The sequence below is a fragment of the Peromyscus leucopus genome, chromosome 16_21, assembly GCF_004664715.2.
Source record: "Peromyscus leucopus breed LL Stock chromosome 16_21, UCI_PerLeu_2.1, whole genome shotgun sequence".
In the NCBI taxonomy this organism is placed as follows: domain Eukaryota; kingdom Metazoa; phylum Chordata; class Mammalia; order Rodentia; family Cricetidae; genus Peromyscus; species Peromyscus leucopus.
The window spans coordinates 17,041,240-17,110,961 of record NC_051084.1 but is presented as its reverse complement, the minus strand read 5'-3'; the positions used below and the strand labels follow the sequence as shown (position 1 = coordinate 17,110,961).

The window sequence follows — 69,722 nt, the reverse complement described above, 5'->3', positions numbered from 1 at the left end:
ATACATCTTTATTTTTTAAAAAAAAAAAAAAAGGATTATTATAGTTGGGAATATAGGAATCTGTGATTATTGCTCCTTTATTGCATTGGTTTCACATACACCCCAATGTAGTAAATGTTTCTTTCTATTTGCTTAATGCTATAGACAGATTTTCCCCATGCTACCAGAGTTAAGTGCATGACCAGTCAATTTTTTATTAGATTTGAGTCCTGGTCTGCAGGTGGGAATTTATGCTTGGTGCTGTAAACTTGGACAAAAGCCCATAGCAAAGGGATTCATAAGCCCTAGGGAGTAGGTAATGCTCCACATACCACTGTTATGCTACTAAATGGTAATGCTGTCAAATGTCCTTCTAAATATTTATGTGGATGCCCACAGAATATTGCTACTCTTACCCTTGGTCAGAGAAGCTTGTTTTTACACTTAATGCAGAGCTTAATTGATCAAAATGCTGCACATAAGTGTCTGTTGAACATTAGGTCCTAACAGGACATCTACATCACTCCCTCTGAGGTTTAGTTAACAACATGCCAAAGATTGTTAGGGCTAGAGGGTTGAGAGTGCTGTGAATTGCCATCTTGTGGACATGGCCATTGCATTCCAGAACTCACATACTGCTCATGACAGTAGGTGGGGTACTCCCTGGGAAGGAGTACAGTGGGCATTGGAAGAGGATGAGAGGGGTAATTGTATACATGAAAATGACCAAAATACATTAAAATGTGTGTTATTGTCAAAGAAAAAGTAAATAAATAAGGTGTCCTGGAAAAAAAATACATGTTTGTGGAAAAATTGCCTAGAAGTATACAAATAAATGATGTTACTTAAACAAACAAACAAACAAACATCGAGCTGGGAGATGGTTGTGCACAACTTCAATCCCAGCATTCTGGAGGCAGAAGTAGGCAGATCTCTGGCCAGCCTGGTCTACAGAAGTAGGCAGATCTCAAGGCCAGCCTGGTCTACAGAGCAAGATACAGAACAGGCTCCAAAGCTATACTGAGAAACTCTGTGTCAAAAACCCAAAACAAGGAGAAAAAACAAAAACAAAATCAAAACAAAAACCCAGCAACATCAACACCTCAAGGCCAAGCCCCAGCAAATTCTCTCCCCTCTCTCTCCCTCCTCTCTCTCTGGTCTTATTATGTAGCTCTGTCTGTCCTGGAACTCACTGACCTCAGTTCATAGAGATCTGCCAACCTCTGCCTCCGCAGTTCTGGATTAAAGGTTTGTGCCACCATGCACCACTACCAGCAACCATTCTCCAGAACCACACTCTACCTCCTAAATGTTCCAAACATTTCTAAAAAAAACAGCACCACAGCTGGTACAAAAGTGTTCAAGCCCATGAGCCTATGGGGATGTTCAATAGTTAGATCACAGTCCTGAAACAATGCCCAGTTCTAGAGGTGAGCTTAGAAAATATTTAGAAATTCCCCACCCAGGGTGATCCATGCAACCTAGAGCCCTCCTTGTTAATTAACCTCTCTGGAATTGTGTATGTCCTTTATTTAATAATTTATATCCACTTATAAGTGAGCTTGTGGGTGTGGCCAAACAATGACTGATCTAACTGGAGGCCCAAGCCATGAGAGAGAGCTCATGCCCCCACAGTGCCTGGATGGCCAGGAATTGGAAGCTGGATGGCTCAGAGACAATGATTCCCAATAATGTTCTACTATACTTACAGATTGGCACCTAGCCCAATTTTGATCAGAGAGGCTCCCCACCACCCTCCTCCCCTCCCCCACTCCACCCCCCGCTGCTGGTGGGAGCAGATGCAGAGACCCATAAGCAAACATTAGGGAACCCAGCAGAAGAGGGGGAAGGACTAAAGTAGCCAGAGGGTTCAAGGACACCAGGAGAACAGGTCCACTGAATCAAGTAAGCAGGGCTCATAGGGGCTCTCAGACTGAAGTGGCAATCATGGAGCATGCATGAGTTTGTGCTAGGTCCTCTGCATACATGCTGTGGTTGTTTAACCTGGGCTCTGTGGGACTCATAACAGTGGGAGTAGGGGTGTCTCTGACTCTTTTCACTGCTCCTGTGACCCTTTTCCTCCCATTGGGTTGCCTTGTCCAGCCTTGATATGAGGGTTTATGCCTAGTCTTATTGCACCTTGTTATGCTGTGTTTGGTTGGTATTACTGGGGGGGGGGTCTGCTTTTGTCTGAAGGGAACTGGAGGAGCAGTGGATCTGGGGGAGAGGGAAAGTTTCCAAGCTAGGGGAGAAGACTGGGATGAAGAGAGGGAGGGGAGACTGCAGTAGGGATGTATTGTATGAGACTTTTCTCATAAATAAAGAGAAAGGAAAGAAAAGGCATAGAAAGTCCCAACTTTCCTGTGTACAGGAGTCCCCTGGACATCTCAGGATTCAGAGGGTCTTGTCTGAGATTCTGTATAATAAGCTTGGACTGAGCCTGCTGATGTTCAGACCACAAGCTGCAAGGATGTAGACCAGGATCCCCTAGTCAATGCACAGTCTCACTCACAGCTGATAACAGGAGTCATTGTTGAAGAAGACTGTATTCCCCCACACTTGCAATACCAGCACTCAGGCTGAGGCTGGATGATTTATAGGAGAAGAAGGTCAACCCAAACTATTGTATCGCTCACTTTTCTCGTTAATGTAAAACAAACAACCTCAAAGAAGAAAGAAGTAACTTAAGGCAAGAAGGATTTCTTTTGGTTTTTGATTTAAGAAGGTACAACCCATCCTGGCAGGAAAGGCATGGTGGAGTTCATGGAAGCTGGAGCACATGGCTGGGATGTCTCACATCTCCATGCATCAGGAAGCAAAGTGTGAGCATGCTGGCTCTTATTCCCTTATCTTCACTCTGGGCCCCCAAATCAGGGACTGGTGTCACCCACATTCAGGTATAGTCCCCTCCCCTCAGTTAATCTTCTCTGGAAATCCTTTACAGACATTTCCAGATTGCAAGTCCTGGGAGATTCTAAATCCAGTCAAGCTGGCAATGAAGATTTCCCATCACAGCTACATAGCGAGTTCTAGGCCAGCCTGAGGTACAGTGTGAGACCCTGCAAAAAAGAGAGAAAAAAAAGTAACTTCTGGGCTCCTTGCTTTATAGTTCGAGACAGTGGAGCCTTAGAAGAAGCCTGAGAATTCTAGAACAAGGTTTCAGGTCACTGATGTCAATCATCAGACCAGCACCCACAACAAAGAACAATCCCAAATGTCATCACCACGGAGCTGTCATGTTGACAGGTACATATTGTTTTCTCTTCTATGGTGTTTAGCTCAGGTAAGCAATTAACATGATGAAAATCTCTGACTGATATCTGACTTATAGACACAATTAGTGGAAAATTCAAATACTTATCATTTAAACGTGAAGAAATTTATTATGTGAAATTATAGGCTTACAAATTTTTTATCTTAGAAAAATCAAACCCCAAACTTGAGTCTTCACATCTAGGGACAGAACACAAAGCCCATCAACACCAGGTTCTATAAGGGTACAGGTAGGTCACTGGTGGAACCAAGGACTCAGCTGTGCTCAGCTGCAGGGATGTTTAGCAGAGTGATAGGGGACTAGGTCTCTGCTTCCTTTCTAGACTTTCAGGGAGGAGGGAGTTCTAATGCCAGGACATGGGGCAAAGGGGTGGAAATAAAATGACAAACGTTATCTAATACATCCTTTTCCATCTCTGGGAAGATAAAGAAAGAGAAGGATGCAGAATGAGTCAGTTCCAGAGGAAACGCCTAGTCCTAAACCTCAGATAATATTCTAGGGTATGGTCACAGGCAGACCTACAGGAAACACAAGAAGAGGACCAAGTACCCTCCCAGAGGCCTGTTTCCTTCTGCTGGAGACTCCTCCTCAGATTTGTATCCACACCACCAGAATCCTCAATGTGAAACCTTTGTTCTCTATTTTCAGGTGTTCCTCACAGAGTTACTTAAAAATGGTCCCAAAGCTAAGCACAGATGAATGGAAACACTTTATAGTAACAAAACAGGAGATGGGCACATTTATTTCCATGCAGAGCTTGCAATTTCTCAGTAAGGCCCAAATCTCAAACACTGTCTTTATCCTACCTGTATTCTTCCTCATCACAATGGCAGTCACAGCTCCAGCTACCAAAATTCCAAGGAGAACCAGGCCAGCAATTATCCCCATGGTGGGGATGGTAGGAGAGGGAGGAGGCTCTGGGAGAGAGAGTAGGAGAGGATAGAAGTGAGGGACCCTGACCCTGCTCAGGGCTCCTGCTTTCCCTAAGGACAGGCTCTGTGCTCTCACCCCTCCTTACCCCATCTCAGGATGAGGGGCTCAGGCAGCCCCTCATGCAGCACATGGCATGTGTATCTCTGCTCTTCTCCCGAAGGAACCACCACAGCTGCCCACTTCTGGAAGGTTCCATCCCCTGCAGGTCTGGTCTCAATAAGATCCATGTCCTGGGTCAGGTCCTCCTCATCCCTCTGCCAGGTCAGGGTAATGTCCGCAGGATAGAAGCCCAGGGCCCAGCACCTCAGGGTGACGTCTCCTTCAGGCCTGGGGTGATGGGTCACATTTGTTTTTGGAGGATCTGAGGAGAAGAGTCAGAGAAAACAACCTTCTGTTCCTTCCTGTGGAGCACTTGAGCTCTGATCATGTGATCACCCCAGAGTTGGGTTGGAGATTTAGAGAGTAGCGTGTAAACTGCATGGACTCAGGATGCAGAACTACCTATTCATTGGGAAGTTCTAGAATAAAGGCATGAACCTCTATACCTCTGAGTGGGTTAAAACACAGTGACTCTGAATAACTATAGCTGTCTGCGAACATTGGCAGAAACAGGGGCTGAGATCAAAAGGGAACTTCCACTCACTCTTTTCAGGGTTGGTTCCTCTCCAACCCTGAACAGATGGAATCTCTGTTATGGTTTGAATATAGTGTTCCCCCATGGCTCAGGTATATGAAGCTTTGGTTTGTTCTGGTGATGCTGATGATTCTAGTGGAATAATCAGTGTGTAGGGTCTAACTGGAGGGAGTTGGTCACTGGGCATTGGGCCTTAAGAATTATAGTCTGTTTCTAGCTACTCTCTCCTCCTCATCTGCCCAGATGTGAGGAAGGTTTCTAGGCTGTGGCCCTGACCTGCTCCCACCACCATGTGCCCCTTATGAACTGTTAACCGATGGATGGTTGGAGAGCCACAATACTCCAGTTCTTTCCCCTGAAATTGCTTTTTCTCAGGTATTTGGTCACAGTAATGAGAGAAGCAAGTCATACAATCCTTGAAAGAAGGGTGGATCCTGTGGGATCTGGAAACCAGGGAGGCTTCCTCTGCTTCAGACCAAGGATGAAAGGGTGGTTGTGACTAACTGGAGTGGCATCAGCAAGTATCTAGATAGGACACCAATGACAAATGTCTTAGTACTGTTCTATTGCTGTGACAAGACACCATGACCAAGGCAACTTATAAAAGGAAGGGAGCAAGCTAACTGGAGGGCATGGGCTTGAAATCTCAAGGCTCAGCCCCAGTGACACACCTCCTCCTACAAAGTCACATCTCCTGATCCTTCCTACACAGTCCACAATAAAAGCCAAACATTCAAGTGTGTTTGTGTGTGTGTGCATGTGCATCTGTACACATGCAGCACATATCTGAAGGTCAGAAGACAACTTGTGGGAATCAGTTCTCTTGCTGACCTAATGATTCTTTCATACTGCCTCAGATTATGGAGCCTTTGTTTTATAGAGGGATGAATAGTTACAGGACTCAATTTCTCTGCTTCCACAGCACTCAAATCTATGTCCCACAGTATTGGATTCCTTAATTTTTAAAAATATTTGTTTTTTGTTTCAAGAAGTTCAGTGGGAGAAATTCCTGATTATTAAGGTTTCCCATACTGAATCACTACTAAGGCCCTATATGCATGCTGAATCTTAGGCTTTTCTCTGAATTAAAGGTTGGCCTGAGGGGAATTCTTTTACTTGTACTTCACTTTCTCTCCTTACTTTCTCATTCTTACCATCATCTCCAAGTTTTTGGATTGCAGAAGCACAGCTCTAATCCTGTTCTTCCCTTTATTCCTCCTCCCCACCCCCCAGCCATAAGAAGTGGTCAGCCAGCACCTGCATTCTGACTTTCCCCCTTCAGTTTATCGCTCCAATCTGAGGTTAGCACAAAAGGCAGCATTTGCATGTCCTTTGCTCATTGTAATTCCTCCCTTAGGTGGGCAAGTTCTTTCTGGAGGGTGACTCAGCCTCAGTTGCCCACAGCAAAGGCCACACAGCTGCTGCCACTGTCTGCTGAGGATCTGGAGCCCCACAGGGGTTACTCCAGAAATCGATATTGTTGGTGCTCATGTGATAGATCTCGTGCCAGGTAGAGGGGGACGACTACCCTGGGATTCCCAGCACAGATATACATCTACCTTCAGATGGAATGGTCTCAGATGACAGTCTTATCACCCATTCCAAGAACAATGCAACTCTCAGCTGTCATTCCACCCCACATGGAGGTCACATCAGTACCTTCCCCCATGGATCGTTTAGCTTCCTTTGCATGTCTTATATCCTATAGGAAGAAACTGATCCTCCCAAACCCATCTTTGGTCCTGCTGTGTTCCTACTCAGCTGTCAAGGTTTTATTACTTTTTCTGGAGAGATATGAACACACATCTATTCACCCTAGATAAGACTCCAACAACAAACTAAAGAAAGGATTCCATCCAAGTCCATCTTTATCTTCCAACACTAGTTTGGCAATCCCATAAATTTATTGGCAGTTACTTACAGGAACGTGAGTGAGAGTTACTTATATTCAAAAACACCTGCATCACTGAAAAGTCCACTCCATCATGAATTACTGCTCACAAAACCTGCCTCACTGGTCTGCCACCAGTATATTTTATCAATTAACCACCACCACCTTTCCTGGCTGTCCTGAAGTTCCTTTTGTAGACAAGACTAGCCTGGAACTCACTCATCCTTCTGCCTCACTAATGCTTGAATTAAAGGCATCAGCCACTATACCCAACCCATCAATTAACCTAACTCCTATATACACTAGGAACTGTAGACCAGGTGCAGTTGGTAGGATTCTTTGTGAAGGGGGAACATAGGAGGGTGTCAATGGCTAGAATGCCCAGTGTTGGTAATCACAACTACTCTGATTTTGAAACATTTAAAGGCCATGTCACACCTGGGGGGACAGTTTTCACAATAGGTGGCTTAGGAATTAGTCCCTGTTCTCTTTCCTTCCCATAAACTCTACTCAAGGGTCGACACAAGCTACCCAACGCACCTGCACGCTGCAGCATCTCCTTCCCTTTATCCAGGTATTTGAGAAGCCACGCCACGCACGTGCCCTCCAAGAAAGACTTCCATGATCTTGCAAAACCAGATGCCTCCCACTTGCGCCGGGTGTTCTGAGCCTCCTCGTTATCCTCTGCGATCCAGGAGCGCAGGTCCTCAGTCAGAGCGATGTAATCCTGTCCTTCATAAGCCATCTGCTTATACCCACGGAGGAGGCGGTGGTCTGGTCCTATGTCACAGCCGCACAGACACTGGATAGTGTGAGACCCTGTTGCAGCCAGGGAGATCAGGAAGGTCTCCTAGGTTAGCGCCACTCACTACACATAGCCTGAGCGTGTTTGGTTAAAACCTATTTCAAATTGAAATATAACCCCAATAAATTGCCTCAAGCTTTTCCAGGATGGCGGTAACTTGTCGGATTTCACTAACCCAAGGCTTGTTTCCATGGTCCTAGGAATATGCAGAGACTATAGCTAACTTTCTGAGTCTAGGGTCACTCACCATTCTCCCTCTGGCTATGGGAGCTGAACACGGCCCACAGTTCGACTCGACCAACTAATAAGACGCGCCTGCCGAAGCGCGTCAACTCCTCCAAATGCTCTGGGTCCTGAGCCATAAATGACACCCGCGGCTTCACCCGTGGACTCTCCTCGTCGCTGTCGAAGCTCAAGATCTGCGTGTTGTCCACGTAGCCCACGACTGTGAACCGAAGTTTGCGATAGCCAGGATTGTAGGCGATGACGAAATACCGCAGGGAGTGTGAACCTAGGGGAGAAGCTCGGTGACCCTGCACCCGGCCAGACCGGGGAACTGGCGCACTCGCTGGGAGGCGTGCAGGGTGCGGGGCTCCAGACGCGGATTGGAGAAGGGAGCCTGGCAGGGGCTGTCCATCTCGAGGAAAGGGGAGGTCTAGGTGGGCGAGGGCGGAGACGTGGCTTTCGGTGTGCGGTCCCTGCCGGGTGCTCTTGCTCCTCCTGGCAGAGACTGTTTCTCTCTCCACCCCACACTCACTGGCGCGGATATGAGTTGAGGCCAGGGCGGCTGCCAGCAACAGATACAGGGCGCATGGCACCGTGGACCCCATCCTCTGTGTTTGGAGAATTTGACGAGATTGGTTCGTTGTTCCTCTTTGGGTGGTTTTTTAGCCTTGCGGGTGTGTGGGGACGGATGACGATAGCTCTGAGTGGGTCTCCGAAATTCCCACGTACAACAGAAATGAACTTGTGGATGTTCAAACATTACTGGGGAATAAGGGATTCGTATTTGTGAGTTCTTAGTGTCTTCTTGACACCCCCCCCCCCAAAAAAAAAAAGAAAAGAAATTAAGGCTAACGATCAAAACATTAACAAAATCAGACTCAGAAGGACTCTCCAAGACCACTTCATTAGTTTTGGCGGGGGCTGGGGGCGAGGTGGGAGGGTAATGACGACAACAGCACTTACAAGCCATAATCTTAGCAGCTCTGTCCAGAATGTCAAAGTAAGCATACTGGAGATTTTGTTCTGGATAAAAGAAGAGATAGAAAAGGGAAAAGAAAAAAGTCAACCTTTTGAGTTAGAAATCAGGAAAACAGTAGGCTTTGCAGTGAGTATCTGCAAGAACTGAATTGAGGGAGGTCCTCCAGGGTTATAGTAAGTAATTCATTTAGGGTGTTATTATTTCTCTTGTGTGTTTTCAAATGACTGGCTTTCTAGAAGGGTTGTCTGCTGGCCATGTGGTTAACAGGACTAGTTAGATTAACTCTTAAGAGAGGGGGCATTGGCATGCGATATTCTGGTCTTTGGGACAGACCAGAATGTATAGTCTCCACCCCGGTCAGATGTGGAAATTAGATTCCATTCTTTTGATCAAAAGGAAATTACCTCAAAGCCCTGATACCTCCTCCTTTTCATACGGTAAACAGGAACGTGGGGGTCGGGGTAGGAGGCCCATTCCCAGTGACCTCCAAGACTGATAATGCCTGTTTAGCTGCCTAACACTGGCAGAAGATCCTGACGACTGACAATTTGTGAGCTAAAGAAATGAACTCTGGTGCCATGAGGAGCGCTCAACCCTTAGACACCTTAAAAAACAAGACCGAGACCAGATACTTTACCAACACCCTTTCCTGCACCACTCTATCACAGGGTCTCCCAGAGTCCTGGTGAGGAGCTGTGTGTGTCAGCAAGCCTCAGCATTTTGGTTTCTGGATCTTTGTATATTCTTACAAATTATTGAGGACCTCAAAAAGATTTTATGAAGGCTACATTTATTGACCTTTTCTGGACTAAAATCTAAAACACCGGACTAGAAGATGGCTCAGCAGCTGAGAGCATGTATTGAGTTCAGTTCCTAGCATCTATGTCCTGGAGCTAGCTCACGGCCACCTATATATAACTCCAGCTCTAGGAGATCTATGGTAGGGGCCCCTGAGAGTCAGTGAAAAGAAAAACAGAAGATAGATTTGTGGTCCATGCAATGTCTTTGAATATACATAAACTTGACCACATCTCTCCTATAAAACCCTTCTTGCTCAGTGAGTTTTCCTGAGAGAACTTGAAGAACTGAGGCTGTTATGTGGTTTTTATCTCTGCCAAATTGCTTATGGAGAGTTTGCTACATCCACTGAGCAGCCCTCCCTTCCTCCACATATGAACCATCTTTATTATTATTACTGTTATTATTATTTTGTTTTTTCAGGACAGGGTTTCTCTGTGTAACAGCTCTGGCTATCCTGGAACTCACTCTGTAAATCAGGCTGGCCTAGAACTCACAGAGATCATCTTTATTATTTTTCTAGTTTGTTTTAATTAGTTTATTTTTATTTTATCTGTATGTGTATTTGGCCTGCATTTATGTATGTGTGCCATATAAAAGCAGTGCTCACAAAAGCCATCAGATCCTCTGGGTCTGGAATTGTAGAGGGTTGTGAGCCATAATGTAGATGCTTGGAGTTGAACCCCAGGTCCTCAGGAAGAGCAAACAGGCTCTTAACTGTGGAACCATCTCTCCAGCTCCCTGGGCCATCTTTAAAATCCCACCTTTAGGTTTTAAAATAACCAATAAAATTATAAATTACCATAAATGGGAGACAAAAAAGCAAGAACCATATTTTTAAAAAAGCCCTGTTTTCTGTATTCATTGATCTTGTTCAGTTTCTTTTCTTTTTTTAAAATTAGCTAATAAATTTTTAAATTAGTAAATAAATTAATAAATTTTTATTTATTATGTATACAGTATTCTGCCTGCATGTGTCCCTGAAAGCCAGAAGAGGGCACCAGATCTCATTACAGATGGTTGTGAGGTACCATGTAGTTGCTGGGAATTGAACTCAGGTCCTCTGGAAGAGCTGTCAGTGTTCTTAACCACTGAGCCATCTCTCCAGCCCCTTGTTCGGTTTCTTTATGAAGAAGAGTTCATCCAAGCCTGTAGTGCACATTAAACTGTTTTCCTGAAGAAACCTTTGGTCAGAATCACAACATGTTTGACCTCCGTGCACATCCCCCAACAAACAAATAAAATATTTTCAAAATTAATGTAATATTTTTAAAAATACTTAAAACATGGTGATACATTATGGCCTATGACTATAGTCCCAGCATGTGGGAGGCTAGGCTGAAGAAAGAGGTTTGCCATGAGTTTGAGGCCAGTCTGCGTTACATGAGACCCTTACTCCACAAAAGAAAACAATATACAAGATGTTTTTTTTTTTTAATAAAAGTGAAATTTTCTTTTAACCTGCAAATGAGTGGTGCTGTTAACTGTAGTTTTCAGAAGAGGACATGCCTGCCAATGGCCACGTCAGAGGATCTCCAGACAGCAATGGAGCTTAAGGAACACAGCCCTGTGGATAACAAAGCTTCTCTGAGCCCATCCTGGACAGGCAAAGTCCCAGAGGATGTTTACAGAACGCCCCTTGCTTCTGCTGTGCTTCCTCCTGCTTGTGCTGTCCTGTGTCTGCTGTGTTTGGAATGCTGTGACTTCCCACTGTATCTAGTATAGTGTGATTGTTTCTTGGGAAAATCCCACTCTTCACTGGGCAATTTACTTGAAGATCATAACGAAGATGATTTTTATAAGAGCAATGATAATTAGTTAGATCTATGACTTAACTGGACTTTCTGATTTAGCCTAAAAGATGCAGATAGTTAGGACAGTTGTTGAAGATGATTAAGGACATAATTTAGGTTATTCTGCCAATTGCTCCAATAGAGGTTCAGAAAAGGCAAATACAGGCTAAAATTTAGCTTCTATTACTCCCACCAAGAATAAGACCACTACCACAGTTTAAAGCCAAATTTGAAGCAAGCTTGAATTAAATATTGGCCAGGTGGATGGGCTCTGGCCAGGTCCATACCTAGGTTCCTGGGAAATGGCCCAGAATCACAGTTTGCAGCAGCTTAAGAAGGAAAACTCATAATTCATTGTATTTTCCATCAGCACCAATCAGGGGCAAGCATACATCCTGATGTACTTCCAGCCTGTGCCCTTCCCACCCACATGTGATAAAGCACATCCAGTGCAGATGGGTCAAACAAACTTGTTTAGGGGAATGAAAAACGTGTGGCTTGTTATCTTCCTTAAACAACAGCCTCCACCATTTCAGGAATTATCTGTTCTTGGGCTAGGGGCTTGCAAATCAGAGACATTTTTGTTTTGTGGATCTCTTAGGCATAGTAGTTAAAACTTAGAGTGTAACTTTGGCTCTCACACCTTTTCCTTTGTTAGATATGAGATTCTCAGAGGATGGAAAATAAGAACAAGGTTGTTTTATGCATTATAGAACCATGAATTCTGCCTGTGGAAAAACAGGCTGATGATCAAAGAAAACAATTATGTGCTTACACCCAAGGTTAGGCCTGAGTTCTTGGTCACGTAGCTTACAAAATTAATCACAGGCCCCAATATACATCCTGAAAAAAAAACAAAGTTGTGAAAGGAAATTAAATGACCCTATTGTGTGTAAAGGAAAACAGATGGTGAACTGATCACTCATATTAGTTGCATATTAGAGAATGTGTAATTTATGGTTGTGAAGTTTAAAGTTTCTCTAGAGTAGAATTAAGAATAGAAATCTGGCTGGGCGGTGGTGGCACATACCTTTAATCCCAGCACTCAGGAGGCAGAGGCAGGTGGATCTTTGTGAGTGTGAGGCCTACTAGGTCTACAGAGCTAGTTCCAGATCAGCCAGGGCTACACACAGAGAAACCCTGTCTCAGGGCAAAAAAAAAAAAAAAAAAAAAAAAATCTGTTATATTGAAACTACAAACACCTGCCTGCCAGTACAAAGGAACTGGCTGAAACACACTTACTTGCTTAAAATCTTGCTAATCAATTATAAAAGAATCATTGTTTTGGGGTGAAGAAAAATGTTTACTTAAGGGCTTCTAAGGAGAACATGTAACTTGTTGATCTTAATGTGATTTCTTATGTAAATATTTTAACCGATTTTTAGAGAATATGTAACTTATGGTTGTGAAGTAATCTTTTCTTGCAAAGAAATCTTTGTATTAGGAGTTTTAAAAGGGATAAGAGAAAAATGAGAGATATAGTAGAAAGAATGCTTCAAGAAAGAGATAGAAGGAGAACAACTGGGAAGAAGATATAGGGAAACATCAGGGTTGAAGAACAGAACAGAGTAGAACAACCATCAGAGAGAAAAATAAAATGAAGAATTAAGCTTTGGCCCTCAGATAAAGATCACGTGTGTGTCTGTGTATCTGTCCAGTAGTTCATCTACTCCTCATCTCTTCTCCAGTTTTTCTGACCTGCTGAAAGCTGGTCTTTCCAGCAGCATCCTGTCACCCAACAGGAACTTGAACCCTGGACAGGGACCTGGATATGCAATCACAGAAAGCTGTCCAGGGAAGAGGAGATTCTCTAATGATCTGTGTGGATAGGGTCTCACTCAGAAGTGGGCTTATAGAAATGTAAACAGAGGGCTAGAGTTCTCTGTCAGTTATTGAAGCACACACTGAATGTCAAATAACAGATTGGTGTGGGGCCAATGATTACAATGCTAGGTGTCTACATCTTTCTGGGATTTTGATGAAGATGTACCCTTTCCATGGCTGGGTGTGTCCCATAAGTTCTTGGGCCTGGTTTTGCTGATATAATTCTAATACACCCACATGCTCCCACAGTCTCAATTCATCTCAATAAATTTATAGCAGATTGCATTCCCCACACTTGCAACACCAGCACTCAGGCTGAGGCCGGAAGATTTATGGGAGTAGATGGTCAGCCCAAACTGTTGTATCACTCACTTTTCTCATTAATGTAAAACAAACAAACACAAAACCTGGAAGAAGAAAAAACAACTTAAGGTAAGAAGGATTTATTTTTCATTTTTGATTTAAGAAAGTGCAACCCATCCTGGCAGAAAAGCCATGGTGGAGTTCGTGGAAGCTGGACCATGTGGCTGGGAGGGAATGACTCACGTCTCCAATGCATCAGGCAGCAGAATGTGGGGATGCTGGCTCTTATCTCCCTTTTCTTCAGTCTGGTCCCCCAAATCACAGGCTTCCACATTCATTGAAGCCCTCCCCTCCTCAGTTAATCTTCTCTGGAAACACCTTCACAGACATTTCCAGAATTGCAAGTCCTGGGAGATTCTAAATCCAGTCCAGATGACAATGAAGATTAGCCTTCAGAGTTACAGGGTGAGTTCCAGGTCGTCCTGGGGTACAGTGTGAGAACCTGCCAAAATAAAGGTGCAGGGAGGACTAGAGGATGGCTTAGTGTTAAGAATATTTGTTGATCTTGCAGAACACCTTGGTGTTCAGTTCCCACCATCTACATGGTAGCTCACAACTGCCTGTAACTCCAGTTTCAGAGAATCTAATGTCCTTTTCTGGCCTCCTCAGGATGGTGCACACACAGTACACATAAACTCAAGCAGGCAAACACATGTACACAAAATAAATAAATAAATAAATATTTATTTATTAAAAAACAATTGACTGGAGAGATGACTTAGTGGTTGAGAGCACTGGCTGCTATTGCATAGGACCTGGGTTAACTTCCTAGCACATACACCACAGCTCACAATCATCCAGTTCCAGAGGATCCAACAAGTTTTCTGACTTCTGAAGGATCCTTCATGCAGGTAGTATGCATACACACACACACACACACACACACACACACACATATACAATGAAAATATTTTTAAAACCTTTCTCAAGGCAGGGAAGGCTCTATGCTCAACTATCTAAGACAGGTCTGGGAAGAAGCCTGAGTATTTTAGAACAAGATTTGTGGTCACTGATGTTCATCATCAGAGCATCACCCACAATGAAGAACAACCTCAAATGGGAAAAATAATATTTTTCTCTGAGAAGGTAAGAAAGGATAATGTCATCAGCCCTGAGTTGTCATGTTAGCAGATACATACTATTTTCTCTCCCATGGGGTTTAGCTTCAGGTGGAAGACTTAGGAAGCAATTTATATAATAGGAGCCTCTGACTATTTGCTATCTGAAAATTCCCCAGATTGATTTATTTCCATGTAAAGATACTATAATTCAAAATCTTGTACTTACTAAACATAAAGGAATTCTACATGTGATATTGGAGGGTTGAAGATTATTATTTTATTATGGAACCAAGTGAGTATTCACAGCTAGGCAGAGAACACACAAGCCCATCAATGCCAGGTGCCACACAGGACACACGTTCCTGCCACTGGACACAGGTGCTGGTCACTGTGGCTGGGACAGTTTCCCTGCAGCTCCTGGAAATGATGTGGCAATGTTACACTTGCCAAAAGCATTCTGTGCAGTTCCAGCTTTTCCTTATCACCATGTGCTGAGCCAAAGTCCAGCATGTGGTCATTTGACTGGTGGAACCAAGGACTCATGATGTGCTCAGCTGCAGGAATGCCTTTGGTGAGGTGATGGAGAGACTTGGTCTTTGCTTCCTTTCTAGACTCTCAGAGGGGTATTCCCCTGAAGTGTAAAGAGAGTTCAAGAGCTGAGACAAATGGCCAAGGGATGGGGATAAAATGGGAAAAGTCAACTCTTATAATAGACCGTGTAACTACATCCTTTTCCATGAAGGTAGGGAAAATGCAGAATGGGAGAACTCAGAAATTCCTTCTTGAGTTCAGAACCTTGGGAATATTTTTAGAATTATTATCTGAAGGCCTAGATTCAAATCAGGAAATAGGAGGGAGATTTGCAAGAAAAGCCCAAGTTCCAGCCTGGAGATCTATCCCAACCAGCATGTCATGTCCAATCACGTCAGTGTGAGATATTTGTCACTTATTTTCAAATATGCCTTAGAAAGTATTAGAACACAAGGTCCTAGATCAGATAAGCACACATATATGTGTGTGTTATAGTAACAGTAAGACAAAAGCCCTCAGAGAAGACCCCATTCCCTACCTCTGCTCTTCCTCTTCACAATGGCAGCCACAGCTCCAGTGAACACAACTCCAAAGAGAACCAGGCCAACAGTGATTCCCATGATGGGGATGGTGGGTTTCGGAGGGTCTGAGAAGGAAAGGGAAAAAAAGAGAAGGTGTGGGCTCTGGACTCCTGCTTTTAGCCATGACCTTCTCAGGGTCTCGAGAAGGGCTCACACTTTTCCTAACGACCATCTCTGTGTCCACACCACTCCTTACCCCATCTCAGAACAAGGGGCTGGGTTAGTGCTTCATGGTGCACATGGCATGTGTATCTCTGTTCCTCTCCAGAAGGCGCCACCACAGCTGCCCACTTCTGGAAGGTTCCATCCCCTGCAGGCCTGGTCTCCACAAGGTCCATGTCCTGGGTCTGGTCTTCTTCATCCAGCTGCCAGATCAGGGTGATGTCTGCAGGGTAGAAGCCCAGGGCCCAGCACCTCAGGATGCTGTCTCCTTCGGGTCTGGGGTGATGGGTCACATGTGCCTTTGGAGGAACTGAGGGAAACAGACAGTTCAGGCATCTAAGATTCTTTCCTGCATGGTACTTATGTGACCTTTCTGGGAATGGAGAGAACTTGGGCAGTGGAGGGATTTAAGCACCATACAGTAGTCTAGACTCAGGCATCTGGGATAATCTACTCCTTGGAAAGCTCTAGAATAATGATGATTCAGGCAATATAGACTTCAGGACTCCCAAGGGAGAAAGGAACATCTAGTGCTGACTGGGTGAGGGCTGAGAGACTCAGCATCACTGGAGCCAGATGCTGAAGACTTTGGTTATGGGCAGAGAACGCTGCATGAGAGGCCATGGATCACAAAGGGCTGCGGACTGGGAGCTGGTGTTGGTTATTTCAGGGATCTTCTCTCCTTCCTTCCTGAGGCAGACTCTCAGTCCTGAGACAAGGTTGATCCCTCTCTCGGGAGAGTCCCTCTCTCTGGTGTTTGATCAGGATACCCAGGATCACTCTTCCCTCTCCAGATGCAAAGAAGATAAGTAGTATTCAAACCCATGTTCCTCCCTTCTGGGGAGACGCGAGCCCCAGCCTGAGGATAGACGGAGGAGATTCCTCAAGGCCCCTTGTACCTGCTCCTAGCAGAGTCTCCTTCCCTATCTCCAGGTATGTGCGAAGCGACTCCACACACTCGCCGGTCAGGTAGGATCGCCTTTGCTCCGCGACACCAGCCTCCTCCCACTTGCTCAGCGTGATTTGCGCCGCCGAGTCGCCTGCGGTCCAGGAGCGCAGGTCTGGGTTTAGAGCGAGGTAATCGCGGCCGTCGTAGGCGTGCTGCTCGTACCCGCGGAGGAAGAGTCCCTCTGGCCCCACGTCGCAGCCGGACACACACTGAAAGACGTGAGAGCCTGGCCCGCCCCCGGTCTTATTTGAACCCTAAACCGTAAGAAACCCGGTCACGGGTCCCCTTAGGTCCAGGCTCTCCGCGAATTCCACAGCTCGGGCCAAACCTCACACCTGAGTACCCGGGAATTCGGTGTCGTCTGTGAGAATGAGGAGTCGTGACCTCCGCCCCAGCCCTGGGATCACTCACCATTCCCGCTATGGTTGTAGACGTCCATAGCCTCCTTCAAGTTCACTCGGGAATTCTTTGCAATGTCCTTGACGGTCCGGGTCTGCTGCTCCCAATACTCAGGCCCCATCTGCCTCACCCACAGCGCGCGGGGCTCCATTCTCTGACTTTCCCCCTGGTTGTTGTAGCACAGGAACTGTGAATCGTCCACGAATCCGACGAAGATGAAGGCAGGCTCTCTCAAACCAGGCTGGGATGTGACGGTGGCAAAAAACTGCAAGGAATGGAAGCCTGGCGGCGGAGGGCGGTGAGATCCAGACCCTCCTCCCGGAATCCGTGGCGGTGCTCAGGGCGGGGCGGGAGGGGAGCTGGGAGCAGCAGAGTTTAGGATGCAAAGAGAGAAAGGAGCAGGAGGGTCTGGCTGGGAGATTAGGAGACCCGGTTTCTGGGGTACTGTCCCGGCCCGAGCCCTTGCTCTTCCTGACATTGGCAGTTTCTGGCCAGCACTCACCTGCCTGGACCTGGATCAAGGCCAAAGCTCCGGTGAGCAGTGGTAGGAGGGTAGAAAGCGCGGAGCTTCCCATCCTTGGTGTTTAGAAGGCCCAGAGCGACTGAGACCTTGTTCCTTTCTGTGGACGGTGTAGCATTGTGGTTTCTGGGAAGAGACCGTGGTGACTGAGCTTTCTGCAGAATTCAGACATGCAGTGGGGGGTGAGGACACGTGTTCAGGCAGAAGGACCAAGACAGCTGAGAAAGGTGGTGGGCTGGAGAAACTCAAAGGTAAGGAGGAATCCCTGACCCTTGGCTTCCTGTCACCCCACCTACCTCCTTTACAGAGCAGACCTGAGAGTCACGCCTGAGGTCAGGGAATTTAACACCCTCTTCCCCCTGCACCTAGTGCACGCTTTCACAAATCAGTGAGGTCCTCAGAGAGATGTTGCATGTTACATCCGCCCCACGTTTATCATTTTAAAAATCAACAACAACAAAAATAGGGGCTGGAAAAATGTACAAGACCTGGATTGGGTTTCCAACATCCATATTGGGTAATTTTGTTTTGTGGCAATATAAATGAAGGTTCCTCAAAATTAGATAATCTGGAGATCAGGAATATGGATACAACCACCAGTAACTTCACTTTCTGGGTTCTAGCGCCCCCTTCTGGCCTCCTCAGGGTCCTGCAACAATTGGTGCACATACAGACAAGTAGGCACACAGATATACACATGAAACAAAAACGAATAAGTCTTTTATATATCTGAAAGATAGGCCAAGTATGGTGGTGCAGGCCTGTAATTTCAGCACTTGGAGGACTGAGAGAGGCTTGTTACAGTTTGAGGCCAGCATAGGCAGCATGAAACCCTGTCTCCACATAAACAAAAACAGAAAACAAAACAGCACATTTGAAAAGTGAAATCGCCTTTTTTATCCTGTAAGTAATTGGTGTTGGATAATACAATAATTAATAATTCCAATTGCAATTGGGTTCCTTGGCCTGGAGTCATACTAAGGTGCCAACAGATTAACCCACTGTCAGGAGTGTTACAGTAAATAAGTTATAAGTGTTACATAAGTAAGTTATAAAAGAAAATATTATGATGTCTTGGATGCATCTAAGTGACTTTGAGGGTTCCACAGAACTTGCTTTAAGAACTGCTGTTCTATGTTGGGCTTAAGTGGCAGTAGACTACAAGCTCATCTTCACATCCAGTTATATAGCTCACTGCCCCTGACCACTGGAGATTCCTGTTCTGCCCACATGATTGACTTAGATCTATAGGAGTGGTTTTGAAGCCACAAGAGACATTCAGAAACTTCTTCAGATAACTCAATTGTTTCTTTGTGGTGATGCCTTTTGGAAAGCAATTTTAGAAGAAAGAGAATAATTGGCAGTGCTCTAGCTTCCCAACAAGGCCCCCTCCTGCTCTCAAAGTGCTGTGTCAAACCAATCATGAGGCAGATGAAGAACCTAGAATAAGAGGCTGGCAGACTAGGGTGGCAGACTCTGCCAGCACACACAGGACTTGGGGCATGCATGCTGTCAGAGGATCCAATCAGCACGAAAAAAGTACCATAGTATGAATCTGTGAGGCAAAGGGTTGTCCCATGATGCCTTTATCAATCCATTTTGTGGCAGTACAGTTCAAAGTTTCTCAAAATCAGGTAACCTGGAGTTTGAGAGGAAGTTAAGGCTTCTGAGGGAGAGAGAATGAGCTTTAGAATGAGAGGATGGCACAGAATGAGAGAGGTAGTGTGAAGGCTTAGACTTGACTTTACAGGCTCCATCTTAGGAAAAGGGCCACCATCTCAGACCACCTGCTTTACTTAGTTCCAGGAAGGACTTCAGGAATGTGCCATGACAACTCGAATGTATACAGAACAGTATGCTCCTGCAGACATTCTGTCTGCAGTTTATGGCCCTTGAAGGTATCTAGATAATCCTGCTGAGCAGTCCAGATAATCCTGTTGAGTGGATTGTTATTCCTCAGCAAAAGTCTAACCCAGTGGTTTCAAATGTGGTTTTCTGCCCAAAGTCTAGACCAATAGTTTCCCCAAAATTACCTTGCCCCGTATCCCTTCTACCCAATCCCAAATTGCCAATTCCTGGCTTGTGGTTTTTCCCTATAAAAACTCTCTACACTTGGGCTTGTGGCCGCACCACATTTCCTTCCCTCTGCAGTGGCCCAGGTTGAACCTGAATAAAATGATCCTTATGTGCTTGCATGGGAAACCGGCTCCTTGGTGGTCTCTGGGGGTTTCTGGAAACAGGTACAACAGTAGCATTAGGAATAGCATTAGCAACTGGTGGCAGCCAGTTGCTCCTAAAATGTACAATGTAGTGGTAATTGCTCCACCCATGACCTTGGGCTAAATGGCCCAAAGGAGGTGGTACTAATATGGTGATATTTTATTTGTATTAAAATGTTATTTGTATGTTAATAAATAAAGTTGCCTGGGGGTCAGAGCTATTAGCAAGTCACAGGAAAGCCGGGCACAGTGGCACACGCCTGTAGTCCCAGCTACTAGGGAGGCTGAGACAGGAGGATCGCTTGAGTCCAGGAGTTCAGGGCTGTAGTGCACTATGCTGAACTTAGTGCGGACACCCGATCAGCACAGGAAGTAGCTCTGGTTCAGAGAGGTAGGACCACTGCAGGAGGAAGGGTAAGGTTTTAGCTCTTAGCTCTGACCTCTTGGCTTCCTTCTTTGCATTGGTTCTGTGTTTCATATTTAATAAGACGGTTGGTTACATCTACATACTTCCTACTGTTGTACATGACTTCTGATAAGGAGTTGGAGAAGGGTCACATGCCCCTTCTCCCTGCTCTGGCTTGTGAGGTGGATTTACTCCCAGTCAGATGAGAGATGACTTCTGCTGTCTACTCCATTCTGTAATCATGAGTGTATTTCCTCAATTTATACCTTAGTAAATTCTGTTATCCATTGATAGACTCACATGGATTGATCATAATAGTACATAACTGCTTCTTTGGAGGACTAGTTTGGACAAAATCAAAAGCATTTTGTGTTGAGCTTTGGAGTGCCCTGAGATAGCTCATGTCCTAAGCTAAAGCAGGTTTTTGCAAACAGTGACATTTAGATCTGGAAGCTTCACAGAGTCTCATTTGGCAGGAGCTTTCTGAATAATGTCTATAAGGACACCCTATCTTATCTGGTTAAGAAATTATGAGCATACTGCATGAGGTTGGAGCCTTGGGTAAATGCTACGGAATCTAAAACATCTTTAGGTATTGAAGAAAATCCAGAGGGAAACTCACATGGCCAAGGTACTAGAGTCCAGACTAACTTTCTCCCACTAAATGTAAATGCAGAGAGAAATAACAAGTCTGGGTATGAGGGAATCTAAAAGAAAGAAGAGCAGAGACTGACCATCATAAACCAGGGCTAAACCAGGGCACAGCATCATGAGGGAATACAAAGAGGGTTTTGTTTTTTGCAAATCAATGTATTTGATTTCTGAATCCAATTGCCTTCTTCCTTTACTGGCTTTATAGGGTGAAGAAGTGGAAACAGAAATCCAGCTGAAAGGGAGAGTTTACCACAGGTTCTTTCTTTCTTCTGAATCTTGTGAGAGGTGGTTGGTGTTAGGCTTCTAAAGGGAAAGGTTTGTTTCCTTCTCTGGAAGGGCTATGGGTCTGTGGTCAGTACCAGCTCAACCTCAGTAGCGTGTGATGCCTAGAGCTGGATGAAACTTTCTGTCACATGTCATTCTTTTCTTAGATATTAAATACAGATAAGTTTCCATAAAGGCAATAAAGTAGGAAGCTTGAGGTTTGCTCTGAGGACATGGAAATAAAAACACTGGTGACACATGAAATAAAAACACTTCCTTTAACAGTGACATTAAACTTATATAACAAAATCCTCTCTAAATATACACTGATGAGAAGTCAGAGACCCCAAAGGTCTAGGACACTAAGAGTGCCTAATAATATGGAGTGGGCTGTGATAGTTGGATGATTTAGTACATTGTTCATAGACTCCAACAGCTTAAAGGGAATCAGAAATGTCAGATATTCACAATTTCCACAACCCAAGAATAGAGAAAAGCACACTTGTGTCAATAAAACTCCAGTTCTGAATCTTCTACTTTCAGTTCTAGGATGTAACTAGAGATATTGACCCATTAGTTTGTGTGGTTTCATCTTAATAGAGGGGAAAAAGGAACCTTTGGAGGGCCCTGATCTTTAAGGAGTGTGCCTTTTAATGCTGTTTTTGTCTGTAAGATTCTATCTATAAGGTAAGATTTGTTTTTTAAACAGCAGTGACTTTTAAATTTTTAATTAGATTTATTCACTTCATTTTATATGTAAATGTTTTGCCTGCATGTATGTATGTGCACCGTATGTATGCTTACATATACAGAGATCAGAAGAAGGCATAGGATCCTCTGGAACTGGAGTTATAGATGGTTGTGAATCACCATGTGGATGCTGGGAAATGAACCAGGATCTTCTGTAAGAGCAATAAGTGCTCTTAACCTCTGAGCCACTTCTCTAGCACCAAGATGTGTGTATTTAAAAAAATATTTTCCTGCTGGGTAGTGGTGGTACATGCCTTTAATGCCAGCACTTAGGAGGAAGAGGCAGGCGGATCTCTGAGTTTGAGGCCTAGCCTGGTCTGCAGAGTGAGTTCAGGACTACAGAGAACTACTAAGAGGATAGCCAGAACTACACAGAGAAACCCTGTCTCAAAAACCAAAATAGATATCTAGATAGAGATCTATATATCCAGATATCCAGATAGATAGATAGATAGATAGATAGATAGATAGATAGATAGATAGATAGATAAATAGATAGAGAGAGAGACAGACAGTCAGTCAGACAGATAGATAGATGATAATTCTTTTCCAAGCCCGCCATGGTAATGCACATCTATAATCCCATCACTCAGGAAGCAGTGGCAGATCTCCCTGAGTTCGAGGCCAGTCTGGTCTACATAGCGGGTACAGCCAGAGCTATATAATGAACACCGTCTCACTCCCCACCATCCCCACTCCCCCTCCCCCACAAAATTATTTTCATGTCTTGTTCTCCTGTACATCATTTCCAAAGATTTGTATGGCTACTTTATTAGGTCTCAAAGAAACCCAGGACAGGTCTCACTCAGCACCTGTGGTTCCTCCTAGCACTGTCCACCCCTCAACCCCCTCCAACCCAGGGTTTCACTTCCCCTCCCCAGCTTCTCTTTCCTGTATGACTCAGCCATTTTGACTACACACCCTCTGGTCTCTTGGTCAGTGGCTCCTCTCTTGACCTCCTCTCTCTTCCTCTCGTACTTGTTTCTCTCCTCTCCTGGCCCAGTTTAGTCTGTTGGCTTGGTTCAGTCTGGACCCTTCCCGATGCATCTGGCTGAACTCTCCCGCATATCTACAGTAAAATGCTCCTCAACCAATCCTAGTAGCAACCATGTCCTCCTCACTTCCATTCATACTTCCCTATATTTACAGACGGAACAGTTTGGCCAACTATGCTTTTCTAGGTCTGTGGCTTATACCAGGAAGTGAATTCCTGACCACGACAGAAATGAGAAATTTTTTACACTCAGGTTCTTCAGGGTCTAATACAAACATGTCTGAAAAACCTGATTAACTTTTAAACAAAATTTTTGAGGTAAACAAACAAACAAATCACAACTCAGATTTCTAGCCCAGGCGTCACAATTCACATCTATAAATCTGAAACTGTGGAGGTCAACAAAAGGCATTGCTACAGGTTCTAGGCCAACCTTGGGCCACACAGCAAGACCGTATTTCAAAACAACAACAAATAGAAGGCACACAGTGGAGCCAGCCCTAAGGGAGGTCGCGGGACTGGAGGAGCCAGGCTACACCAGGCTGTTGTTGGATGCCATCAGGAGTCCCGGGCACTGGACACAGAGCTGCAGTAGTTGGTGTTTGCCCTGCTGGGCTTTAGGTAAACCAAAAACATTAATCTTTTCCTGCTGTCTTCCACTCCTCTTCGTTCTTCTTTTGGAATGGAAATACTTTATGCTAATATTGGAGTCCCTAAGTCCCACCCCCTTTTGTTGTTTTTAAACAGGGATCAGTTAAGAGTGTGCCTTGAGCTTCAGAGATTTTGAATTTAGACTTCTGAATGTTCCAGCTGTCCAGACTGTGGAAACTGGGTTTGGAGAGGTGACTCCGTGTTAAGATCATTTACTGCTCGTCCAGAGGAGCCATACTGTTCCCAGCAACTGCCTGAATTTTAAATTCTGAGACGGATTTGAAACTTTGTGGGGTCTAAGGGCAGAATATTATGGGTTAAAGTGATAGTTTGGGTGTAGAGTTGACATGGGATGGGCTTATGATTAATTTTTTTAAAAAAAAAAGTTTATTTAATTTTATTTTATGTGTATTGGTGTGTCAGATTCCCTGAGCCATCTCTCCAGCCCCTTGATTAATCTTATCAACTCCTCTGGGTTTAGAATCGCTGAGGACGCACCCTTCTGGGAATATCTGTGAAGCAGCTTTTAAAGAAGGGCAGACCCACCCTGAATGTGAATGGCACTATTCCACAGGTTGAAGTCTCAGACTGAATGACAATGGAAAAGGAGAAAGCGGCTGAGCTCTGACCTTCCTTCTTCCTGATCCACCCGGAGGAGGTGTCACTGTAACCAACCTTCCCGCCATCGTGAACCGTACCCTTCAACCGTGAGCCAGAACTAACCTCTCCTCCCTTACGTCGCCTCTAGGAAACTATTCAGTCACAGAGATGAGAAAAGGAATTTTATAGTAGGTACTAGTAATAATTATGGGTAACAGAAGCCCTCATTCATTGTTGACAGGGATATAAATAGTACAGCCACCATGGGAAACCTTCAGTAGTTTCTCTAAAACTAAGCAAAGACTTAGCATACAACACACTTACAGGTATCTACCCAGGGCAAGTCAAGAGTGTGGTGCACAACTTTGACACAGTGCAGGCAGCATTTCATCTTTCTGGGCTTCTTAAAAGTGTGGTCCCAGTCAAACTGAAGTCAAACAACGTTCTTCAATATGCTGGCCCAGCCCTCGAAAGTGTCAAGGTTATCAAAACCAAGGAAAGTCAGAGAAATCGTCACAGCCAGAGGAGCCTTAAGGATCCATTGAAACAGAATGGGTGGTGCTTTGGACAGCATCCTAGAAAAGAAAAGGGACGTTAGTGGTAACTACAGAGTGTGAGTGAAATAGATATAGCTGCATGGGTCAATGTTGTTTCATGAGTAATAAATGTATGATGATGTGAGATTTGTTTTCATGTACCTGTGTGCTTGCATGAGTTCATGGGGAGCACAGACTTGCAGTGCCCTGGAGGTCAGAAGGAGATGACTAAGCCACCATGTGTGTGTTCTGCCGAAACTGGGTCCTCTGCAAGAGCAGACAGTGATTTTTTTAATGTTTTATAAAATCTTTGTTGACAATTAATTCACATAGTATACAATTTGCCTGTTTGCATAATTTGATAGACTTTAGTCCAGCATCCTCATAGGCCCATGACACCATCGACCACTTTCTATTTTAGAACATTGCTGCCCTCAATTTCATACACACATATAATGTATGGTGATTACGTTCCACCTTATTTTTTTAAATGAACATAATATTGCAATTGTAACCAAATATTTTCCAGTTTCAAATAACTCTGAACTTTTGAATTATAACCTGGGTTTTTTTTTGTTTTTTTTTCGAGACAGGGTTTCTCTGTGTAGCTTTGCGCCTTTCCTGGAGCTCACTTGGTAGCCCAGGCTGGCCTCGAACTCACAGAGATCCACCTGGCTCTGCCTCCCGAGTGCTAGGATTAAAGGCGTGCGCCCCCAACGCCCGGCCTATAACCCGTTTTTATGTTTAAGCTATCTGTGTATTATTTCTCCTGCAGTTGTACATAAAATGTTTTTTTGTTCAGACTGCTCTTGACCATGGATCCGTATCTCCAGCCTTGTGGGATGTTTTAAACACAGACCGGAGGGTCTGTGCCTCACCTCTGCAGTTTCTTTGGAAATCTGAAAGCATTCTAAATTTTATTTTATTTTACAATTTATTTATGTGTGTGAGAGAGACAGAGGAGCTGGAGGCACAGGCTTACTGTGAGCCGTCTGATGTGGGTGCTGAGAATCAAACTCAGGTTCCCTGCAAGAGCTGTAAGTGCGCTTAACCACTGAACCATCCCTCTCCAGCCCTTGTCTAAGATCATGTTTAGAAAATAGCCTTCAGGAGCTGGGAGTGTTGTTCAGTGATAGATTGGTTGCTTAATATGTGCCCTGGGCTGAATGGGTTGAATCCCCAGTTCTGCTCCTGTGTGCATGAGAGCACCCCAACCCCCCTTTGCCACGCCCTCCCTCAGGAGGGGAATAAAAAGTGGAAGTAATGTTGATATCAAGGGATTGGAGAGGGGAGTACTCAGAGATAAGACAGGATTCCTGTCTTATCTAACAGCTCTACTTTCTTCCAACTGCTGTGTAGTCCTGGGCTCTCAGAAGCATTTCATCCCCTACACCCTGGCCCAGCCTTCAGTAGGCCATTTCCGGCTGATTCCCAGACAACCTTGTCCTCTCCCCGCTTTCGCAATCTAAGAGGATAGAGCAGCAGCGCCCTCGTGTGGCCATGGTATTGAGGACAAAAGATCCTAGTTCTTTATCCTCCCGCGGGCGGAAATGTCCCCGGGGTCACCAAAGCTTTCAGCAACTACGCCAGGCTCAGTATTCAAAGCTGTGTCAAGTCCACGTGGATGCGTCCTCTCCATTGAGTGTTGGTGGACTCTGATTCATGACAGAAGTCTCCAGGTTGACCTTTGTGTCCGTAGTTCCCATAGTGCTGGGACTTCCCTCCTTCTGGGAACCAGCCCAGAACTTTCCACAAACGATGGAGGAGCCAAACCACCCAGGGCTTTGTCCTGGAAAGACAGGGAGGTCCCAGAAGCCAAAATAGAGGTGTGAGACTGAGAGAGAGGCCAAAAGGAATGAATGGTGGGCGGAGACCAGAGAGAAAGGGGCACAGAAAGTCTAGACGGGGGATATCGATGCTTCAGGAGTGAGTTCAGTTGGAGACATGCTTAGGACCTTCTCTAGCTAGAGTGCCGCTTTTCATATGGATATGACCCGTTGAAATGCCAGGTTATGAGAGGGGGAGAGGAGGAAAAGAGGGCAAGAGATAGCAAAACATTTTTTAAATAAATTTTATTTTCATTGTATTTTATGTGTACGGGTATACATTTCGCCTGAATGTACACGTGTGCACCACTTACATGTTTGGTACTCTCAGAGGCCAGAAGAAGGTGTCCGATCCCCTGGAGCTGGAGCTGTGGAGGGTTGTGAGCTGCCATGTTGGTGCTGAGAACTGAACCCCAATCCTCTGCAAGAGCAGCCAGTGGTCCGTCCATCTCTCAGAGTTTTCATATTTTAACAAATCTGGAAACTCTGTATTAGGGTTTTCTTAACATTGCCAGTTTTTGTTTGTTTGTGTGGTGACGCTGGGTTTTGGTTCTTTGTTTTTATTTTAGACAAGATGTCCCTATGTAGCCATTGAGATCTTACATCTCATAAACTACGAAAATGTCCTGTCACTGAGCTACATCCTCAGGCTGTTTTATTAGATGCATGTTAACTTGCCTGGACTGTACCCCATGATGTCAGCCTTGGGTGACATTCATGCTTCATTTTCCCTGGACTCAGTTGCTACGTTTTGGGATGGGGTATTTAAGTGGTTTGTTCTGTGTCTGTGTGATTTAGTAATCAGTAAGATTTGGACAGTTTGTATTCAAGCTTTTGTGCCTATTCTTTCTTTCTTTCTTTTTTTTTTTTTAAAAAAAGATTCATTTATTTATTATGTATAGTGTTTTGCCTGCAGGCCAGAAGAGGGCACCAGATCTCATTACAGATGGTTGTGAGCCGCCATGTGGTTGCTGGGAATTGAACTCAGGACCTCTGGAAGAGCAAGCAGCCAGTGCTCTTAGCCACTGAGCCATCTCTCTGTAATCTAGGCTGGCCGCAAATGTGCTGCAATCCTGTCTCTAGTGCTGAGATTATGCATACTCGATAGCACCTGGCTGTTCATTAAGACCTTTTCTGCTTCAATGTCTGTTGATTGGGGGGCGTGGCGGGGGGCGGACAAAAATGCAGACTTGCAAGGACCACCAGGACAGATTCTGTCTTTTAAGGATAGACCTCCTGCATAGTCTGGTTTTTCTACACTCATGAATACTTTAGAAGTCAGCCTGGGGTTTGGATAGAGTTTATGTTCAGAGTTTTGTTTGTTTGTGGTAATGGGGATGGAATCCAGGGCTTTCTGTATGTTAAGGAAACACTCTACACTGAGTGCAGCAGCAGCTACATTCAAATGTCGGATCTCAGTCCTCTGTGCTTGCCTTGTGATCTAAGTGCTGTCAACACCAGAGCCACTGGGGCTGCAGTAATTTGCTTAGGGGTTGGAAAACACACATAAGTACTGTCTTAAAGTTTCTATTGCTGTGATGAAACACCATGATCAAAAAGCAAGTTGGGGAGAAAAGGGTTTATTTGGCTTACACTTCCAGATCACCGTTCATCACTGAAGTAAGTTAGGGCAGGAACTCAAACAGGGCAGTAACCTGGAGGCAGGAGCTGTGATGCAGAGACCATGGACGGGTGCTGCTTACTGACTTGCTCCTCATGGCTTGCTGAGCCTATTTTCTTATAGAACTCAGGACCACCAGCCCAGGGATGGCACCACCCACCATGGTCTGTGCCCTCCCCCATCAATCACTAATCAAGAAAATGCTCAGAGGCTGAGAGCAGTTGTGTCTTTTATGTGTTTTTGTTGTTGTTTTTCTTACTGTGTAGTCCAGGCTGTCCTGGAACTCATTTCCACCTGCCTAGTACTGGAATTAGCAAAGTTGAGTCACGCGCTCAGGAACCCTCCCTGCCCTCAGAAGTAAATACTTAACCCTGGGGAATGGGATTTCCTAGCTCAGGTGAGACAAGTGATGATCGACCGGAGGCGGGGCGAGAAGGCGTGGCATTGGGTTTCTTAAGTTCTAAATTTCTGACCTTGGCGGGCAGCCACCCGAGGTGGGTTACCGGCGAGCGGGAGCGGAGGGACTGCAAGTCAAGGTGTGGCCACCGCGTAGAGAATTGCTGACTTGGGGCAGAAGCGCCTTCCTGAGTTCACGCCGCTGCATTCTCCTCCGGGCTGGAACGCGCCCCGCCCTTCGGGGAGCTGCGTTCTCCGGAGGTGGGGCGGGGTGGGGGGTCGGGGGTTGGGGGACGGAGTTGCAGGCGTGAGCGTGCGCAGTCCGGGGCAGCCGCCCGGAGGACCCGCGCTGGGGAAGACTGTAGGCCAGCCGGGGGACTGTCGGGCTGCGGCCTCTGTGAGAGCCCCGGTGGAGCCACGAGGGGACCCACACCAGCTGGGGGAAGCCTCCCCGCCCGGCTACGCGGTGGTAAAGCTCACGCGGCTGAGCCCCGGGGGTTTCGGGGCTGGGGCCGGGCACATCCAGCAAAGCCTACGGTGTGCGGGCCTGTCTCCACAGGTTGTATACGTGGAAGAGAGGCGGGGGACTCAGATTTAGAGAAAGAGAGGCGGACAGACAGGGTGTCTTGCAGTGAGCAAGGCTGCCTGATCTTCCTTTCTCGGTCCCCTGAGCTCTGGGATTGCAAGTGTGTGCTATTCTGGCCCGCCCGACTCCTCAGATTTGAGAAATCATGAATGGGTTTTAGTTGGGAGGAGTGGACTCGGGATTGAGAAATGCCCGCACATCCCCCCCCCCCAAATTTACCCTATGGAAGGGTAGGGGCCAGTCCAGGGTACAGGTGAACTCACTTGGGACTTCCTGCCTATTAACAGCCAAGTCTTAATTCGGTCTTCTTCCACTCTGGAGTCTCCTGGACCAGGAAAGTACAAAAGGAGGTAAAAGAGGGAGGAGGTGGGTGGAGGTAAGCAATACTTGGCAGTCTTCTTAAGCAGCCTAAATCTGTACCGAGGACTGCTCCCTGCTATCGTGTGTGTGTGTGTGTGTGTGTGTGTGTGTGTGTGTGTGTGTGTGTGTGTGTGTGTGTGTTTCTGAGACTTATTTTGTAGTCCAGGCTGCCCAGAACTCATGGAGATCTGTCTCCTCCTTCCTGGTGCCTGGGTAGTAGGCTGGGTCACCAGACGTGCATCTTCCTGCCATTGTGAAGACTTGATGATAGCAGGGTCCTGCTTGCTGAAAACTTACAGGCAGGTCCTTGAAAACACTAGTATAGAGCTGTTTGGAGTGTGGATGGCTGAAAAGTGGGAGAGATGCTAGATCTGCCCATCTCAAGTCACAGTCTCAAAGAGCCTTAAAAGAAAGGGAGAGGGGAATGGTAGGTAAGACAGAGAAAAGGAAGAAAATCAAGTTCAGATCCTAGGAATACAGCTTTCCTGGCAACTTCTTGGGGATCCAGTTAGCAATTCCTTGAATGCCTTGTTCCTTGCCGGTGTTTTCACTTAACCAAAGAAGTGAGCGGAAAAGAGAGAGCGACATGTTTTTATGCCTTTAATGCTTTCCTTAGCATCTAGAGAGAGGAGAAACAGGTGAATGACTATCCACAGGAAGAGACCTTTTTTGTTTTTTTAATCAGCATAAAATTTTGCACGTGAACAAGGAATGCTGTTGTATCATTATCACTGTGCTTTCCAAGGATCTGGTTGTAGAAGTGATACCTGACTCATGCCAAGACTTAAGATGGTTCAAGATAATGGGCAAGTCCTACACATTCATTCAGCTTGTATTTGGGGGTTTGAGTTAACTTGTCCCTAGACTAGCACTAGTACATAGGATACTCTGTTGTCTCTTCATGCAGGATAGTGGTCACAGGCTGCAGTTTCCAGACAGCTAGCAGATTAGGAGGGAAACAACACTCTACAGTGTGCTGTGTTACTAAGTTTTGAGGTTCTGTAGGCTAGGTGCATTACCTGCACTTCTGACCTAATCATATTTTTAGCTTAAGAGGTCGTCAGGGGATAGCTCAATTGTAAATAACGTATGTATACAAAAATCTAACAGAGCTTGAGGTATACATAAGGCTCTGTGGTATATTACTTGCTTAGTATCCACAAGCCCCTGGGCCTGAGCCCCAAGGCACTACACACATATTCAGGTCACAGAATCTATGTTTTAATCTTTGGTCCTGGGAGAGAGATTTACTTTCATGTTTCCAATGAAATCAAGTCAGGGAGAATGAAGGATCAGTGGTGTGTGTTAAATTCAAGTATGTACTTTTCAGTGGTGCTGAATCTAGAATTAAAAAACTAACTCCCGTGGGTCAAATGTCCTTGAGTGAATGACTTAACATCGCTACGTTTGAGGTTTTGTGAAGATGGAATCATTAACTGTTACCTCAAATGGTACTGCTGAGAAGGTTCCGTCACAGTGCAGGAAGTTGGTGACTGTGTGTTAAGGAAGCACTGGCTTCTGGCTTTCCTTTTCCTGATACTGTATCTTTTTCCCTAACCTCAGATTTCTAGAAGTGGGCACCAACAAGCAGTGACTAGAAGCAGTCTGGGATAAACTTCAAACACCAGCCTGGCATTACTGAACAATGGGAGCTAAGAAACAGGTAACCAGAGCCTTGAACTCTACAGCCTGGGCTTTGAGGGAACTAAAGCTATCACCTGTGAAAGAGGAGAATTCGTACAGCTGAACATTGAAGGAAGACAGTCTTTTAGAGTAGACACTTTTATTACAAGAAGCAGTATCTTTGTTGGGGCCTTCTAGGACTGTAGGTGAAGGTTTTCCTGTGTCCCGCCAGGTCCTGCAGCCGCTCAGACCCAAGTAAACACACAGAGACTTATATTAATTAAAACTGCTTGGCCAGTAGCTCAGGCCTACCACTGACTGGCTCTTACACTTAAACTCAACCCATTTCTGTTAATCTATATGTTGCCATGTGTTCTGTGGCTTTACCTGTGTGCCATTACATGCTGCTTCCTGGACAGTGGGCTTGCATCTCCTCCTCAGTTCTGTTTTTTTGGTTTTTGTTTTTGTTTTTGTTTTTTCTCAGAATTCTCCTTCTCTGCTTATTCTGCCTATATGTCCTGCCTGGCTAACTGACCAATCAGCGTTTTATTTATTAACCAATCAGAGCAACACATTCACAGCATATAGAACATCCCACAGCACCTCCCCTTTTCTGTCTAATCAAAAAGGAAGGGTTTAACTTTAACATAGTAAAATTACATATCACAAACAGTTATCAAGCAAGACTTACAGTTACAATATCGAGTCTATTTGTATTTTGTAAAATTAAAGAAAATATTCTATCCTATATTTGTGAGTAAAGTTTCATATCTAATTTATCTTATCATAACTAAGCAAAATTATAACTATCTAGTCTTCAACTACATCAAAGACCTCAGAAGGATATAATATTACCTAAGTAACCAGGAAGTACATTGTAAGCAACTTCCAAAAATCTAGAATGACAGAGATAGCTGGCTGCCTGGACAGTCATCCAAAGTTCTTCTGTAACATCAGGGCATCCATTCTTCAGCCCACAGGCCTAGAGTCTCTCAGTTGCTTCTCTGTATGTCCTGTAGAATGTCTGGCAGTTTCCTCTGTGAAGCAGGAACCTGAAGAACCATCTTGCCTTGCTGTTCTGCCCTCTCATTGGCTCTTAGCCCAGCTACCTCACTTCCTTGTCACTGCCTGTCTGTACAGACCTCCAGGTCTCTATGGTTGGTACTGGGATTAAAGGTGTGTGTCACCACACTTGGTTGTTCCCTAGTGTGTCCTTGAACACACAGACTCTGCTTGCCAGATGATCGGGATTAAGGGTGTGTGCTACCACTGTCTGACTAGTTTATGGGCTGGCTATGTCCTATGATCTCTAGGCAAACTTTATTAACCTACAAATAAAATATCACCACATTTCAGCACAAATAAAATATCACCACATAGGACCTCCCTATTTGCCTAGTGCCTGGGAGGTAGAGAGTCACAAGGAGTCCCATTAATCTTGGGGACCAGGCCAGAAGTGACTGAAACCAGAAAGAGAAACAACTAAAGACATACTGCTCCGTGGAATAGTTAGCATGTTAGCTGCTCTACAGGAGCCCAGAAGAAAGATTATAGTAGAGGAGTTAGGGATGTCTTAGGGTGTAAAGTACTTGTACAAACATGAGGACCCAGTGTTCAGTCCCCACATAAAAACAAAACAAAACCCACAAGAAACTAGTTGCAGCAGGATAATCCCAGAGGCTTTCTGGCCAGATAACTGTGGTTGCATTGATCTCCAGGTTCAATGAGAGATTTCTCAAAAAACTAAGGCAGAGGAAGACACACATGCATGTAACAAGATTACCAGTGATTATTCCGACAGTGGAAGGGAGAAAGATCAGGTAGAGAAATGCAAGGCCACGGCCTCTCTGAGGTCTCTTACCCAGTCCCCTGTCTGTGGATCTAGTGGAACTTCAGATTGTCCCAGGCCAAACAAAGGGGGGGGGGGGGGGAAGGAGTTACAAGATTTTGTCTATCTCCCACACCACCCTAGCATCCTTCACAGATTTTGTAAGAGTAGCCATTAATGTTTTCACTTCTCTATAGTCAGCGATTTCCTTCTTTGTATCATCCTCTCCTCTCTGTAAACCACAGCTCCTGACTTTGTGCCCTCCTTCATACTTGTTCTTTCCTTTCATGGCATTATCTTTCTCTTAGGTTTGAATTCTCTAAATCTTGAGAATATGTTAGTATTTTATAGTCCAGGTGAGAACATTACGCACTCCATGCATATAAGGCCAAATAGGAGTCCTTCATTTAAGCTGGTGACCAGGAGCAGGCTAGCACCTTGGGAAAACTCTTGGCGTAGAAGCTCAAGGGTACAGCAGTTATAAAGGTAAAAACCACATTGTCAGGAATAGGTTAGGGGAACCTGGTAATATTTGCTTTGGCTACACACTTCAGATATTTTGGTTATGAGTTTGGGCTATGGTCAGGATCATAGAAAATCCTGAATGTGTTGCCAAGGCTGATGTAACTGTTTAGAGGGTCCCTAAGCAGACACAAAGTCAGGGCAAGAGGTGTTACCTTAGTCACTTGAAGTCTATGTCTTCCCAGCGACTCCAGATACCAATCACTTATGAGGACGTGGCAGTGGATTTCACCCAGGAAGAATGGGAATGTCTGACTGAGAAGCAGAAGGCTGTTTACCAGAATGTGCTGTCAGAAACCTTTAAGAACCTAACATTTGTAGGTAAGAGATCATGACTCCCTTGGTGCTCTCCCTGTCCTATAGCTTTAGAATAGGTATTTGATTTTTTTGCTCAGGTAGATCAAAGTTGGCTCCTAGTTCTGTACCTGAAAGATCTGAGTTACGAAGTTCAGGGGTAAAAATCAAAGGAATGAAGACTTATATGACGAGCTGGGCGTGGAAGTGGAGGTAGGAAGACCATAGGTCAAGGGTGATTCTCAGCTACAAAGCAGCTTTATGGCCAGCCTGGAATACATGGGAAAACAAGACAAAAAAGCTACATAGGCCCAGAGAGATGGCTCGGGAGTTAAGAGAGCACTTGTTGTTCTTGCAGAGATCCCGAGTTCAGTTTGCAGCCCCCACAGTTCCAGTGGTCCCACACCATCTTCTGACTTCTGTGGGCACCAGACATGTAGGTGGAATACATACATATATACATGCAGGCAAAACACTCAACACACACACACACACACACACACACACACACCCCCCAAATTAAAATAAACCTGAAAACAAAAACACCCTGTAGAAAGACAAAGATAATGTTTTTGTGTGTGTGCATATATGTGTAGGTACACTTACATGTTCATGTGGAGGCCAGGGTCAACTTTGAGCCTTTATTCCTCAGGACACCACCCACCCTGTTTTGTTTTGTTTTTTTTGTTTCTGGTAGAGTCTCACTGATAGAGCTAGGCTAACTGGCCAGTGAGCCCTAAGGATCTGCTCATCCCTCTTTCCAGACACAGGCATTACACCCAAGTACCACTACACCTGGCCTTTTTGTGTGTTCTGGGAATCAAACTCAAGCACTCATGATTGCATGGCAAACATTTTATCAACTGAGCTACTTCCCTAACCCCAAGACATACTTTTATCACTATTACCATATTGTGAAAATGTGTAAATTTGCCTATTCAGGCCTAGTTTGTTGACAAAAGCCTGTAATCCCAACACTTCTGGAGCTGATGCAGGAGGATCACAAATTGGTTAGAGAGACTGAGGCCATCTTGGACTATATAGTGAAACTGTCTCAAACACCTGCCTATATATCCAACCAATATTTACTTAGTCTTGTGTGCAAGCCATTATATTAGAAGCTGCCTTTTAAAATATCTTTTTTTCCTGCAACCAAGTGTTTTAGATTAATGTTCCTTAAAAACAAAAACAAAACCCCACATTTTTTGGGTTTATTTTATGTATATAAATGTTTTGCTTGTATGTTTGTATGTATACTATTTGTGTGCCTGGTATCCGTAGAGGTTAGAAGAGGGTACAGGATCCCCTGAAACTGGAATTATAGATGGTTGTAAGCCACCATGCGGTTACTGGTAACAAAATCCAGATCCTCCACAGAGTAACAAGTGCACTAAACTGATGAGCCATCTCTCCAGCCCTGGATTGATGTTCTTAAAGCAGGCACATAAGAGGTTGCCTGTTCTCTGCAAAATAAATAAAGGGGTGTAGTATGGGACCAACTTGTTTCATTTCCACACTGCAGACAGTCACGGTAGTGCATCTCATCACTCGGAAGGATGGAGAGTTCAGAGCCAGCTTGCACAGTGAGACAAAGACAACAAAACTGTGCCTCCCACCCACCCAAAATATAACTCCACTCACAGCCAAAATATTTTCTGCCTAAACCAGATCAGAACACCATGCAAAATGGAAAAGGACGGAGGAGATCAGGTTTCCATTCCCCAAAGACAGCAGGTAAGAATGGCAGGGGAAGCAGGGTAAGGAAGCTCACATCTGTAATCCTAACACCTCAGCTTCATGGTGTATTTGAGGCCCTGTCATCTCACAAAACCAAGGGCCAGCAAAATGGTTCAGTGGTTAAAAGTGCCCTGCCACCAGCGCTCACAGTTGGAATTTGACATATACTTGGAAGGAAGAACCAATCCCACAAGTTGTCGGCTTACTTCCATAAGCATGTTGTAGCATGTTTATACATGCATGCATGAATACAAAAATAAAAAAGGTGTAATTTTAAGGCTGAAAAAAAAATGCAAAGGAGAGAGGAAGGTAAAAAGGGCCGAGGACAATCGTAGAATTGTCCTCCAGGATCCAGGCTCAGTGTATCATCTCAATGTCTTTATACTTTTCCATCCTGATTAGACCTAGGACTGGAAGAAACCTTGAGATCAAAGGTTTAGGTCCACTGACTTCATGATGAATAGCCAGGACTTTCAAAACAAGGATTCTAGTTTCTAGGAATTGAGAGATTACATGTGGGTCACTTATGTCAGGATTAACCCAAGAGATTTCTTCCCAAGAGAAAGTGAATAAGCAATGTTGAGCCTGAGAAGGGTAGGCTTGTTCCTAAGATAAGAATTGAGAGAAATAATTTAGGGTGGCCACATGCCTGGTCTGAGACAGTTGTGCTGTGTTGCTTCTTATCCCAGTTCAATGACTAATAATACCATCACTTTTCACCCCAGATTTGCAAGACAAATAGTCTTCCTTGGACTGGAGATGTAGCTGACTGGGGGAGTATTTGCATGCCTGGTTTGCCTCCCCAACATGGGATAAAGTTTTCTATTCTGAGGGGTTTTGTTTCAGAAGCTACAACCACACATAGCCCTGGGCCCAAGTTATGTGTTTTTTTTTGTTTTTACAGAGCTGGGAATTGAATCCAGGGCTTTGCATATACTTGGCAAGGGCTCTACTACTGAGTTATATCCTCAGCCCCTGAGTTCTGTTTTTTATACTAGACACAGTAATAAACTAAACTAAAATACTAATAAAATAGATTAATTATAATCTACATTAAAAAGTTATGTGAGGGTTGGGGATTTAGCTCAGTGGTAGAGTGCTTGCCTAGCAAGCGCAGCCCTGGGTTCGATCCTCAGCTAAAAAAAAAGTTATGTGAATGTGGTCTTACAGTAGGGAATTCTCCCCTTAATATTTTTGAACTGGCTGACACGTGTGAAATCAGGGATGAGGGGAGATTATTGCTTACCATATTGCTTACCATCTTGTCATCTGTGGGAATATGAGCAATATTGAGAATGAGAAGATGGATTTCAAAGATGTAAGCTAGCATTTAGATATTTGAGATCATAGAGGATTTCTATGAAATTTTTACTAGCTTTTTAAAAAATATTTATTTATTATGTATATACTGTTCTGCCTGCATGTATACCTGCATGCCAGAAGAGGGCACCAGACCTCATTATAGATGGTTGTGAGCCACCATGTGGTTGCTGGGAATTGAACTCAGGACCTCTGCAAGAGCAGCCAGTGCTCTTAACCTCTGAGCCATCTCTCCAGCCCCAAAATTTTTACTAGCTTTTATTTTTATTTATTGGTTTTTCCTATTTCTATCCTATAAGACCCAAGGATGAACGGTTGAGTTTTGAAGGTTAGGAAAATGAAAAGTGACTTGCACTGAGTGAAAACCTTGTGTTGGTGATGTTGTCATGTTAAACTGTATTTTGCTTCCTCTACCACAGGACGCAAGAGAAAATCTCAAAAACCTAGCTCAAACCTGGAAGATGAGGAGGGAGATGATGAAGAGAAGACCTCTCTTGCTTGCACAGGGATATTCAAAGGTGGACCTCTCTATTTCTGTCTGACCTGTGGCAAATGTTACAAAAAGTACACCAACGTCTTTAATCACCAGTTTCCTTTGAAGGCCCAGCAGACTACTGGCCAGAAAGCCCTCGGCTCCAAGCCCCAGAATCATAGAGGGAGGCCTTTCTCTTGTGAGCTCTGTGACAAGAATTACCGTGATGCCTCTGGACTGAGCCGTCACCGACGTACTCATTTAGGTTATAGGCCCAGTTCATGCTCTGTGTGTGGAAAACGCTTCCGGGATCAGTCTGAGGTCAAACGCCACATGAAGGTGCACCAAAACAGGAAGCCAGTGGCTGGCAGCCAGGAGCGTAAGGTGAAGAAGGCTCCACGTACATCACCTAGATCCCAGGCTCCCATCCTCAGGCACTCGAAAGTGATCCAGGGACCAGTGGCCAGGACTAAGACAAGGAACAGCAGGGCCTCATCCCTGGATATCAGATCCAACCCTATTCCAGTGAGATGCTCTAGAAGAAAGATCCGCTGCCCCTATTGTTCAGTACGTTTAACCAGGAAGACCTATTTCTTAACCCACCTCAAGTTCCACTTCAAAAATCAGCCCAGCCAATACTTAAGTTGCAGGGAGTCCTCCCAGTCGTCTGTGATGGGAGGCTCCCACCAGAACACCCACAGGAAGCAAAATATCTACTGTTGCCCCATTTGTGATATCTGCTTTAGGGGAAAGGAAAGCCTGCTGGATCACTTGTGCTGTAAGAAATCAGGCAGACCCATTAAGTGCTGGGCAATCCTGGGTCATTTGCTTGGCTTTCTTTATGAACCCTTGTGTCTGGGAAGTACTTCAACAGTAGAGGAGTCCTCGGAGGAGGAGGAATGAAAAAATGAAATATGCATGCAGTGAGAATCCTGAAGCATAAATAAAAGACCTGTTTGGGGCTGGTGAGATGGCTTAGTGGCCAAAGGAGCTTGCTACTCAGTCTGACCTCCTGAATTTGAGCCCTGAGACCATGGTGACAGAAGGAAAGAACCTATTCCTGACCTCACACATGTCCCACCCCTCACATCTCTCCCCACCTCCACAAAATAAATATAATTTTTAAAACTAAAAGAAGGGGGTCATCTCAGTCTTGGCGTTTGGTTTTTCTGAAGACTGGCTTCTGGGCTCAGGAGGTTTGAACAGGAGAGGTGAGTGGATGATGAAAGACTCAACGAGGAAAAGGAATGGAAGTGTGCACAGAGAAACTTGTATTATTAATTAGCACCTAGCTTGTTCGTGTCTGGTAGACCATCAAGTAGTAGTTGTTGATAAAACAGTGGGTATTCTGAGAGGAATGAGGACAGGAGAAAATGAGAGGTGGGAGTACAAAGGACACAGGGAAGTAGGAGGGAAAAGACAGGACACCCAGTTCTCAGCCCTTGTCCCTCAAGCTCCTCCCATCCACAGGCTGCCCGTCTCCGGGTTTGGGTTCAGGCTCCATGGTCATACACTGGCTCACGTAGCTTCCCAGTATTGTGGGCTCTGCTGTGGTCTTGGAAGAAACATCCACCATTTGCACAGCTGATGTTCTGTAGTTTATAATGAGGTGCTGGATATCCTGTTTGACAGAATCACTCCTATATTACTCTGGTACACAGGTGTCTTCTGATAGACGGCCTGGCCTTAGCCATGGGGTACTTTCTGGAGGGAGACTGAGGCAGGAGTAAAAAGATATGGGAGGCAAAAATTAGAGGAAGGAAGGAGCTGAGGGAAGGAAAACAGTTGAAGAGAAATCAAATTCTATTTGGAATCCAGAGTGTTTCTGTAGATGTAGATTGGAAAGTGCCTATGGCAGAGAGGCCAATGAGAGACATCCCCAGCGACCTGTCTCTTGGCCTACCAGGCTCTCCTTTGTTCCAGGAAGTTGATGACTCAAAAGGGGTTTCCTAGAAGAAAGACAAGATCAAAAACCTGTCAGTGGTTTCTTTCATGAAGTCATTGAACCTAGGAGAAACCTGCCAGTGGTTTCTTTCATGAAGTCATTGAACCTAGAAGACAGTCCCCAGGGGTCATGTTATCTCTGCCTCTTCCACCCCCTAGGTTGGTCTTGAAGATGAGGTTCAGGAAAACTATAATGGAGAATGTCAAAGTAGACTGCAGAAGTGGGATTCTGGCCAAGGGGCACTGAAAGATGTTAAGTCAGCAGGTAAGAGTGGCTAAGCAGCCTCTCTCACTGAAAACTTGTTATTCCCTTTCCCATTCCCTCACAGGAGAGGTCCTTCCTGTCCTGTCCTTCCTGGGATTATGGTCCCTCAGTAATTAATCACCTTCCCTATGCTGGTTTTCTTGTTCAGTTTAGAAGACAGGAGAAAGGTTGGGAATGGTGGCACATGCCTGTGACCCTAGCACTCAGTGATAGAGGCAAGAGGATTGTCCTAAGTTCAGACCAGGCTGGTCTACATAGTGAGTTCCAGAGGCGCATCCTGAGACTGATCTCAAGAATGGAAAGGGGTGTTGGGGAGAACTTACTTAGCTCTTCAAGAAACTGTCCTGCAAACAAAGAAAAATGAGTAGGTGGGTGATCAGCAGGAGATTCCCCCCAATGACACCTCATATCCTCCCTAGACAACCCTCCCCTTCCACAGGAACCCATGCACCTCATTAGTGGTTCTCAGTTTTTCTGAGAATTCTGATGGTGAGCATGGGGACACAGGAGAAAGGCAACCCCAGCCCTGGAATGTAGAACCTTGGTTCCACTCTTTCCCATTCTGGTCTGCCTGAGTTCCCAGCTGCGTAGTGGTTCTGTGTGCTGCCCAGACACTACACCTGCTAGTCTTCTGTGCAGCCAGTTGTAGCAGATGATCAAGGCAACCAGGGGTCCAAGAACAGGCACAATAACAAACAGTGTTATCTTCCAGCAGGGCACCCTCAGGAAGTGAGGATCTGAATGGTAGAACAGAACAGAGTGTTTCCCTCTATACCGTACCCACTCTTAAACCTGAAGCCCTCAAACACCAAAGGACTCGGGACAAACTACAGAGTCCATGAATTTGGATGAGGTGCACTGTTTTTATTTTCATTAACTTCTAATTGAATTTAGCTTTTCCTTTTTAGCAGATTTTATTTAGCATACAAAATCATGGATTGCATGACATTGACATTGTTTATATTCAGCTACTCACCCTTCCTCACCCCCATCCCTAGCATTTTTGTTTGCTTTTTCGAAGATAGGGTGTCTTGCCATGCGTGGCCTTGAACTTGAGAAGTCCTGCCCCAGCCTCCCAGGTGCTGGGATTACAGGTCACCAACCTGGCTATTCCTAAGGTTTTCTCATAGTAAAAAGGCAAGCAGCAGGCTAGGTAGGGATGTGGTTCAGTAGAATGAGTGCTCATTCACATGTTGAGGGCCCTGGGATCAGTTCTCAAAAACGCACAGTATTAGCACTGGCTGTATGATTTCAAGATACAAAGATGGTTAAGAATTTAGACATTCAAATCTTATAAGCAAAATCCTGGGGGCTGGGAATGTAGCTCAGTTTGTAGAGCTACATTCTTGTAACTTGCCTTTCATGCACGGAACTCTGAGTTCCATCCCCAGCACAGCATGTGCTAGGCTTGGTGGCTCACACCTCTAATCCTAGAACACAGGAGGTAGAGGCAGGGGGGTCAAAATTCAAGGTAATCTTTGGCTATGTAGCAAATTTGAGGCCAGCCTGAAAAACATGGCAGTCTGTCTCAAAATAAGTGAATGGGGTCAGCAGGATGGCTTAGTTGGTAGAGGCACTTGCTGCTAAGCCTGAAGACCTGAGTTTGATCCCCAGAACCCACATGATGGAAGGAAAGAACCATGTCTTCCAGATTGTCCTCTGACCTCTATGTTAGCACCTGCCCACACTTACCCACTCACCCCTACACACACGCACACGCACATTAAATAACTATATTTTTCTTTGGATGTTCAAAGGCTACATGTGTGTCAAAGACTATGTGTGTGATACCCACGCACTAGCCCACTGTCAGATGCTAGGGTGGGGCCCTCTGTGACAGATGCCAGGAGAATTGAACAGGGTTACTCTTGGCCTCAGAAAGAAAGGTTGTTTAGTAAGATTGATCAGAGCAGGAATTTTCTGTGCTCTGCTTAGTGCTGTTTTCTAATTTGTATGGAATTTATTCAACAAACATTTGGGTACTCTTCTGTTGTTGGTGTTGTCCTTAGGAACTATGCAATCTGAAGTAAAGAAAATGCAAAGACGATTCTTAAGGGATTAATATTCTAGTTGGTGCATGCATGGCTGCATATGCATTTACCTGCACTTGGGAGGTGAAGGAGAGGGATCAGAAGCCCAAGGCCATCCTTCATGACATAGAGAGTTTGAGGCTAGCCTGAGCCACATGAGCCCTTACTCAGAAAAGGTACAAGTGCGGCTTTACTTTTTCCTTAGAGAAGCCTTCTCTGATAAACTGTGTGCTTGGTTGGGTTGTACTCATGAAAACTAACTATGCCATATAAGTGTAGTAGATGACTTTTTAAAAATGTAATTTTCTGGGTTTGGCAGCATATGTCCCAACACTGGGGAGGCAGAGGCAGGTAAATCTCTGTGAGTTCAAGACCAACCTGATCTACATAGTAAATTTCAGGTTAGCCAGGGTTACATAGTAACGCCATGTTTCAAAAAAATCTTTTTTTTTTTATTTATGCATGTATGCCCTGTGCATACAGATGTCTACTGTGGGTCAGGAAATAGAACTTAGGTCCTCTAGAGGAGCAGCAAGTGCTTTTAACTGCTGAGCCATGTCTTTAGTTCCAGTAGTTGTATCTTGTTCAAGTATATATATATATTTTTCCAACTAGGCAACCAAGTTTATGTGCAAAGGATCTGTTTACCTACCTTTTATAATTCACAAGATGAAAACATATAAGAAATTTATATTTGTGCAATTTAGTGTATGCCTGACACTAGAATGTGATACATAAGCTTTTGCTATATTCCTATAGATCTTAAATGCAAAGAATAAAGGTGGAGGGACCTACCTAAGAGCCACTGGTCCTAGTTCCCCAGGCCACAAGTGAAATCCCACAGTGACTTGGGAGGGTTGGGATATGTCTGAACTTACCAAAGGTCCGATGTAGATTCTCTGAAAGAGGAACAGATGAAAATGGATTCAGTTGGGCACTGAGAGGGGATCCTTTCCCTGGACCTATTTAAATCTCTTAAAGCTGGTTCTAGTCCTACACAAAATAGAGCAAGCTATAGGATTTTATGTCTATACTGGCTGAACTCAGGTGAAACAATAAGATATCTAATTTTTAGCTGCTTATAGTTTTAAATACCGACATTCCCAACTGAAGGGATCACAAAGCACTGTGGAGAGAGCCAGAAATGGTCTGAAGAAAGGGGCATTTTGGTTAAGCTAAAAGACTAGACAGGAGGAATTAGGGAAGGAGGGTGCCTGGAACTCACCGACTTCTGCTCGAAGTTTTCCTAAAATAGAAAAAGGCAACTTTTTAGTTCCCCAGTCTGCTACTGTATGAGGACCCTTCTGCACCCAGCACCTTGGACCTTTGTGTGGGCAACTTCATGATAGCTTGTATCTTAGGAGAGTGGGAAGAGCTCTAGATTTAAAACCAAGAATTCAGGCTCTTTCTGTGGGTGTTGTCTGAATTAAATAAGGAAATAAAGAAAACCTGAGCCTGGATGTGAGGGCAATCCGGCTGTGGTGTCGATCATCCCAGTGATTGACACGGTTGATTGTGCTCCCTTCTTTTCTTACAACTCCCCATGTGTCCCTCCCAAAACTGCTTGTTTGACTAGAGAGAATTAGTTGTCTTCTAGAAGAGCAGGGCCTACTGTCCTTTGGTCAAAGGTATAGAAATAGCTGCACTTCATAGCTAGAACCTCCAAAAACTTTTAAGAATGCAAAAGTCTTCAGGACTGTCTCTCAGGAGCCAACAATACTCAAACCACTCAATCATGTTTGGTTTTATTTTTAATTCTCCCCCTCCCCTCTGTGTGCGTGCGCGCATGTGAGCATGCATGCCCTGAAATCCAGAAAAGGTTGTCAGATCTCCTGAAGTTATGGGTAGTTGTGAGCTGCCTGACGTATGTGCTAGGGATGGAACTCGAGTCCTCTGTAAGAGCGGTACAAGCTCTTAGCCCTTAAGCTGTGTTTCTAGTCCTATATCATAAGGCTTTATTACTTCTTCTATCACACCTTGCTCAGTCCACATGGCCAAATAGATCACTATTTTGTAGTTAGAAAGCCATACCCCACTTGAAGGAAGAGCTAGACATTTAGTGAGATACTACTTTATGATTGCATCTACATCAGGCACTTTCCATGACATTATCCTCCTGTAAACTTCCCACAGTTTAAGAGGGAAAATGCTATCCCTGCTTGGTGACTTGGAGAACTTAAGAATTTTCCTCAAAGTTTGGTGTCTAGAATAGAGTCAGATCCTAGGCTGCCTGGTCTTGTTCTATTCAGCCACAATGGCAGAGGGCCTTTTCCTTGCCAAGGAGCAAGTAACCAAACATTTGGGATGAGTTTAAGGTGAAAGAAGAGACATCACTGTGGTGTTGGGGATGTAGAACAGCATGGAGCACTTGTCTATTGTGCACAAGGCAGGGCCATTGTTGATCTGGTACCTGTCCCCTCTCCATGGCCCAAACACTCCTTGCTGCCTTATCCTCTTATTAACAGAGGAGGTGGAAACACATGACCTGTGCTATGGTACTGGGAAGTACACAGTCTAAAAAGACTCTGACTGGAGGTTCTGGGCACAAAAGAACTTCATCAACAGCTGAACTTGTGTCCACAGTTGAATGGAAAACACAAGGAGAGCATTCTATATGGTGAGGACTTCCATTTCAGAATCCTTACGTGAAGTAATGGGGCTGGAGACATGGCTCAAGGGTGAAGAATGCTTGCAGCTCTTGCAGAGAACCCAGGGTTCAGTTCCTAGTACCCAAGTAGAGCATCTTACAACCAACTATAATTCCAGTTCCAGGAACTCCGACACCTTCTGGCCTCTTAGAGCGCCTATACATATGTGTGCACATACAGACAAGCAAGCACACACAAATAAAAATAAATTTGAAAGTTTAAATTTCCATTTTATTTTATTTTTAATTTTGTATAGGTGTGTATATCTCCATGTAGGTATATGCACGTGAGTGCAGGTGCCCGAGGAGGCCAGATATGTTAGGTCCCATGGAGTTAGAGTTACAGATGGCTGTGAGCTTTATGGTGTGGGTACTGAGTCCTCTAGAAGAAGAGCAATTGTTCTTAACCACTGAGCCATCTCCCCAGCCCTTAAGATTTATTGTTATTATTATTATTTTATTATTTTTAATGCTTAGTATTTTCGACCTGGCTGACTTTGAAGAGACTACTCTCCCAGTTTCATGAGGTTGTTAAGGACGATGGAGGGCTGAGCTCTGCTGCCTGTAACATGCCATTTGAGCAAGTCACTGAGCCACCCCTGGATTCAATTTCTTCCTCTGCAATGAAGCTGTTACATGTCAGTCTTACTTCTCAGGGTCCTATCTGAAAGTGTTCAGTGAAACTTGTTATGTAGTCCTGAACTCAGAAACCTTAAAAATGAACTATCCCTTAAGGACAGGAAAGGATCCTGACAAACCCAATCACTGCTCATACCTCTCAGTCTGTGCTGCAGAAAGAGGAAGACCAGGCCTACAGAGATCTGCAGCAGGAGTGCAGGCAGAAGTGCGATGAGGACCAGAACCCCAGGGTTGATCCAGTAGAAGGGATCTGAAAGGCAGAAGGGACATCACCCAGCTTGCTTCCCCATCACCCTGTACAGAGCCTGTGCTGCAGTGAGTTGGGTTGAATAAAGGAATAAACCTTAAGATTTACAACATAAAAATTGTAGACAGATTTTTTTCTGTCCCTCCTGCCAGCTCCCAAATCATGAAATGGAGACATTATTAATTTTGAAAGCTTGGCCAATAGCTTAGGCTTGTTTCTAACTAGCTCTTATAACTTAAATTAAACCATTTGTATTAATTTACTTTCAGCCTTATGGCTTTATTGCCTTTACTCTGTACTGCCCATGCTGTTTTCGTGCTTCCTCTGTCTGTGGCTCAAGATGCTCCACATCTCTGCCCTTCTTCTTAGTGTACTCTCTGCCCCCAAAATCTTGCCTAGCTATTGGCCATTCAGCTTTTTATTAAACCAATCCAAGTGACAAATCTTCACAGTGTATCAAAAGATTATTCCACAACACTCCCCCTTTTTGTCTAAATAAAAAGGAAAGGTTTTAACTCTAACATCATAAAACTATAAGCAATAAGAGCAATTATCAGGTAGGAATTACATTTACAATATCCAGTCCATATGTATTTGGCATATTTTGAGAAAATACTCTATTATTTATTCTATCTTGATGAGTCCAAAGCTCTGATTTAATCTATCTTCTGTCATAACCAAGGAAAACTATAACTGACTCTCTAGTCTTTAACTCCATCAAAGAACCCCAGAAGGATATAATATTACCTTAGTAAACAGGAAGTGTAGAGCAAGCAACATCCAAAACTAAAAGGAATGACAGAAACACTGGGGCATCCATCTTCAGCCTACAGGCCTAGAATATCAGCCAGACTTTTTTATGAAGCAGGAATTTTTGAAGGACTGTCCTACCCTGTTTCAGCAAAGTTCAGCAGTTGCTTTTCCTACACTGGGGGAGAGGTTATGCTTTTGTTTCCACAGGAAATGAAAGCTGTGTATTCCTTCCAGGTAAATAAAGATCAGATTTGACCAAGGAAGACCTCCTGAGTATCTTGGCTCCGGACATGGAGGAGGAAGCCAAAAAAGACTACAGTAAAGGTGCCATGTAAGGTGATCCCTTGACATGGGAACAGCTCTGAGATGAGATGAGACATGATAAATCCTGTTGGATACAGAATCCTCCTGATATTATTACATGCCATCCTTTCATATAGCATGGATAAAGATTTATATTACAGTTTGATTACACAGTCCAAATGGACTTATAAAGTTGACATATGCCTTTTACCTTTTCAAACATAAAACAAAAAAATCATCTTTAACTGGCTTGTGTACAACATATAGTCCATACTTATGTTAATGCAGATATGTATGTTACCTTTGAAAGTTTATGTGTTTTCAGAGCAAGGGGACCAGACACCAATGAAAATAGGTAGCCCAGGTGATCCATCCTCTCAGAATATCTCTGTTGTAGTTTCCTCAGAGTTCTACATACAGAATAGCTTCAAGGCTGCTGGCTGAGATAGTCCAGCCTCACAGACTATTCTAGCTAGGACTTGACTATTATCCTAATTTTCTCAGGGTCCCCCAAAGATTCCAGCAACCCCAGACAACAAGAAGCAGTTTAGAGAACATAACACCCACATTCCCAAGAGTTGGGGTGGATGATTTTTGATCATTTGTTGGGCTATGGATGTTTGTCATTGCTTAGGGGGGTTGGTCACAACTTGTTATTGGTCATGGCCAGGGAAGATGCTAAACAAAGGAAATTAGATTCAGGGATCTCGTTCTCAAAAGAAAAAGGGAGACATAGAAATGATAGGATAAAATGGTAGATTATTGAATCTACTTTTAAACTAAAAAAGCAACTACTAGTCTTAAATATTTTACATTGGTATGAATTTTTATATATTGATACAAATTTAATGTTATTTTTGTTATACTGTATATATGCTTCTATTCTTGTTTAAGATATTTTTGTAGTTCATGTGTTTCCATTAGTTTGGCTATTTGTCTCTGTGCTTTATCCAACCTTGGTCTCAACAATGAACCAATGGCTGAGGGGCCTCCAACTGGATCAGGCTCTCTGAATAGGTGAGACAGTTGATTGGCTTGATCTGTTTGGGAGGCATCTAGGCAGTGGGACCAGGTCCTGTGCTCAGTGCATGAGTTGGCTGTTTAAAACCTGGGACTTATGCAGGGACACTTGGCTCAACCTGGGAGGAGGGGACTGGACCTGCCTGGACTGAGTCTACCAGGTTGATCTCAATCCTCAGGGGAGTCTTTGCCCTGTAGGAAATGGGAATGGGGGGTGGGCTGGGGGGAAGGGGAAGGTGGCGGGAGGGGGGGAGAACAAGGGAATCCGTGGCTGATATATAGAATTAAATTATATTGTAAAATAAAATAATAAAAAAAGAGAAAAGAAAAAAAGATATTTTTGTATATTGATACAAATTTTAAGGTTATTTTTGTTAAAGCATACTGTACATTACATACATTTCTACTCTTGTTTAAGGTATTGTACCTATGCAGCTCATTTAACAATGTAATGTCAATTTCTAGTCCTTGAAAGTTATTACAAACTATTTAGGATAATAAAGAAATACAGGTTAATAGTTAGTCACCTATAATAATCAAACTTGTAGTCATATCAAGTATGTTTTCACAGTCAAACAGAGATATATTTTAGATAGACAGATGGTCTTCAAACACTTCAAAGACCTGTAGAATATAGCATTTAAAATGTTTTGTTAACATAGGACTTTTCATAACAATGAGACACGTCTGCTCCTAGCAGCACCAATTTACTTCAGATGAGCACCAAAAAAACTCCATATAGAGTTTGCTTTTAATGTGGCAAAACTAGCCATTTGGGCAAGAAACTTCCCTTGTCTTGATTGCTAACAGTATGCTTTCCAAATTGGACAAGCAGGACACAAAGAAAAAAGACTGCTGAACTTCAAGACAAGGTGAGACAGTCCTTTAAAATTTCTGCTTCACAGAAAAGTCTGTCAGATATTCTAGGCCTGTAGGCTGAACATGGGTGTCCCAACATTTCAGAGGAACCTTGGGGTGACTGTCCAGGCAGCCAGATGTCTCTGTCACTTCTTAGTTTTGGAAGTGGCTTGCAATGCACTTCCTGTTTACTCAAATAATATTATATCCTTCTGGGGTCTTTGATGGAATTGAAGATTAGATAGTTATAGTTTTTCTTAGTTATGATAGAAAGTAAATTAGGTACAAAACTTTGGACTCATCAAGAAAGGATAGATAATGGAGTATTTTCTCTAAATTTACCAAATACAAATGGGCTGGACATTGTAATATAATTTTTACTTGATAATTGTTCTTATTGTTTCTTTTGTTAAAATTAATACCTTTCCTTTCTATTTAAACAATACCTAATAATTGTTCTTATTGTGTACAGTTTTACTATGTCAGAGTCAAAACCTTTCCTTTTTACTTAGACAAAAAAGGGGAAATGTGGAATAATCTTTTTATACACTGTAAAGGTGTGTCTCTCTGATTGTTTTAATAAAAAGGTAGGCAGGATTTCCAGGCACAGAGGACACTGGGAAGAACAAGGGTGGAGCTGTCATCCAGACAAAGAGGAAGCAGCATGGGCAGTACAGAGTAAAGGTAATAAAGCCACGAGACAAAGAGTAGATTGATAAAAATGGGTTAATTTAAGTTATAAGAGCTACTTAGTAACAAGCTAAGCTATCAACCAAGCTTTTGTAATTAGTGATATGTCACTATGTCATTATAGGGGAGCTGGCAGTCCTGATGAAAAGGTCTGACTACGCAAAATGCTGACACATCCAGGCATGGTGCCATAAGCCTGTAAACCCAGCATTCAGGAGCCTGAAGCAGGAGGATTGCTGCAAGTCACAGGCCAGCCTGTATGACCTGTCTCAAAACAAAAAACAGAAAACAAAACAAACAAAAAAACCATAGACTGGAGAAACAAGTTTGGCCTTATTTTGATGGTAAAGTGGGCTTGTTTCTAGTGAGGGATAATGTGGCCATTGGTTTTGTTTTGTTTTTAAACCAGGGCAATTTTGCTCTTGAGGTCTCCTTGCCCTCCAGCCTCTAGCTCCCAAATGCTGGGATTACAGGCCTGTGCTACTACTCTCCAAATCTTATTCAGTGTTGTGAATGAAACTCCACCCCTTCCCCTCTCTCTCAGACAAGCAAAACCGGAGATGACTGGAGGGATTTGGAATGTGGAGATCCCTCAAAGAAAAGCATTCTCCCTTGTTTAGTGTGTTCTGTCCCCTCCTCCATTTTTCTTTCTTGTAACGTGCAGGGCCTCAGTGAGTGTGCTGGAGTTGGCAGTTGAACTGGGAATTTGCTGAGCAGAAAGAGGGAAAATCTGTATTCTGAAGTTCTGACCCTCCACTTCTTTGTGAGTAAAAATTCCCCAGCAAAAACAGCTGTCTGAGAACATTCTGTGGCGCACAGCTATTTTCATGTCCCTGCAAGCTGTCTCTAGAAATAGCGCTTTGTACTGGGCATACAATGCATCTTCTGGTCTCAGCCTGGCAACAGTCACCCCACCTCAGATACAAAAACGATGGATTGTGTGATGCTCATGCTGCAGGTGGTGAGGAGGAAGGGGCAGGATCAGAGGCTCAGCTCAGAACACTTTTGTTCTTCAACTACATAGCAATTAACTTTCAAAGCTCCCTCTGTCTATTTTTCCTATCACACTTTTAACTATTCTGAGGCAGGACAAATAATAATAACAACTCCAAAATCAGCTGTCACACACAAAGCATACTGAAAATGAAGTCATGAAAATGAAGCAATGATGCTAAAACTATAGGTCTCCCCGACCTATGTGTGTGTTTAATTTTTATTTTATTTTTATTTATGTGTATATTTGTGTGGGGGTATGTGTGGGTGCCTTTGGGGGCCAGAGGAAGGTATCCGATCTCCCAGAGCTAGAGTTATATGGGTACTGGGAACCAAACTCTGGTCCTCTGCAAGAGCAGAAAAAGCTCTTAACCACAGAGTCATCTCTCCAGCCTTTTTTGTTTTGTTTTGTTTGAGACAGTCTCTTATAACATAGGCTGGTGTATGGCTTTTCATTGTCCTGACTTTAACTTCTAAGTGCTGGGATTAAAGGCTTCAGGTTCTAAGATCCGTTTATGCAGTGCTGGGGATTGAACCAGTGTCTACTTGCATTCTAGGCAAACACTCTACTAACTGAATTATCCCTGCCATATATTTCACACACACACACACACACACACACACACACACACACACGAATTATATACCTGTCATATAATACACACATATATGTATATATATACATATATACTAAGTATATATGTATATATGTGTGTTTACATGTATGTAAATACACTCAAACACAGGGACATGTTTTTTTCCCCTAGATTCTATGGCTTGCTTATGTCACTCAACAAGTTCTCATGGGAAGCACCCAAGCTATCTGGTATGGCTCTAAAACAATCATTTTAAGCTGAGCATGGTGACTCATGCTTTTAGTCCCAGCACACCAGAGGCTGTGGATGGAGGACTGCCCAAGTTATATATATAAAAGCTAGCTGTGGTAGCACATGCCTTTAATCTCAGCTCTTAGTGCTTAGAAGGCAGAGACAGAAGAACCACTGTGAATTCCAGGCCAGCCAGGGTTACATATTGAAAAGCCATCATTAAAGGAAGACAAACAAGCAAGCAAGCAAACAAACAAAAAACCAAACCAAACCAAAACTGAAGTGCAAAATCATTTGTCTATCTTAGATACCATCTATTATCTAATGTTGTTTTCTTATCCATGAACACTGACTTTGATTCCAATTTCTTTCCCATTTCAAATAACAAAATAACCAACAGCCACAGCATAGAAGTCCCTGTTTACTGGAACTGATCTCAGAAGTGACATGTTTGGGTTGAAAGACCTTAGGCTGAAGGCTGAAGGTGAGGTCAACTCCTCCACAGGTCATACTGTGTAATTAATATGGGAATCATGAGAAGGATATTTAGATCATTAAGTTAAGAAGCCTAAGGGAGGGATTGTAGGGGAGAATAGAAATTATTCATCCACCTTGGCAAACTCACCTTCCACTTTCAACTCCATTGCTGCCTCCTCTTGGTAAGAGTGATCTCTGAAGAAGCAGGTGAAGCCTCCTTCATCTGAGAACCTCACGTTGTGAATCCTGAGGGTAACCTTTCCCTCACCGATACTATCTTTCAGAAGCTCTGTGCGTCCCCGATATTCAGGTGCCTGCTCTGCATCTTGGTCTTTGCCATTTCGGTAGAGATGAACCACTCTAGAGAAGGGAGGACGGTACCACCCCACCTCCATGCCCGAGGCATTCTTCCCAGGAGATATTCGGCATGGCAGTTCTGCTTCATCCCCAACTAAAGCCCGGATGGGATGCCCTGGTCCTACCACTCTGAACTGTCCTGTCCAAGACATCAAAGAAAACAAACCAAGAGTCAGATGTGACAAGTTCATCATAGGAAACCTACTTCAAAAAAAGAGTAAGAGAGAGGAAAATCAATTTTTAATTTTTATTTTATTTATTTTTGAGTCAGGGTCTCACTATATAGCCTTGACTGACCTGGAACTCAGAGATCTGCCTGCCTCTGCCTCCCAAGTGCTGGGATCAAAGTTGTATACCACCACACCCAGTGATTTTGTGTGTGTGTGTGTGTGTGTGTGTGTGTGTGTGTGTGTGTGTGTGTGTATTTGTCTACATCAGCACTCATAAGAGTGCAGGTGCCCTCAGAGGCCAGAGGCATTTTGTCCCCCTGGATCTGTAGTTACAGGGTGTTGTGAGCAACCCCATGGATGTGGGTATTGGTAACCAAAATCCAGTCTTTTGTAAGAGAAGTACATACTCTTTACTACAGAACCATCTTTTCCAGCCCCTACTTACTAATTTTGAGACATAGTCTTGCTCGAGCTGGCTTTGAACTCACAACAATCCTCCTGTCTCAACTTTTCAAGTGCTGGAATTATGAGCATGTGCCACCATGCTTGGTTTAGGACAATCAATTTTTTTCTTTTAAAGATTTTGTGTCTGTGCCAGTGTGGATGAATGTGTGACTCCCCTTGGAATCGAGAAGAGGTTACAGGTAGTTATGAGCTTCCCCATAGATACTGGTGCTGAGAACCCAACCTTGGATCTTCTGCAAGAGCAGCAAGCATGCTTAGTTTCTGAGGCATCTCTTCATCTCCCCATTTTTGAGACATGGCACTTGAAGCTCAAGCAGGCCTTAGTCTTTCATGTAGCTGGGGGTGACTTGAATTTCTTCTGGTCCTTCTGCTTCCATTTCACAAATGCTGGGATTACAGGGGCTCAGCATCACACCGGGTTGAGGAGTTTTAAATGGAATTCAAGAGCCTCAGCAGGCCTCGTTTTTAAACTTTGAACATATACAAAGTAAGCAGTCTCTAGTTAAAGATATGTTCTGAATGTCTAGCATAGAATGTTCCAACATGAAATCGTCTGGACAATGGCTTCCACTTCTCTGCCAGCTGTGTTCATCTGACTCTTCAGCTCTGATTCTCACCTCCACCTTGGAATGGGACCTGCTCCTCCTAAGTGCTTCCCAGTTTTCTGTGCTCACATCTTGTTCCCTGGGAAGTCATGCACTCTGGAAATAACTGCGTCATTCTACAGCCTCGCCCCAGCTCTGGATCCTTCTTTGAACATCTTCCCAGTGAGATTTAGCTACTGGCAAGAAAGTGGGGTTCTTCCTTAGAGCAGGGTGTCCTTAGGAGGTGCATGGGCTAGGCCTCCATCAATCATATGGGTCCCTGAGGTAGGACTCTGTCTTCTGTGTTTTTATTTCTCCAACTAGTTGGGGAACAGGAACCTGTATACAAACTTATTACTGCCTGATTCTGTCTCAAACATAATGAGATGTTATAACTGAAATATTTAAAAAAAAATTATTTTATCATTCAGGTTATCAGGCCTAGAGGCAAGGACCTTTACCCAGTGCGCCACCCCCCTGACCCTCAACAAACATTCATTGAGATTTACTACAAACAGGCACTGCAGTGATGTACAAAAGACTTTCTCGCATTTGAAACTCTGACAGCAACTCCAGGAATTTAGTTTTTTCTCCTTTGAAAGGTGAAAAACCAAAACGAGGTTTGGCTGGGGGATAAAGCTCAGTAGTAAAGTATGAAGTGAGCTTGCACAAGGCCCCGAGTTTGATTCCCAGCACTGTATGAATGGGAGAAAGTTTGAATTGGATTCCACAAGAAGTTAGGAAGGTTTCTAAGGAGGGAAACCATGCCAGTAGACTTAAGTGCAGATAAGAAACTCATATAGACATTTGAGAATGATTAAAGGAGGTAAGCCCAGAACACCTCCTTTCTGTTCTTAGGTCTATGTAGGGCTGGAATTAGCATGCTTACCTGCATAGCTGGATGCCAGCTGGAGGAGGAGGAGCAGGGAGAGGAGGCAGCTAGACAGAGAAAAGCTCCACAAACTGGCCATCATCTTCATGGTTACTGGGGACAGAGTCCCTGGCAGCAGGGTCAGGCCACGCTGAAGCCCTCAGGCTGCATGTCTCCTACTCCAAAAAGCCTGATGGGAGCCTCTGGGAGGGCACTACTGCCCAGGCCCTACCTCCATCCAGGCATTACACAGCTGTGCCCAGAGGAATGGCCCCACGTCACCCCTGACAGACATTTGCACAAAAGGACTACAGATCCATTGATGACCAGGGTTTGCCTCCACACCCCCCTCACAGCACTGGAGCAGTGGCTGACTGGTACTGGGCCATTTCCCTTTTCCCCTCCCTAGATCCAGGCTTGGGAAGGGCATGTAGTGGGTGTTCAGTGGTGATCAGAAGGACTTGTTTGTGGAGTTTGTAAGGCTTCTCTAATTCCTCTTGCTACCAAGAACTATCTGGGGGAGAGTGATTAGTGAAGGTTTTTTAAAAATAATAAAAAACAAACATTCAGCCTTGACTTGCTGTGTCAGTTGTCTTTGTGTGTGTGTGGCAGTATCATACATACCAGCTTGTCCACCTTGCCTAGTCCCCTCTTCCTCTTCCCCAACCCCCACTCTGAGACAAGGCCTCCCTATGGTTGTCTGCCCTGGAACTTGACATGTAGAACAGGCTGGCCTTGAACTCACAGAGATCCACCTGCCTCTGTGTCTTAAGTGCTGGGATTAAAAGTGTGCACACTTGTTATGTAGAACTGAATAGTATTGTAAAATAAATAAATAAATAAATAAAAGTGTGCACACCATGCGCAGCCTCTTCTTTTTGCATATATTTGTTAAGTGTGATATGAATGTATATGTTACTTGTTCAAAGGTGTGTGCATACATGTGGAGGCTAGAGGTTGACATCAGATGTTTTCAACCACTCTCCACTTTATTTACGGAGATATGTCTCTCATTGAAGCACCTCCCGAGCTGGGATTATAGGTGGGCCCTCATACCTGCCAGTGTTTTAAATGTTGGTGCTAGGGATCTGAACTCCGATCCTTAGTCTTGCACGTCAAGTGCTTTTTCCTCTGAGTCATCTCCCTGGCATCTCTCCTCTATGTCAATCATGCTCTCGCCTGTAGCAGATCCAAACTCCCATCTTTATGCTTAGACATGGGACAGTTCACTTGAGTTTAGTCAGCTTCTTACCAGCAGAGGATGGATGTGATTTGCTGTTGTTGCTGCTGTTGAAAATTGGGTTTTTTTGTTTTGTTTTTGTTTGTTTCCTTTTGAGATAGGGTCTTACTCTGTAGCACAGGCTCACCTGGAACGAACTATGTAGCCCAGACTAGTCTCAAAGTTGCAGGGATCTTCTTTCTCTTCTTTTATAGTGCTGGGATTGCAGGTGTGAGCCATTGTACCCAGCTCTCACAGATTATATTTGAGAAAGTCACAAGGTGGATATTAAGAGCTAATAGTTATTTGTGTCCAGAAAGGCAGCACTGATGAGAAAAAGAATCAGTAATTGTCAGTCAACATGGGCTTCAGGAACAGGTCCAGCATGCAGATACATACCCAGGCTTGGCATTGTTCACAGCTGAAAATGATATCTGTAATGAAGATATGACCTTCTTGTTCTCTTGTTTTGAAACAGGGTCTTACCTGGCTTGTAACCCAGGCTTGTGCCCTCATGCCAAGTATGGCCTATTTTCTTTTTCAAACATAGAATTAGGTTGGGTTGTTGTTGTTATTATTATTATTAGTGTGTGTGTGTGTGTTTGTTACTATTTTTGTTCTTGATGATAGCCATTCTGACTGGGGTGAGATAGAATCTCAAAATCATTTTAATTTGCATTTCTGTTTTTTTTTTCTAGGAGATCTTTCCTTATCAGCACCCAAATAATACCCTTGCTATTTTTACACAAATGCACAGTATCTTATTGTACATACATTTCATACTAATCTGTCTAGGCATTCTGCAATGTTTAGGTTGCTACCTTAAAAAACAATCTACTGGATTGAAATAAAAAGTGTATTTAGTCAATTTAAACTAATAACCATTTAACAGCATGGTATATGCTGGGCTTAATTATAAAATATAATAATCTTACAGGGTTTAGGGCTCCCAGAAGCAGGGTAAGAGAGATATCCATTAATGACCCCTTGAGCAGTTTAGGATGTCCAGTATCCTCTCAGGGACAGAAATAGCTCAGGTACCATTCCTCTGATCAATAATTAGAGTCCTGAAGTTCCCCATTGGCTTTATAAGATATTTATTATGAAGGAGGAGTCCAGTTCTAATGTTTTTCAATCTGTTAACAGCTACCTAACAATGGGATCCTGACTACATGCCTATGAGGTCTGCTCTGCTTGTATCATAGTGGTGTGCTTGAATGTGAAGAGTCCACTGTGACCCAATGACTGATAGACTGTCAATAGTTATCTCCATTTAGTCAGATGCCTCATAAGTCTGCTGGAGAAATAATACGCTGATGTGAACCAGCTTGATGCAGTTTTCTATCAAATGTGTGCTTGAGAAACAGACGTTAGACGCTGCATATGGTCGAAAGCTGCATATTGACTCAGTTGTGCCCTTCCCTTTAGTTATTAGACTCACTTTTTTTGTTATGTCCAGGCTGGCCTGGAACTCACTCTATAGCTGAGGACAACTTTAATCTACTGAGCCTATGGCTCTGCCTCCGAGATGGGAGATTACAGAAATGTGCCACTATGCCTGACAGGTCAGAGTGTCACCTTTTCCACTTAACAAGAATGGGGGGTCTGGAACCTGAAGCTCACCTCCAAATAAAAGACACAAAGACTTGATCTCTCCAACTATCAAATGAAATAGAATTATATATAAAACAACTCTGCTGTTATCCCACAAAACAGGACTCTTTGTTTTTTCAAGTTGAGGGGCCTTTAAGGGGACCCTCTTTTCCTCAGCCAGGACTCAATCCAGAAAACTGTTTAAGAAACAACCGAGAAGCCAGGTCCCCTTTCTTCTAGGAAAGGACCAGCTAGCCTATCTCAGTTAATTGGAGATTCTTAGCCTTTGTACTATGACTTTTTATAAATTTTGCATAAACACACTTTGGCCAAAATGTAAACTAATCTATTTTCCTTTATCAGTTTGCTTCAAACTTCTTTTAAAACATAGGGAAATTATGCAGAGGATTTAATGAATCGAAGAGAAGAGCAGCAGTGTGGGATTTGAATACTTGCTGCTGTGGAAGTGGGGTGTGTGAGTGGGTGGCCTTACTTTCATTTTGTTGTGTTTATTTTTATTATTTTTTTTCATTTATTTATTACGTATACAGTATTCTGCCTGCATGTATGCCTGAAGGTCAGAAGAGGGCACCAGATCTCATTATAGATGGTTGTGAGCCACCATGCAGTTGCTGGGAATTGAACTCAGGACCTCTGGAAGAGCACTCAGTGCTCTTAACCTCTGAGCCATCTCTCCAGGCCCCCTTGTTGTGTTTATTAAGCTCAGTGTAAAAAATCAGTTATGCTCTACGACTGTCTTAGTCAGTGTTCTGTTGCTGTGAAGAGACACCATGACCAAGGCAGCTCTTATAAAAGAAAGCATTTAATTGGGGCTTGCTTACAGGTTCAGAGGTTTAGTCCATCATCAGCATGGTAGCACCCAGGCAGACATGGTAGCTGAGAGTTCTGCATCTGGATCCATGTGCAGAGAATGAGACACTGGGCTTGGCATGAACATTTGAAACCCTAAAGTCCACCCCCAGTGACACACTTCCTTCAACAAGGCCACACCTCTTATCAATTAGTACCATTTCCTAGTGACCAAGCATTCAAATCTATGAGCCTATGGGAGCCATTCTTATTCAAACCACCGCATCTACTGATGATTAAAATGTCACACTTCAAGTGTTCTTAGCGGGGCAGGCAAGGTGGTGCGTGCTATCATGTCGGCACTTGGTGGTAGTGGCAGGCTGATACTTGGCTACAAAGTACAGTGAAATCAAGGACAGCCTGGGCCTAAACAACATGGAAACCCCAAATAAAACAAAACAAATAGAAAAGAAATTCTTATGTGTCTTCTGTTATCGTAATAATTACTATTGTTATGAAAAGTTACCACGTTTTTATGTTTTATAGAGAATATCACGTAGTTTAGTGAGTCAAGGGGGCCGGCCAAGCACTTGCTTGCTTTCCATTCTAAATGTGGGGTGGGGTGGCGGTTTTAGGCTTTCCTGGGGAAGAAGCGTTTAGCTGTTTGGTAGGTAGGGGCAGGATGCGGCTGCCCCCTGGGACAGCTGAGTATGAGAACTCAAAGGCACATTTTATTATGTCTTCCTCACAGTGTAAAGAATTTCTTCAGCCAGGTCTACAAAACGAGTTCCAGGACCGCCAGGATACAAAGAAAAATCCTGACTCGAAACAAAACAAACAAACAAAACCGGAATTTCTTTATCGGAGCTGCAATCACCATGGAAAAAGACCCCCAGAAGGCGCTTCCCATTCTGGATTGGAAAGCCAGAAGGGAACTTTTTCCTTCAGCATCTTTCCCCTGTCCTCCCCATCCTTGCATTTCCCTGAGACCTTTACAGCAGGCCCTTGCCAGGAGGAGGTGGAAGAGGCATCTAGTCTGCCCAGCAACAGCTGACGTACATGGCCTGATCACCCTGATTGGTTGCTAGGAGGGGCCTGTAACGTCTGCCAGCGTCACTGTGACACCCCGTCCCCCCAAGCAAGACCTTATTTGCCTTTTGCTTCAGACTTGCCGCTTCTGGTCACCTGCTTGTCCTCCACTGATCTCTTCGTGTCTGTTTCTGTGCAGTGTGGACCCGGGGGCCATCAAGACCCAGGCTGGGGAGGCCCGACTGTCAATCACCACGGTGGCTCTGACGCCAGCGACTGTGTGCTGTGCGCAGGCGGTTTCCCAGCTGAGCAGCTGTCACGTTGCAGACCATCTTGGAACCTTACAGGCTCTCCCCGTTGTTTTCTTTTCTGGGGGTCGACCTAGGATCTAAAAGACTAGGCAGGCACTCTACCTCTTAATTATAGCCCATCCCAGTCCGTTTTTCTAGTAGAGAAAACGATATGATGGGGTAATTATGTGTCCTGGAATTCCTAGAGCTCTTTGAATTCTTATACTAATATGAGAGACCTTGCTTCTTTATGTCAGAAGTGGAATTCTCAGATGCAGATTCTGTATCTACACTTTCCTAGCCTAAAGGGTCCTGCACATAGGTTAAAGAAATGTTAATTTCTGTATTTACAAAATGGGGACTATTGAAGAACCAGCCTGCCTCCATCATAGGCTTAAAGGCCATCTTACAGTGAAGACAAACTAGGTTTATTCCAGTTTATGCTTAAACCTTCGTCTTTTCAAGGATTGCACTATGCTCCCACCTGTAACCTTAACTGCAAAATGGTTCTGTACTGCCGGTTCCAGGAATGGCAATCATGTCTTTTTTCAAAAAGTTGTTTATAACCATCTTGCAACCCTACCTGTTGTTATGACTACCTGTAGTTGGTTGTCTTTTACTCTTTACTCTTTGGGGGGGCCCACCACTCAGCTCCCAAATAAATCACACACAGAGGCTTGTTATTACTTATGAATGCCCAGCCTTAGCTTGGCTTGTTTCTAGCCAGCTTTTCTTAAATTATCCCATCTATCTTTTGCCTCTGGGCTTTTAAATTTTTCCTATATACCTTTCTTTACTTATTACTCTATGTGGCTGTGTAGCTGGGTGGTTGGCCCCTTTTCTCACTCCTTCATTCTTTCCTCCCAGACTTCTCCTATTTATTCTCTCTGCCTGCCAGCCCCGCCTATCCTTTCTCCTGCCTCATTGTTGGCCATTCAGCTCTTTATTAGACCAATGAGGTGTTTTAGACAGGCACAGTAACACAGCTTCACGGAGTTAAACAAATGCAACATGATAGAAAGCAACACATTTTTGCATCATTAAACAAATGTTCCACAGCATAAACAAATGTAACACATCTTAAAATAACATTCTACAGTGACTACCTGTTGCGTCGTTTTGGCCACCTATTATGTCCTGCTCCTGTAACCTGGCCTATTTCCCCCTATTTGGGAACCTCCTACTGATAAGGTATTAAAAGCCTTGTCTTCCTCACAACCAGTGTTGGCCTCTTTTACCCTTCCTTAGAGTGAGGAGGCCTATGTACACAAATAAAGAAACTTGCTATAATTAATTGCTCGCTTTAATTAATTTGGCCACGATAATTTGGGTTGGTGGTCTCTCTCCTCCCATCTTTGGGGTTAACACTATACCACTCACTTCATGAGACAGAGGTTCTGTGAGACAAGGTACATACAGTGCTAAGTGTTGTGTCTGGCTCTCAGAGAAACAAAGATATACTAAGCTGAACCTGTGCACAGAATGTTAGCCTATGAGGGAAAGATTTTGTCTTATTTTCTCCTGAATACTAACCCCACCCCATTTTCTCCTTCTTCTGGGCATGTAATAGTGAGAGACATGTAACAGAGTAAGTTTTTGAAAAGAATGAACCACAACCACCCCACCCTTTCTTTATATACTCAACCTCAATAAACTTGTGAAAAGAATGAGTGAGGAGGGTCCTGGCCCCTGTTTTGGGTAGCTGTTGCCTTGCTTGCTAACCTTGACCTTGATATCCTCCCCATGCTAATTCCCTGCCAGGTTCCACCCTCCTGAATGCTTAAGGGAAGTTCCTTGTCTGTGTATCCTGCATAATGGGTGTTAACAGCTTAGATGCAAGATTGTAAAACATCTGTATCAACTTCTGCCCTCTGGGGTTCTCCCATTGTGCTGTAAGCCTGTTTTAAGACCTCTTCCCTCCTTCAATAAACAGCATTCAGCATTAAAAAAAAAAGTATGTGTGAGGGGTATAAAGGGTTGATCTGGGAAGAGTTGGGGTGTGAACATGATCAATATACATAGTATGTATGTGTGAAATTCTCAATAAATTAACAAAAATATTATATTAAAAAGGAATGATGGACAAGAGGCTGGGGCTGGGAGCTGACTTGGGGGCTGGTATGTATAATACCTCAGTTGGTAGCATGCAGAAAGCCCTAGTTGTGATTATGGATGCAAAGCCAGCCTCAGAGGGTTGAGGCCAGCCTGGGCTAAGTAACTTTATTTCTCAAGTAGATAAACAGACAGACAGACAGACAGACAGACAAACCAAGGGCAAAATGGTCATCTCTAACCTTCACATTCAATTCTTTTTCAGGCAGTGATTTTTCCCTTAGACACCTTCCTGAATTCTAACCCTACATCAACACCAGCACTTTCACTTGATCTAGGTTACAAATAACTTGTATTTTTCCAGCTTTCTCCCTCCCCCTACACCCTGTATTGGGGATTGAGACTAAGAGCCTCAGACATGCTAGTCAAGTGCTATACTACTGAGCTACACAGCCAGTCCTAAAGGACTGGTGAAGGAGGATGTGGGAGGGAGGAAGTGGTATTTGACCTGTGATAAAACAGTTTTGATTGCCTTTCAGGGGCCAGGCACAAAGGTGGGGTACCTAGAGTTTGTGCCCCCTCACCACACCTTTCCCCTTTCCTTAGTGTTATTCTCCACATTCATTTCTACAGCTTCTCAGATTCAATTCCTAAATTCTTCTCCTTGTGTCATTTCCCTCCAGGAAGAAAACATTAGTTTTCCCCACAAGTGGCCCTTTGTGCATCTGCATCTGCCAGGAACTTCTGGACCTGAAGCTCTCAGTCCCAAGGCTCTTCAAGCATCCCAGGGTCAGACAAGAAAATGATAGATTTTTACAAAACTGTCCAATCTACTTGAGTCAAGATTTAAGCTTAGTTATTTGGTGCAAAATTTAAGCCTAGCTCCTTGGCACTTTTTTGTTTGTTTGTGAGACATGGTCTCATGTAGCCCAGGCTGGCCTAGAACTCTTGAGTCTGATCTTAAACTTTTGATCCCCCTGCCTCTACTTCCCAAGTGTTGGGACTACAGTTATGTATCACACATATGATTTATGCAGTGCTGGGGACAAAAGACAGACAAAGCAAAACACCCAACACTTTAGGAATGCTAGAAAACACCATGACGACTGAGCTGCTTCTCCCTCCTGATTTACTTGAGACTGGGTCTCAGTCCATAGCCCTGGTTGGCCAGGAACTTGTTTTGTAGATCAGGCTGGCCTCAAACTTGTGCCAGCCCTCCTGCCTCTGCTCCTGAGTGCTAGGATTACTGTTCTATGCCACCATGGCCAGTTCAATATTTCTTGCTGAGTAAATTATATGACAGCCATCTTGACTAAGTAGAGTAGTATATTTTGTTTGTCCTTGGTTCTCAGTTATCTCTATTATGTACTTCTGGCTGTCCTGGAACTTGATATATAGACCAGGCTGGCCTCAAACTCACAGAGATCCACCTACTTCTGCCTCCTGAGTGCTGGGATTAAAGGCATGTGACACCATGCCTGGCCTCCTACCTCATGTTCTTATTTTTCATTGTAAGGTTCTCTCCCCCCCCATCCTTAAAGCTTTTACTTTGAGATATGGAAAATCCCTACAGGTCCATATGGAAAAGATAGGCATGATCACAGAATAAAGATAACCTAATTAGAAGCACTGATTACTATCAGCTGTTGTTTGATATGTCCAAGGCTAAAAGGAATGAATTGGCATTCTTCACCCTCTCCTTCAACAGAATCCACACCAACCTCTTCCTGTCCTTCTCTAGGGCAGCCACGTCCTTACAGGCCTCAGAGAACTCCCCTTCCTGTATGCCATCACCCATGTAGCTGAGCATGGTCATGCTTGACATACATCAGGTCAAACTTGTGGTCTAGGTGAGCCTAGGCCTCAGCAACGGCGGTGGTGTTGCTTAGCGTGCACACAACTCTTGGTACCTTAGCTGGTCTCCATCAGGTACCACAGCGGGAAGCTAGTAATCAACGCTAAATTTGAAGCCAGTGGGGCACCAGTCCACAAGCTAAATGATACTCTTGGTCTTGATGGTTTCAATGGCAACACTGACATCTTTAGAAGAACCATGTCACCATGGCACATCAGGCGGCAGGGCATGTATTTACCATAGCAATGGTCACATTTCAGCATCTCGATGTCTGGCTCAAAGCAGGTATTGGTGATCTCTGCCACAGAAAGCGGCTCATGGTAGCCTTTCCCAGCAGAGATGACAAGAGCATATGTAGCCAGAGGGAAGTGGATGCAGGAATAGAGAAAAAGCTTGGTCTGGAATTCTGTCAGACCAATATTCAGGGAATCATCAAATCTGAGGGAAGCAATGATGGAAGACACAATCTGGCTAACAAGGTGAATAAAGTTAGTAGAGGTTGAGCATTCAATATCAAGATTTCTAAGACAGATGTCATAGGTAGCCTCATTGTCTCGATGACGGCACAATCAGAGTCCTCCAAAGTTGTATGAATGGTGAGAATGGAATTGTTGGGCTCAACAACAGCAGTGGAAACCTGGTGTTGTGGGTAAATGGAGAATGCCAGCTTGGACTTCTTTCCATAATCAACAGAAGGCCACTCCATCAGCAGGTCTAAGACCAGGTCAGTGATTTCTTTTCCAATGATGTAGTAGCCAGGGGCATAGTTATTGGCAGCTGCTCAGGGTGGAAGAGCTGATAGTAGGTGCCAATGAAAATTTCATCAATAACTATGGGTTCCAGGTCTAGGAACATTGTCCTGTGCATATGCTTGCTATATACCTATCTCACTGAAGATATTGAAGGAGTCATCTCTTCCCTCAATGGTCTTACTTGGCACCTGGCCGGCCATTGGGCTGGATTCCATGTTCTAGGCAGTAGAGATTCTAGCAGGCATTGCCAATCTGGACACCAGCCTGGCTAATTTGGGCAGAGATGCACTCATGCATGGTAGCTACAAGTTAGGAGGTGAGGGTGACAGAAACAGACAGAATTACTGTCCCTAACAAGCTAAGATTCCAGGTAAGTAATACAATAGTAAGATTCTTAATATGCCTCATGACACTGTTGACTTGGTTATGGACTTATACCACAAAGGTTAAGCCAGTTTAGTCTGCTGACTGAAGGAAGCAGGGGGACTATAAAAAGTCTGGAATCTTAACTCCAGTTGTAGAGCTGAATGATAATATAATAGGAGGTAGGGTTGATGTGGCCATAGTGATTTTGAGATAGTTACTGTTACCCTGCTAGTAATGTTCTAAACATAACAGGCACTGCAAAGATCCCAGTACAACTCTCACTGCCACTTCTCTGTAGGGGCTAATGTAGCCTTGGTTGCCTTTAAACTAGGTACATAGCTGAAGTTCACTGTAAGCTTTGATCTTCCTGTCTTTACTTCTCAAATACTAGGATTACAGGTTTTTGTTATCATGCCCAACTTTCAGAGCTCTGCTAAAATGGGTTTAACTAAGAGTTTATACCCATATACTATTGTATTTAAATCAGAGCCAGAAGCTGTCTTGAAGCTTACCAGAAATGAAATTTTTTTATTTCATTTAATGTTTTTGATATATTTTCACAGTGAACATATGGACTTTATAATAATGATTTTTGAAAAAATGTTATACAACAAACAAAACTGAAAAATCATTTGCTCTTTAGACTTGCTCCATCTCATTTAGAGTTGCCTTGTAACTAATGCCATCTAATGGGCTAATTAAGTAATTGAATTGTGCACGAAAGGCACACACTTGTAATTCCAGCATTCTGGTGGCTGAGGCAGAAGAGTTACTTACAGTTTATGACTAGTTTGATTCATATAGTAAGACCTTGTCTTAAACACACACACACACACACACACACACACACATTCTTGCTTTCAGTTGTACAAGAACACAGAGAAGATGCATGGGTGCTGAAAACGTCAAAGGAGAAGGTGAATCATGACACAACAGAATCACTCACTAAAATTGCACAGGGTTCATACTTAATGAGATATTAGGCCACCAAATGATGGTAAAAATGTACCAACATCTGCATGCCACTCAACAGAAGAAATATTAATCACTAATATATGTCAGATAGATTTTTACAGCCTTAGACCACTTTTCTGTTAAGTGTTTATTTCTCACAATAGTATACATAATGGCAGATAAGCTATATTTATTCTAATTTCACAGATGATAAAATAGAGGCCAGAGGGATTGTGAAGAGGCCATAAGTCAGATGACTATTGTCCTTACAAGATCTAGGGCCCTAGACCTTAAGTCACCAGACTGGCATTCTTCTCAAAGTGTTTCCTTACAGAAACATCTCTTCCATATTCATTGTGAGTACTTGAGCTGAGACCCAGGAAAGAGGACTTAAAATGTTGTCTGTCACATAATGTGACATTTTTCCCCAAAATGGTTTTACTTATATACACTCATGTTAACTATGTTTGAGGATATTACATTATTATCAAAACTTGATTTAAAACATTTTTTAATTATGTGTATATGTCAACAATTAAAACCTCAAGTGATAGAGATGGGTTACATCTTTTCCAGTTATTGACCAAAGGAGTTCCATACGCCACCCCAAAACATCACAGGTTGTTGTCCCTTGCTATTTTGATTATTCTCCACAACCTGATGGTAGGGCCCTGTTGCTGAAGACACAACTTACTTATGTTGTTGAACATGGAGGAATACTGCTGGTGCCCAATGAGAACTTTTACCCCTACTGACTAGAATTCATGGTGCTAGAAGGTACTCTGCATGCTACCAGAGGAGAAAAGTAATCATCAGTAGTATCACCCAGCTATAAACCTCATTACCTACAACAGCAACCTGTCTGCAAAATAGACTACTGCAATGGTGGCACAAACGTTGTGGGAGTAACTGTGTTGGTTTGAATGAGAATGACCCTCATAGGCTCATATATTTGAATGCTTACTCACCAGTTAGTGGAAATGTTTGGGAAGGATTAGGAGGTGTGGCCTTATTGCAGTAGTTGTGACCTTGTTGGAGGAGGTGTGTCACTAGGGTAGGCTTTGAGGTTTCAAAAGCCCACCCTAGGCCCAGTCTTGCTCTCTCTCTGCTTGCTGCATGCAAATCAGGATGTAAAGTTCTCAGCTACTGTTCCAGTGCCATACTTATCTGCTTCTTGTCATGATGATTGTGTGGGTTGGTTTTGTTTGTCAACTTGACACAAGCCAGAGTCACCAGAAAGGAAGAAGCTTCCACTGAGGAAATGTCCCCATGAGATCCAGCTATAAGGAATTTTCTCAATTAGTTATCAGTGGGGGAGGCCCAGCCCATGGTGGGTGGTGCCATCCCTGGGCTGGTGGTCTTGGGTTCTATAAGAAAGCAAGGCTGAGCAAGCTAGGAGAAGCAAGCCAGTAAGCAGCTCTCCTCCATGGCCTTGGCATCAGCTCCTGCCTCCAGGTTCCTGCCCTGTGTGAGTTCCTGCTCTGATTTCCTCCAATGATGGACTATGAGCTGGAAGTGTATGTCAAATAAACCCTTTCCTCCCCAACTGGCTTTTTGGTCATGGTATTTTGTTGTTGTTGTTCCTTTTTTTTTTTTTTTCCCCTGAGACAGGGTTTCTCTGTGTAGCTTTGGGAGCCTGTCCTAGAACTTGTTCTATAGACCAGGCTGGGCCTCAAACTCACAGAGATCTGATTGCCTCTGCCTCCTGAGTGTTGAGATTAAAGGGCTGCACCACCACCACCTGGCTTCGTCATACTGTTTTGTCACAGCAATAGAAACCATAAGACAATGATCATGGACTAAATCTTAAAAACTGTAAGCCCCCAATTAAAAGCTTTATTTTATGGGTTTCCTTGGCCATAGTGTCTCTTTACAGCAATAGAACAGTAACTAAGAGAGTAACTAACCACGTTTTTCTTGGATTTAAGGTCCACTCCATAAGATGGGACCCATATCTGACAAAAAAAGTGGCCCAGTATCTGAAATACATGGGTACAGGCCCTAGGGGAAAATCTACAACTATTAATTCCACTAAAAGAACAGAGCAGTAAGCCGGGCGGTGGTGGCGCACGCCTTTAATCCCAGCACTCGGGAGGCAGAGTCAGGCGGATCTTTGTGAGTTCGCGGCCAGCCTGGGCTACCAAGTGAGTTCCAGGAAAGGCGCAAAGCTACACAGAGAAACCCTGTCTCGAAAAACCAAAAAAAAAAAAAAAAAAAAAGAACAGAGCAGTAAAATGACTCCTGATGACATATCACTATACTCAAAGATTAGAACATTGCTCAACCCCATCAGAGAAGCTTCTTGTTGTAGATGAGAATTAACACAGAGACCAAAAACTGCACAGTATGTGAAGAATGAGAGACTTTGGAGCACCTAGCCCTGAAATAAGATGTCATTATCAAAGCCCTCTCCCTGAGGATATCTATGCAGAAGAGGAGGCAGAAAGATTGTAAGAGCCAGAGGTGGTGGATGACTCCAAGGAAATAGCGTCTTCTAGACACAACAGGACTGATGCACATATGAACTCACAGAGACTGTGATAGTACACCCAGGCCTTCTCAGGTTCAAACCAGACAAAATCCCAGCACAAAGAAGGGGACATGGACACAAAGTCTCATCTCTATCCAAGAAGCTATTTGCAGTTGATGTCTGCTGAGAAAGGGAAAGCCAGTTTTCTCCAATGGAGTGTCATTTGGTATATCAATCATACTCCAGGGCAGTCTAGTACCTAGAAGTAGTTGGTGAACACAAAACAGACTCCTGTTGTTGGGGGCTTTTGCTCTTTTGGTGGGGGGCTGCCATCCAGCTCCCCAAAAATCACACATGGAGGCTTATTCTTAATTATGAATGCCCGGTCTTAGGTTGGCTTAGTTTCTAGTCAGCTTTCCTTAACTTATCCCATCTACCTTTTGCCTCTGGGCTTTTCCTGTTCTCTTATTTCTGTATCTTATTCTTACTCTGTGGCTTGCTGTATGTCTGGGTGACTGGCCCCTGGAGTCCTCCTCCTTTTCTGGCTGCTCCTAGAACAGCTTTCTCCTCCCAGATTTCTCCTTCTATATATTCTCTCTGCTTGCCAGCCCCGCCTATCCTTTCTCCTGCCTTGCTATTGGCCAGTTCTTTATTAGACCATCAAGTGTGTTAGACAGGCACAGTAACACAGCTTCATAGAGTTAAACAAATGCAACATAAACAAAAGTAACACACCTTAAAATATTCTACTACAGACTCCATTTTTGTGTGCACTTATTTTTTTTTTTGTTATTTTTATCTTATTGGGTTTGTTTTGATTTTCTTTATTTAGAGAGAGAGAGAGAGAAAGAGAGAGAGACAGAGACAGAGACAGAGACAGATGCAGAGAAGAAAGAAAATGAAAATTAGTAGGTAGTGAGGTGGGGAGGACCTAGGAAGAATTAGGGAAGGAGATCAAAATACATTGTATGGAAAAAAAATAAGAAAAAGTTTATATATAAAAAATTATGTATATGTGTATGGGGTTTGTGCACTTGTATGTAATACTAGAAGAATGTGTTGGATCCCCTGGAACTGGAATTACAAGGGGAATGTGAGCTGCCTACAGAATAACTTCTGGGGAGCTAACTCTAGTCCTCTGGAACAACAGTATGTCTAGCTCATCTTCTCATCTCTCACACATTCACCAGTACTGACTTTGTGCTGTTGACTCATAGACTTCTAGATATAAGGACAACATCACCCCTAACTTTTTAGGAAAATGGCAAGATGATGATTCAGGGACACTTGTGTGGTACATTCCTCCTGCCATTTTGGCAGACGGCCTTTCTAGGGTCCATCAGCTCAAGGTCCTACTTTCCCAGAAATTCCTTATCCTCTGGCAATACCTATCTACAGAGAATGGAAGTTGGACCCTGGCACAGGTGAAAATTCACTACCCATGTTCCTGATTTTGGAGCAGGAGCTTGGGATAAGCTCAAGAACCATGATCCTTTGATGGGCATTTCCAAAGAGCAAGCAGAGTGATAATAGCCAGACACAGTGGTGCACACCTATAATCCTGGCCCACGGGAGGCCAGGGAAGGATGATCTACAGTTGGAGGCCAGCCTGAGCCACATTAGACCCTCAAAACAAAAACAGAACACAGGAGAAGAGCAGGAGGAGAAGAGGAAGTGGGAGGAGGAAAAATAGGGGCAAGAACAGGAAGAGGAGGATTGATTAGACCCTCTTCTTGGTAAGTGATGTCTCACTGTAGTAGTAATCTGACTAGGGCCACAATTAGCACAGCTGTGTGGAGTAGAGCTTGTGTATGTACCATAGATCATACCATGTGGACAGGAGACACATGGGTGGTTCAGGACCCTGGGATTCTGCCACTTCCAATGCTGGAAAAAGCTTCAGTTTCCTAAAAGCAAGAGTTGCTGGGCAGGAAGTCAGGTACCTGGCATGACAGCATCCTGGATAGCATCTATAAATGAGGTAAATAAGCAAACTGATTGATAAAAGATGACTTACAGGTAAACAGGAGAGGAATCTGCTGGAGAAAGACTCTGCCTACAGCCCAGACACACTGCCAGCAACTCTACAGAAAGATGAATCTATTCCCAGAAGAACTGTTACCCAGGTAACCATGACCCCAGTGGATTTATCTATAGGAGCACTACAGATACACAGAGATGTCTCAGGGAGACAAACTAGGAGCCTTGGCAATGTTTCCCATGGCTGCACCTCTGGTCAGGTAGGGTCTTTGGAGTCAATGTTTTCATCTCCACATGTCACATGAATTTGAGTTTGAGTTTCTTATTAATAGAATAGAAATAATAGTATCTATTTCAGAAAGTTTTTTTTTTTCTGTGTCAGGTGTGGGGCTAAACTTACATTGGAGTAGCTCCCACAACTACCTTCTGCAGTCAGTCTCTCCAGTGTATTTAATTAATCCATTCATTTATTCATTTTCACATATTTACTTGTGTGTGTGTGTGTGTGTTGTGTGTGTGTAAAAGAATGTGGAGGTCAGAAGAAGACTTTCTAGGGTTGGTTCTCTACTTCAAACATGTGCGTCCTTGATATCAGCTCTTCAGTCCTGGTGACAGGTGACTTTACTTGCTCAGCTATCTCACAGGCCATATTTAAAATATCTGAGCTCCAGTTTTCTCATCTGACATGTGTGGATATTATTATGAAGAAACAAAAGAACAGGACAGAAGGGGTTGGAGAATGTGGCTCATTGCCAGAGTGCTTGGCTATAAGAACTAAGCCCTGGGTTCTGTTTCCAGAAAAACACACAATAATTCTCACACACACACACACACACACACACACACACACGC

General features: G+C 43.9%; 4 protein-coding genes and 1 pseudogene across 16 annotated transcripts; 1 reads left to right on the top strand and 4 right to left on the bottom strand.

Annotated features, from left to right (window-relative positions):
- Positions 1-2,659: 2,659 nt before the first annotated feature.
- Positions 2,660-8,351, bottom strand: LOC114682655 (HLA class I histocompatibility antigen, alpha chain G). The gene is made up of 5 exons (XM_037199663.1): positions 7,764-8,351; positions 7,252-7,530; positions 4,272-4,547; positions 4,060-4,170; positions 2,660-3,038 (listed from the first exon to the last, which is right to left on the bottom strand). The coding sequence occupies exons 1-5, from the start codon at positions 8,344-8,346 to the stop codon at positions 2,995-2,997; spliced, it is 1,293 nt and encodes a 430-aa protein (XP_037055558.1). The 5' UTR covers positions 8,347-8,351; the 3' UTR covers positions 2,660-2,994.
- Positions 8,352-13,562: 5,211 nt separating this feature from the next.
- LOC114682656 (popy Class I histocompatibility antigen, A-1 alpha chain-like) lies at positions 13,563-17,939 on the bottom strand. 6 transcript variants are annotated; one of them, XM_037199632.1, is made up of 6 exons: positions 17,684-17,932; positions 17,194-17,463; positions 16,733-17,008; positions 15,868-16,143; positions 15,629-15,736; positions 13,563-13,940 (listed from the first exon to the last, which is right to left on the bottom strand). In XM_037199632.1, exons 1-6 carry the CDS (start codon positions 17,754-17,756, stop codon positions 13,897-13,899), a joined length of 1,047 nt encoding a protein of 348 aa, XP_037055527.1. In that variant the 5' UTR covers positions 17,757-17,932; the 3' UTR covers positions 13,563-13,896. The 6 variants fall into 6 exon arrangements, with proteins under 6 accessions (XP_037055527.1, XP_037055530.1, XP_037055528.1 ...); XM_037199635.1 differs by lacking the exon at positions 13,563-13,940 and adding an exon at positions 14,196-15,190 and having other exon boundaries at positions 17,194-17,446; positions 17,684-17,774; XM_037199633.1 differs by lacking the exon at positions 13,563-13,940 and adding an exon at positions 14,198-15,190 and having other exon boundaries at positions 15,868-16,056; positions 17,684-17,939.
- A 10,976-nt stretch (positions 17,940-28,915) lies between these two features.
- Zfp57 (ZFP57 zinc finger protein) lies at positions 28,916-38,511 on the top strand. Of its 7 annotated transcripts, XM_028856633.2 has the most exons (6): positions 28,916-29,087; positions 29,492-29,554; positions 31,128-31,227; positions 33,723-33,858; positions 35,500-35,565; positions 37,308-38,510. In XM_028856633.2, the coding sequence occupies exons 3-6, from the start codon at positions 31,210-31,212 to the stop codon at positions 38,261-38,263; spliced, it is 1,176 nt and encodes a 391-aa protein (XP_028712466.1). In that variant the 5' UTR covers positions 28,916-29,087; positions 29,492-29,554; positions 31,128-31,209; the 3' UTR covers positions 38,264-38,510. The 7 variants fall into 7 exon arrangements, with proteins under 7 accessions (XP_028712466.1, XP_028712464.1, XP_028712460.1 ...); XM_028856631.2 differs by lacking the exon at positions 29,492-29,554 and having other exon boundaries at positions 28,916-29,177; XM_028856627.2 differs by having other exon boundaries at positions 28,916-29,580.
- A 97-nt stretch (positions 38,512-38,608) lies between these two features.
- Positions 38,609-53,796, bottom strand: Mog (myelin oligodendrocyte glycoprotein). 2 transcript variants are annotated; one of them, XM_028856635.1, is made up of 9 exons: positions 53,519-53,775; positions 51,202-51,549; positions 45,022-45,135; positions 42,825-42,845; positions 42,478-42,498; positions 40,190-40,306; positions 39,893-39,913; positions 39,264-39,309; positions 38,609-39,075 (listed from the first exon to the last, which is right to left on the bottom strand). In XM_028856635.1, the coding sequence occupies exons 1-8, from the start codon at positions 53,607-53,609 to the stop codon at positions 39,296-39,298; spliced, it is 747 nt and encodes a 248-aa protein (XP_028712468.1). In that variant the 5' UTR covers positions 53,610-53,775; the 3' UTR covers positions 38,609-39,075; positions 39,264-39,295. The 2 variants fall into 2 exon arrangements, with proteins under 2 accessions (XP_028712468.1, XP_037055402.1); XM_037199507.1 differs by having other exon boundaries at positions 38,609-39,309; positions 53,519-53,796.
- A 7,340-nt stretch (positions 53,797-61,136) lies between these two features.
- Positions 61,137-63,882, bottom strand: LOC114682657 (annotated as a pseudogene).
- Positions 63,883-69,722: the final 5,840 nt, after the last annotated feature.

Bases quoted from the DNA above. Each gene is read 5' to 3' on its own strand.
- LOC114682655 (XM_037199663.1), bottom strand. From the start codon at position 8,346: ATGGGGTCCACGGTGCCATGCGCCCTGTATCTGTTGCTGGCAGCCGCC. The intron at 7,531-7,763 runs GTGAGTGACCCT...TGGCTGCAACAG, and splicing joins CCATAGCCAGAGGGAGAATG to GGTCTCACACTATCCAGTGT. The intron at 4,171-4,271 runs GTAAGGAGGGGT...TCTCTCTCCCAG, and splicing joins GCCCCTCATCCTGAGATGGG to AGCCTCCTCCCTCTCCTACC.
- LOC114682656 (XM_028856620.2), bottom strand. From the start codon at position 17,756: ATGGGAAGCTCCGCGCTTTCTACCCTCCTACCACTGCTCACCGGAGCT. The intron at 17,009-17,193 runs GTGAGTGATCCC...GGGGCGGGCCAG, and splicing joins CTACAACCATAGCGGGAATG to GCTCTCACGTCTTTCAGTGT. The intron at 15,191-15,628 runs GTAGGGAATGGG...TTTACACTTCAG, and splicing joins TGTGAAGAGGAAGAGCAGAG to GGGAATACCCCTCTGAGAGT.
- Zfp57 (XM_028856633.2), top strand. The intron at 33,859-35,499 runs GTAAGAGATCAT...TGCCTAAACCAG, and splicing joins TAAGAACCTAACATTTGTAG to ATCAGAACACCATGCAAAAT. The intron at 35,566-37,307 runs GTAAGAATGGCA...CCTCTACCACAG, and splicing joins CCATTCCCCAAAGACAGCAG to GACGCAAGAGAAAATCTCAA.
- Mog (XM_037199507.1), bottom strand. From the start codon at position 53,609: ATGAAGATGATGGCCAGTTTGTGGAGCTTTTCTCTGTCTAGCTGCCTC. The intron at 40,307-42,477 runs GTAAGTTCAGAC...TCTACCATTCAG, and splicing joins GAATCTACATCGGACCTTTG to ATCCTCACTTCCTGAGGGTG. The intron at 39,914-40,189 runs GTGTAGTGTCTG...CTTTGTTTGCAG, and splicing joins GCTGCACAGAAGACTAGCAG to GACAGTTTCTTGAAGAGCTA.